Genomic DNA, 68,558 nt, shown 5'->3' with positions numbered 1-68,558 from the left:
ACTCACCATATAGACAATCAAATTGCATTTGGTCTAAAACATTTGCCCTTGATCCACCTGCAGGCTCCTGTGTTACGCTCGCATTCAGTGGCTAATTTATTTTTATACCTGTCCAGTCTAATGCAATCCAATACTGTTTTGCCATGAAGCGACTTGTGTTCAGTTTGACAGTTGACACTGTCAGAGGTATGAATTCAGTCACAGGTGACCCACCCGACACAATTTGCGTTGAATGGCTGTTGAAGTCGCTGCTTTGCACTCGTTAATAAAACCGATGGCGGGAGGAGGAGGAGATCTTCTGCGAAGGAGGCATCAGGAAGATGTTGCAACGGAGGAAAATACAAACCAGGGCAAAACACGGCCGTCACACCTTGAGACGCCGCGTTGTAACATTTTTCAAACATCGTTATCCCGCTTGTTCAACGTCTTCGTCCCATCTTACTCACGTGCTTTTAGGATAGCAGGGGCCCTGTCTACAAGCCAATTACCGGACGTCAGTAAGCTGCCTTGACAACACGGGCGTCTCAATTAATAACACAACAACATTGTTTACTAAAATGTGATGTTTTGTCAGGAATGCGTATGAGGGCAGTGAGGTTAGTCACCAACTTTCCTGTCAGGAAATTTCAAATGAAATTCACGCTGTCAAAGGAGCAAAACAAAAACTGAGAGATATTTGGAGAAATGTTTTGAAGCTTCGCCGTTAATCAGGATAACAAGCGGGAGAATACAGGAAAGAGTCAGAGAGAGAGCGAGAGAGGAAAATGCATTTGAGGGAAAACTGTTGGTTACTTCAAACAGCGAGGCCCCGTGTCAAAGCAGAGAGGAACATCGAAGGAAACATTTGTTTTGCTGCAGCGACGAGGGCCGTGACAGTTGGTGACAATCTGAGATGAAAATCAACCAAATCACCTTCGGCTATTATTGAATATGACTCTCAAAAGGAAAAAGCCTTTTTTCTACAGAAAACAAAAGGCTGTAATTCACAGCATCGGATAAGGTATCCGTAGAAGGCTCGACACTGTTTGCTGGTTAAACAACAACACGATGCCTGGCACACATTTCCCTCTGTGCTGACGCATGTAGAAATCAATTCTGCTCAGGCAAACTGCACAGACAGCACCGGGGCTTTCGGGTTTACCCGTTGTGCCTTCTGGGCGAAGAGGTAAACACGGCTCTCACAGCGTAGGGTCCCCTCGTCATTACTGCCACGCAGAATGTCTGTTGCGTCCAACAGACCAGAACGTAAACAGATCTGTGAGATGAGATAACGATCAGCCGTCATTACATCAAATAAATCAACGTAATCTTTTCTACACTTTGCTTGAGCCAAGATTGGGGCTAAAGTGGGATGTTGGATTGTTAGAAATATTATGGCAGTATAATCGGCACATTTTGTTTAAAAGGATAAGGCAGCAAATATGCTTTAGTTTTGCTGTTACCAACAATTCCGATGAAAAGATCAAAACCAACAAAGCATCAGTCCCCCCTCAATGTTGTCTGATTGTCTCTGTCTCTCCGTCGCAATGAGCAAGTCTTAAAATGTTACTCAATCAGGAATAAATGGTGCATTTGTGACAGCAGGACTGGGCGTGAATACGTGTACGTGTGGCTCCCTCATGTGTCCTCCTAGATATTAATTAAAATGAGAAAGTGCAGACGGAAACCAACTTCTAATAATAACTACGCATTACAAAATGGTCAATTATTTTACTTTTTGGACATGTTTAAATATCCTAAAATCACAATTAGTATTTACGCGCAGTACCCAAATGCAATTGGCCAATTTGAAGCTTCCTTTGTGCCTCCAGTAAATTCCCTCCAACCTTGCTCTGCACCCCATTACCATCGGCCTGTGCACAGGTATCATTATATCTGTTTTTAGAACTTTTGGGCTGCACCTGCATCATTACAAATGGATATTCTCTCTGAATGGATTTTGCGAGGCGGAAATGAAATCATTCATCCATGCGGTTTTCCATCTTGATTTTCTCTGACCCAGTGACTTATACACCAATGCGGTCACCTCCAGGAAGATACAGAGAATTAAGTCTCCGATGATAACAAGATTATTCAAATAGTCCTCGTGGTTGAATAGACACACTAAGGCAGGTCATCTTTTGAGTAGTGGGGGTGATGGTCTAGCAAACAGCTTTGTTTTCTGCGGTTTACACTTCTAATTGACCTTTTCACCTCATGCACGCCACATTCCAGCGAGCAAAGGTAGGAATAGTGATGCAGAGCTTTGGTTTTGCACATCATACAGGAAACATTTATTTGCCAAAATACTCGTAGTATTTTCACAACATTCGTTTATACAATCCAGTGAAGTTGAATAAATGTGCATGGTAAAGTTTGTCTTCTGGTAAATTACTTGTTTGTTTGTACTCACCTGTGCTGAAGGTGCTGAAGGTAGTTGCTGCTGGAGAGAGATGTGGACAGGCTGGAGCAAAAGATGAGCCGCCTAAAGCAGAAAAGTAAATACAGCAGGAATGGGAGCATTGGATTCCAATTCAAGAGATTTTTGTTTTTAGACTGCATCAATGCAATTTGTATTCTGATACACAGCGATCATGTTTCTTTGGATCTATACTTAGTTGGAAGTGATTGAGTTTGGTTTACTAATTTGCTTCAAAAGTGTTTTTTGATCTGCCGTGTTGGGTCAGTTTAATAGGTCCAGTTTGATTCAGTTCATGTTAGCATAGGTAAGTTGACCATACTGTTGTGTTCAAAAATGAAGAAACGCCAGGCGGACCGAGGTCATCGCTGATCAAAAGGTTAAAATCAAATGTATTTAATAAAAGAGACGGTGTTGTGGTAAAAAGAACATCTCAGCTGAGGAGCCGCTGGTCTCAGCAACCAACAGGCCCCAGGTCAGTCCTTTGACCATCCCTAGTGCCCGTCTGTTCCTCCACCAGCGAACTCCAGAACAATGGTTCCTACAGGTATTTATAACAATGCTTAAAGGTGTGAAAGTTAGTGTCCACACCTCTGGGAGTGGTCTTCTGGTGAGTTCAATGTAACTCGGATTTCGAATGATCCTTAGTCAATATCAGTTGTTGTGCAAGTATTACATGCATGCATTTCAGTTGATTACATTACATCAAATACAATCATAACTGTACATTGGTATTATTCTAGTACAGTTGCAGAATTACAGTGGTTTTACAATATTGTCATTACTTTCATCAACTGATTACACAGTTTCAGAATCATGGCTGTATTCTGGTGTACACTATATGCATTTTTATTAATTTTATGAACCGGGTCGTATATTTGTTTCTAATATCCTACAATACCTTCATGGATCCAGTACTTTGTTGCGCGTTTTGTAAATTATCTACATCTTTAATTTTGGATGACTAAAGCTTTATATTGATATTCTGTAACTCCTAAAGTCTGCTCGCTCATCCTACACTACAAATGTAATGAAAGATCAGATATTTTGGTGGAGAATAAATAAAATACGTGTTCGGTGAACATTTTTCTATTACGTAGAAACAAATTTAGACATGATAATTGACAACTTTCCTCATTATGGTAATAGAAAACGTATTGCTGTCAGCATTACGTTTTTCTCGTAAATGGATTGTAATTACCAGCAAACAGGGTCGAAACCCTATGGACCGTTTTCTGTGAAGATCCAGCAGTCTGACTTGTTCCCCAGTCTTTCCTCATGTTAAGAAGCTGTTATTGAATGTACATTTGAATAAATGAAAACCCAACATGTAAACAGTCAACTATTACTTGACTGTTTAAGTCATCATCATTGGGGCGCTGACATGCATTATGTTAAAGAAAAGCTGACAAAGCACAAACACAAAGTACTTTGGTATGTGTGTTGACACAAGATCTGCTCAGGGAAGACCCTCACAGTTTAATGAGACGATGCTCTTACTACAATAACTACAGAGAAGTGATGTCAGCGAGCTGCATGTGGCATGAACATGCACGTGTGCCGACCCTGTCCACGCTCACACCAGCTGTTCTTGTACTAGCTCCAACAAAAGGCTTTTAATAAGCTGCTCTGAACTTGACTTGAGGACGCCGTACCTGTTTGTATCAGTTGTGATCAAAAAGAAAAATGTGTAGTGTGAAAAACAGATTTATTTGTAGACTGTTGCAACACTGATCCTGACATTAAAGAAGACTTGCAAACCGAGCTGTCTGCCACATCCAGTAATGAGAACAAGTGTTTTGGAGATTTGTGTAGTGTCAATTTGTATCATCTCACGCAAAACTACCTGTGGACTGTGCAAGAAGCTTTGTGTGTGTGTGTGTGTGTGTGTGTGTGTGTGTGTGTGTGTGTGTGTGCGCGCGCTTGCATTCCTTCAGTTCAAGAGGAAAATATGTATCCGTAAGAGGTGTCATTTGCTACACATTTCTCTCTACACATTTCTATATTTTCCATATTATCATCCAGTGGTGTAATGGTGTGTGCAGCGCCTATAGAGGGAAATAATGTGCATCTGATTTGAATTCCTTCGACAAAGCGAGGAGGATTGAAAGGTGGACAAATGGGCTGTGTGAAGCAGGTTCAGGAGGAAGAATGAAAAGTTCTTGAGAAAACACCTCACCGGTGAGCGAACAGGCAGGAGGTCGAACAGCAGCAGGGCCAGAAACAGGTTCGGGGGTAAAGCTCGGGTTCAGAGATCCGGGACACAAAGGCAACAAGCAACATGCTGAACGTGTGGGAAACTGCTCGGTTATAAGCCGGCAGGCCTGATGGGCGGATGTGGATACAGGTGAGCAGGTGAAGGAGTGATCCAGGTGAGCGGGGCAGGTGAAAGTCTGAGGGCATCTAGTGGATAGGTGGAGAATGGCTCTCCCCAAACGGACATTGATTCAAATATCTGTTCCACTAGAGTTCTGTTCTCATTCATTTCACTGTAAAACTGCGTTTATGCATCGACACACGTAGAGTTCACTCCAACAGGCGTCTGCATCACACAGATTGTGACTCTTTTTGCCTCGCAGCAAAACAAGCGAGATAAGTTCAGAGCTGAGAACAAGCCCACACACACACACACACACACACACACACACCTCACAAGTGTGTGCGTTGTGTGCTTCAGTCACAGCCTGTAATCTTTAAGCAGCACCTCCTGTAACAGAATCCTCTGTGGCTCACAAACGGGTTTAAATGTAAGAGCGCGGAGGATGTCTGGAGGAGGAGACAGACCAAGAGACACAGAGCGAGAGGGACGTCGTCGAGGACAGACGCAATGTGAGGGTCTGACGCCAGATGTTGGAATGATGAGACACAAGGACAAGAAAATAAGATGTTCTGTGAGAGCATTTACATATAAATGATTTACTTATAAATGATTGTAACATTTGTGTGTGTGTGTGTGTGCGTGTGTGTGTGTGTGAGGCTGACCTCATTCAGTTGCTCCTCAACTTCTCTCCCTTTCCCTGAAAGGAGGACAGATGTACGATGAATCCACACATACACACACACACACACACACACACACACACACACACACACACACAAAACAGGAAGCATTATCTGCTTCTCCACCCAATTAGCATACTAATACCCCGGCAACACGGCACATTCTCCCATGCAGCTTTAAATGCACGTCTGTGGGCATGGAAAATATAAAAAGTAAAACCCACACAGGAGCAGAAACGTGTTTGCTAGCAACACGCACAGCAGTTACACAACTGGCTGCGCTGTAGGTAGAACATGACACTCCGGCCTGCAGGAGAGGGAAGAGATCAGAGAGAGAATAATACGATTTAAACTCTACCTTCCTCCAACTGTCGGGGGAAATGTGTGGTTGCCAAACAGGCGGTGGATAAGCTCGGAGCCTTGATCTTCACTCCTTGGGAATATCACAAATGCCTCTTAATATGCTCATCTGAGAATACAGGGAGGGGAGAAGGGGGGATAACCGACGCATTGATTATGCCGGAGGATTTCCGGAGCGCGTGGGCAGACTGAGGGTAACGGAGAAACTCGTATCGTGTGGTCCGGCTTCTGTGTTTGTTTTCTCTGTGGGAGCAGTGGAAGAGTTTGCTGGGTGAGAAATGTTGACAGCAAGGGATTAAGAAAGAAGAGTAATGCTTTGGCATTTGTAATGTGTCCCATTGTAGTATTTCCTGTTTGTTTTGCCCATCATCCGTTGAAAGAAAAGCAGGTCAGAGTAATTCCTCCCCAGAGTGTAACCTTTGATGAGTGGTAGGATGAAGAGAACACGGTGCCTCTAACAACGATACAATGGAGAGGCGGAGAAGGAGGACTGTATATCTGCATCATCTAAGAGAAGGTTTCAGGTTGCTGCAATTTATTAAAATCTTTAAACTGCTGCCGGCATTTTTTCTATCCAAAAATACACATTTCTTATCCTGCTGAATCTTAAAGTTGGGCTCTCGTAAAGATCAAAGTCCCACAGATGGTACTGCAGACATGACACGTGACTCATTCGTTCATAATGTGGATTATTGATAACCTGAATCTTCTCACGCCACCAATTCTTCTCCTGAACGGACCGAGGTGTCCGTCACAAGGAACCAGAACTTCTCTCAAAGACGGACGGAATTGACCACATTGGGCTGGTGGAGATTTTCAGAGAAGACCACAATCTAGAGACTTTTATCTGTTAAATATTTAAATATTGATGGTAGTAACAAATGTTGAGTAAATATCTGGAGAGCACTTCTCCATCTGGCTGTTGTACCGAAGATCTGAGTTGAATTCTTTGCATAACTATGTGCACTCCAGAATGTCTCATTAAGTCTGGAAGTACAGTGAAGGTTCTAGAACAGAACCAATGCAGTAGGTGAAAGTTCACAAGGCAAAAACTGTTTATAGACACATATTTATACATATATACAGGGATATTATGACAAGTAAACATATAACAACACTTCTTACAGATACTAACTGCCATTTAAAATAACCCATAATGTCGCTGCTGTGATGAAGCCCAATTGTAAACTCAATATAGAAGCCATTGTCCCGCTTAAACTAATTAACGTGATTCAAACGACTGGTTGGTCTTCATCAAAATAGCTCTTCCTGCACTTTTATTATGCGTTTGAAATTATTCATCTTTCCCATATTAACAATAAAAACTTGTATCCCAGTAAAAATAACAATGATTACTTCTGAACATTTCAACCCCACCTGTGCTTCAGTCTTAATTTGGTTTATTAGGACATAGATGTCATTTTTGTTCAACTTCAGTGCTGTGAAACTATTTGCCAGGTTCATCTTGTAGAAAAATGTGACTGTGAATCAAAAGCACAGGTCTCAAAGTCTCAAACCGAGGCTTCTTTCATGAATAATAATTGTCTGAATCCCAGTAAGTAAATAAACGCATGGCTTTTACTTGTAACCAGTGCTGCCGTATTCCCCTGATCACATGTTGCCGTGTGTGTCAGCCGGTATCGCCAATCTCTTGCCACTGATTCCCTCTTATCAATCATTTATTTTAGCGTGTTATACTGTGTCAGTTGTTATTTTATCCAAAATAGAGTTACAGTGGTGTTGATTTATTCATTGTGGTAATAGTCAAGGAGCTTTTCTGTGTAATGTTTTAATAAATGATGAGCTGCAGCAGCCAGACAGGCAAACTGTGAAGTTATTCATTCAAGGTTTCAGGATCAGTCTCCCACTCAGGATATTTGTAGATGTTATCATTTCATATTATCAAGGCTTTTTTACTTTAAAATGTCTAATTATGCATATTTTTAAATAAATAAAGGCCAAAATCTTACACTTGGTGTCATTTAATAATTATTTAATTGTTTACACACATCACGGCATTTGTCTGAACATTAGATTTAAGAAAAACAGAAAAACCTTGAGCACTATATTTGTTTGTTCCGTTATTAAGGAGAGGCACGGCGGGGTTTGTGAGTAGTGTCGCCTCACAGTTAAAGGACTGAGATGGGTTTGAAATGTAGTAGTGAACTTTATTTAATTTCAAAGTTTTACTTCTTTACTTTTTGGGGGGTTAAAAGGTCAATCCTCGTAGAAGAGATTTAACAGGATAACAAGTTCTAATTTGACACTGTCAGCGTTCACCAGCCTCTCAGTGAGCTGATAAAGTGCCGCTCTTCATTCCACCATCGTCCGCCTCCCTCGTTGGAGCTCGTCTGTCTGGGTTCGATGAGCGACGCGAGGTTGAACAACATCTCGCACTACTTGTGTCGCACAACTTTCCAGATGAGATTTCTAGGAACCCAATTGCCCGCGGCGGCGTTAACGTGGAAGCGACCATACACGACATAAAACAAAAGACGTGGTCATGCGTCACAGCTGCATAAGTGCAGCACGTGAGAATGAATTTCAATACAGGGAGACACTGAAGCCGCTGAGTCTGCAGCCGAAAGACAGAATGACTAAAACAAAAGGCACATGGACACACCGACGCATGACATTACATATGTGAACCTGACAGAGGACCCCGACTAGAAAAACCACATCACCACAAACAGATGGGAGTCTCTCTCTCTCTCTCTCTCTCTCTCTCTCTGGCTGGAGACCATCCGTTTTGTTGAGCAGAGAGAGAAAGCATGGAAGCTGTCATGGGCCATATGATGCTGCCTCTGCAGTTTACACGTTGAGACGGAGCGAGAGAGAGAGAGAGGGATTGACGGAGAGGACGAGGAGACATCGGAGGGGAGTGATTATCAAACACGCGGGTTAAGGGGGGAGGCATAAAAGACCCGAGTGCCCCTGATGTTGACGTGTGTTCCGTCTTCGTACCTGCGGTTGTGGTCAGTTCATGTGTGCTGTGTCGAGTGCGTGAAGGTCAGTGCTGTCCTAACAACTCGGCTGATCTCGACTCAAAAGAGCCTTCATTTTTCCGGGTAACGGGGTGCACGTGTGTGTGTGTGTGTGTGTGTGTGTGTGTGTGGGTGGGTGGCTCGTCTGTGCCTCGATATAATCCCCATGGTAGCATTTGGTTTCAGGCATAAGTCAGAGACTCGGTTTGCAATACGCCTGACCTACATCGGCTGCTCGCAGTGCGCTTAAGACGACACATGAAGTCACAGTTACTGGATCCGCCTGCAAAATGTCTGCCTTCAAGGGGCGTCTGTGTGCGTGTGTGTGTGTGTGTGTGTGTACATGGGATGTCGCACACACACACACCAAGGCTCAACAGTTTAGTAATGATGGTAGTTTCACAGAAAATGCTGCTGTCACATTAAGGAGAGAGATTAAATTCTCTGTAAGCTTCTCTCAGCAGGCTGCCTCTCTCCAGGTGGTTAACAGGAGAGGTATAATCTCCACACGCACACGACCATCGCGCGCACACAAAGTGAATTACAGCCACCGAAACATCTCAACCTGCTGAAACTACACGGCGTAGAGGGGGGGTTGGTGGGCGTGGGGGTCTTTACATGAACACAGCTCACTAAAACAACGTCTGCATCAGCAGCGTGAGCGCAGTAAGAGGAGGTGTGACAGTCAGACAGGAAGGGGTGAGGATAATGGGCTGCAGCTATTTCCGTTCTCCGGTTCTCCTCACCTCACCTCCCTCACTTCTCCCCCTTTCTCCTGCTCGTACACTTCCTCGCCTTCAAACACCCCACTGTGGTCGAGGTGGATCTGACTCGATCCTGCACACACACGCACAAACACGCGTCACACGCCCTCCCCCTCTCGTCCCCCGTCCCCTCTTCTTACTCACTTATCTCTGGCTGTTACATTTCTCCAAGCTGCATTTTCTTTGTTCCCTTTGTGTGTTGAATTGACTTGATGTCAGCTTTCCTCCATCTTCCTCATCAGTCAGTTCCACCATTTTGCAGAAGTGGGTTAAGATGGGTTTTTATTGTTTTTATATCTGATGTGCTTTCACAGCCCCCCCCCGCCCATAAGAAGATCTATATGTTTGTTGTATCGGCTCTGCTAGCAAATATATACACCTATTGATGTTATTAAAGCAAGTGTCCTTTATGCCAAACAAAAGGGTAGGATTCACAATGTTCTTTTAAATAAACATAAAAAAAATGGATAGATATCACAACTTAATGATACGTTTCTTATTCTAAAGTTAAAACTGCCAAAGTTGTTTGTTTGTTTACCACAGGACAACAACATGTAGGATAAGATTCAGCTAAGAAGCTATGCTCAAAGCTATGCTAAAATACACTCTCATTTTAGCTCTGTTTGGGGCTCCACCAACTCCAGATGTTTGGCCGTACCCACCAGCTGTTTGCTCATTCTGGTCATTGGTCATGCACAGTTGGGTTGTTAAAATATTTTCACTAAAAAAGATGTTCCTGTGAGATCGTTGAAAGTGAATCAACAAGAGAAGATGCCAAAATACTCCGTAGAGCTTAGAGGAGCTTTGGATCCGTTGATTTTCTATGAGGGATGTGGGAACGTCCACAGCCAGAAATATAAATTGTATTTCTTTTTTATTAATTGCAGTTTTATTTTACGTGTGCAGTTATTCACGCATGTCCTTTTATCGACCCAATGCAGGTGTGATTCTGCATTCTGTGATCGTATCGGTGCGGCTCAGGAGAACCAGAGGTGATACTGAGGAGGCCATTCCATAACACACATAACACACATTCATTAAAATCCAATGAATGAGCTATTCACACTGCAGTGTTCCCTCATTGTAAAACACTGGCATTTTGTAAATCAGACTCTTAGTATCTAAAATAACTAAAGCAACACGATCCTTGCAGTTTGTCTGTATGCGTGTGTGTGTGTGTGTGTGTGTGTGTGTGTGTGTGTGTGGCTTTCAGCCATGTTTTATTCATTCACGTGTGTATCTGACAGCCCCTGTCAGCATTTCCGTCCGACGCGCAGCTCGAGCTCGCCTCTCCGCTGTGCGTCTCCGTGTGTCGGGATGAACATGTCATCGCAGCAGGTTTCCATTAGAGCGCCGCGGATTATCTGCCGTCTGCAGAGAGACGGCTTTGACCTTGAGAAGAATTTCCAAGAATACATGATGTACTGTGTGTGAAAGGAAGCTGCTTCTGCAGGCAGATGAGTCTTCACCCCGTTTGCCATTAGCAAATTAAATTGGCTTCCTAATGCACCGTGGAGATGTCGTGCCGTTTGGTCTGGAATAACCTGAGCTTTTAAGGGACTGTCACATCTAATCTAGAACAAGAGCAGCCACACGTTCAGTTTCACATCGTTCCGGGCGTGAGACCGTGGGGGCTTTCACATCAGTAGTTTGGGTCGGCTTAGTCATCACCAAACATGGAAAATGTAGATTTCATGTGGGCTCGGTTGTTTTGGTCACTGGTTCAGAAACAATCCCAACGAGACGTGAAAAACAAGAGCTTCCTTTAAGCAAATTCCCCAGAACCGTGTGCGATACGTCCAAACCCCTGGAGCACATATGGGGACCACGACTGTTGTTCGCCGGGAGGAAAATGAGGAAGTTGGGAGACATTGTTTAAAGGCCCAAAGCCCGAAGAGGTCGTGGGTGAGGTTGTCCTCTTTTAAACTATGGCTGTGGCTTTCCCCCAACTACAAACGGTGTTTATTGATGCAATTTCTGATTTTGAGAAGCAAGACTGCAGTTGGCGTTGAGAAGTGATCAACCGTTTTGTTTCACAAGGAGCTCATTTCAAACCCACGGAAAGCCGAATCTTCTTGGACGGGTCGGTTCCCACCTTTGCTTTACTGCTGCAGAAATTGTAAATACATTGCAAATACTAACAAACTTCCACATAATGAGCAGACCCCCCACTGCTGTTCTGAGACGCATCAAAGCATCTGCAGTGACTTCATGCTGCCCAAGGCAAAACCTCCTCTAAGCCCAGTCCAACATATAGGGTCTGTGGTTGTGTGCGTTGATGAATTTGTGCGTGCGTGGAATCCTTCCATAGTAAAGTGCGTTGACGGGCCAAGTTTGCAATTATTTTCATTTTAGAATCAAAGTAAAAAAATTGTACAAATGTCTGCAGGAGTCAGCACTTTGTTTTTCAGATTTTTTTTGGATTCACTTCACTTGCATCTGCTGGAAAAGCTTGAAGAATGAAAAAAGGGAAGTTGCAGAAAAGAGGGAAGGTTAGAAGTGAGGAATAGCCAACTTTTACAAGTCAGTCTTTCCTGCAGCGATGTGTGTGTGTCACTATCCCTGCAAGATGGGGAGGTTACCAAGAGGGGTGGCAACCCCCCCCCCCCCCCCACCTCCCCCCTCAATTATCTTGTACTGCTTATAAATGAATAATGTTATCACACTAGACTTAATTTTCTTTTATTCACAAATCCACTTTTTTTTAAGGAAAAATTACTTAATTAAAAGAAAAAGCTTAAACAATTTGCCCAAAAGGTCAGAATAATTTCCATGGAGAGATACAGCTGTGAATAGACTTTATTCTTATTTGAAAGACCACATAAGTTGGAGTGAGTTGGATTTGCTACATCATGCAAGGCACTTTACATTCCTTCAAAAGAACAGAATCCCACATAAGAGATGCGTGAATCACGCACATAATTACATCTGGTATTTAGCAGAGGTTTGGCTAACGATACCCAACTCCATACTGGATAGTGCACTAAACATTTTGAATATTATAACAATCTTAACAATACATCATTTGTTGTTGCATTCTCATTCTCACACATAACTCATAAGAGTGTTGTTGCGCAACGGCCCAAGAATTTATTAGGCGCAGGTTCACAGTTTCAAAGCGCATTATGAATGCCGTGTTTGAGGAGGGGGACGGATTAACAACAACGACAAAAATGAGTCACCTGAGTTTTGTTTAAAGACAGGACTATTCTTTAACCAGCTCGATTGAAAAGACAATCAGCAAAACCTAAAGCATGGGGTAGTTTGTATCTGGTGAATAAAAAAGGGTAAAATGATTAATTCAAAAGATGTAGTGAATCCAAAATGAACTTGTGTTACTTTTTGCAGTATTTCCCCAAGGTTTGGGATTCACAATACAGACATTTGTCACAGTAAACACAACGCTGTATTAACAGAGTGTTCCTCAGAGAGCAAGAGAATTTTATAAAGACAAAATAAATGCATCTCATAACAGTTTAAGTGTCTAAACTTGTGTATTAGAGCATTCTAATATCTCAAAGAGAAAAAGGACGTAAATAGGCCCATATTGGCACTGATACAGTACAGGATTGTCACATATCATCACTGAGAGCAACAACTAAATAACTTTAAAATCATTATTAAGGCCTTTGCGGACAATTTATTAAACTCCAGGACTTCTCCTTTCCTTTAATAGTGTGCGTGTAAACATGCAAAAAAAAAAAAAAAAAGTGCAAATTGAAAGGGAAAGAAACACGACGGCAGCTACCGAGACAAACGTGTCCAAAGTTACCACAAAAAGGTGTTACTCAACACACCGCTTGTACGCAAACGTGACATGACGTTACTCCGGCTCTGAACGCAGCTGAGCGAAAACCATTGACTGAAAAAGTTATAGTTTCTTTACCTGATACTTGACCGCAATTGTCATTAGTCTTGTTTTAGCATTTAGTGGCTGCAGTGGCCTTTGCTGCAACCTGATTGGCTGTCGTGAGGTCAGCGTTACTGGAACCTTCGGAATTGCCAGGCTCTCCCGTTGCAGCGGCAGCTTGGTCCACAACGCAGCGAATGGGATTGGATTCTGTTGCCAGCCTGGTCGTCACGTGACGCCGCGCAACCCGGCGGCAGCTGCTCCGCCACGGAGTTTGCCCCCGACGCTCCGCCGCTCCCTGCTGGTCCAGATGGGATCAGCCAATGACAAAGTTGTGGGTTGTGAGTGTCGTTCACCTTGTGACCTGTATATCGACCTTGGCGGGAAGTTCTACTGCGAGGGGGGTGGGGCGGGGGGGGCGATATGAGGAAACTGCAGGGTTTGATTGCGGCAGCCGGGCCTGGAGCTCACCAGCCGCTTCCCCTGAGTCGGCACACGCGCCGCGCTGCCGGAGCCCCGAGCCAAATCGCTTGGCCCCGCAGGAGGGAGGAGAGGGACGGGAGAACCAGAACCAGGGCAGAGCCTGGCACACCACACACTGTGGTAAAATACAAAGTGTTTTTTTAAAGGGAGCAGGGAAGGTTTTTACGTCACGAGGCGATCAGTGCGGTCGTGCTCAGAAACACTACTCCTTTTACCTACAAGTGCCTCATGTTGAATTTAACTTTCGCTGTTGTCAATATGAACGAATGAACGAATGGTTTCACAGCAGCCTGCTGTACGTATGTAAGCTGTGGGTCAATAATAGTAAATATGAAGCAAATTGTAGTAACGCATCAAATGCAGTAACCTGCACAACATTATTTTTAAAACATGGACGCGGCAACTTTAACAATGCTTGAATCAAAAAACATGAGATCCAGAATCACATCTTTTAAAATTATAGCACCAAAGTGAATCCTATAAACTCATAAACGCATGTTGATAGAAAGTTATCGTCTTTCCTCAGAACTTCATTTATTGCCTCTAATGGTAAACTCTTGATTAGGCGACAAAGGCGATTTTTTCTCCTAATTAAATAAAAGGTCCAACTGATTGGCATTCACGAAATCATGGTGTTAAGAATAATGAGATTCATTTATTTCTGAGCGACGGGTTCACGGCTCAGTTAAGAGCGTCTTATCATTAGTCTGGTCCAAGATGCACAGCGGTCCCGCTAATGTGTTGACACAAACTGGAACAGATATAGGACCTGCCTAACAAGTGTCTGCGCACAAATCAGCACACCAGTGCGTAAATTAAATAAATAATTGAAGTGCTTTAAGATTCACGACAGCAGTGTGTGACAAGACGAATGTTCCCTTGTGCACGTGTCACAGTGTGAGCGAGTGAAGCCGAGCGCCGTGTTTGTTTAAGGACTGCTCCTATCGGCTATAGGCAGGAGTCCCAGTGTATCGGCAGGTCGGAGCTGTCCAGGAAGTCTGTGGAAAAGACACTAGTGGGTGTTTGGGGGCCCAGTGGGGCCAGAATGGAGGCTTCCTCTCCCCTCTCTCCTCCCATGGTGAGGTCCAACCAGTCCATACCGTCCAACCCAGGCTCCGCCTCCGTTGCGAGGTCGAAGGTATCCATGGGAGACAAGACATGGTCCAGGATGCTGGGCGTGCACAGCATTTGACTGTGGAGGTCATCAATCAAAGTCAACAAGCCCCCGGGCTCCACCCCCAAAAGAGGCTTACCGGTGGTGCTCTCGAGAAAGTCCTCGAGACGTCCACTCTCAGCCCTACTGAGGTGCTGTTTCTCACTCACGGTGTCCGTCTGGAGATCAGACTCCAGCGAGGAAGCCGACTGTGGCGCGTCACAAAAAGAAGGAATTGGGGGGAATAGCATGCGCTGGAATGGGGAGGGGCGAGGAGAAGAGGAAGAGGATGGTGGATTTGGACGGTCGTGAGAAGGGTCTGGTGTTGGGTTGAAAGATGTTGACATTTCTGAAGGGAAAGACACAGTATTAGACCAGAGTCACCACCTCCGCCGTCCAGTCAATATGCAGTTCACATCCATGACGGTCCATAATATCATAATCATCATCATCATCATCATCATCATCATCATCATCATCATCATCATCATCATCATTCGGGTAGATTTATTAGATATTCCTATTGCGGTAATAAACCTGATGGATGCACGGACAACCCGATAACTGTAAAAAAAAAAGGTCATTATGCAAAAAACAGACATTGTTTTTGGATCTTACCTCCGGTCTGCAAAATGATGTCAATAAAATCCTCTTCCTGCTCTGTATCCTGGGGTAACACACAGAGGGGACAACACATTACCCTTCAAAACTGTGTGTAAAGTTCAAACCCCACATTACTATGTGACTCCAGCACTTGACGTGAAATGATGCGATGCGACATATTGGGCCCGAAACGCAGAGCAGCACAGCTCACGTAGTTTAAACTAGGTTAGCAAAATCTGATAAACAGCCCCGAGGTCTTCAAATCACGTGTTTTAGATTAATAACATTCCATTCATTTCTTGCACGATGGCACCATGAGTGTGTCATACCTTGTCATCGGCCGAGGAGGCAGCCGTCTCGCTGGAAGCTGCAGACAGAGGACTAAACAAGTCAACTAGACTGGGACACAGCTCCTGGAGGAGAGGGAAATGAAGAGGGGGCCATACAGGGTAAGAGGGAGCAGGAGGGGTGAGATGCTTCAGGCCCATTTTACAATGTGACAGGATGAGACGAGTCACCATCCGAAGATCACCTACAGTTGGAGAGGACGGCGAAGAGGGGACGGCGTCCTGGTGGTCCTCAAAGAAAGGCCGCAGACAGGGAGGGGCTGATGAACACAGAGCACCGTCCCGCTGAGGCCGAGACACCGGAAGTCCCCCGCTCTGACGCTTCAAGTCATCACAAAGAGTGGAAAGATAAGTCCTCCTCACAGGGAGGCAGAACGCAGAGGCTGCAGTACTTTCACTAACCCGTGCAGCTGCCAAATTGAATCATCCATAAGCTCTATTAAGGGAGTGGTGAAAAGGCTTCAAATATGGGGGAAGACTGCTGACAACAGCGATGTGTGCCATCAAATGTTGACATTTTCCAGCACACCTGCACTCGCCTTGAGATACAGGACATCTCAATCAGCCGAGATGAGTTGGAGTTTTTGTTACATCATACACACACACACACACGGATCATAGTAACAGACGATGCCGTTGGACTAATTAGCCCAGTAATAATAATCAGCATTGGACTTGTGTCAAGACACGCTCATATTCATCTTCACGCCGTTTTCCCTGACTGGAAAGTGTGCGTGCATTATGATGAAATGTGTAAGAGAGATGCCATAAGGACTCACACGTGCTGGTGAGTGACCATTAGTGGTGGCAGAATGTTTTAATGGCCAGCTCGTCAAATTCTACAGATATCGCAATCATGTTATGATTGATCATTTTTGACTGCAATATTAGTGTTGAAATCTGACAATCCAATCCATGATATACATATATTTTACGTCTTTTGAATGCTTTCCTGTGGTACATTGTCTCTTCAGCTACTTCAGATCATCAATGTCTTTCTTTAAAGCTCACCGTTGCCTCCTGTTGTGTTAAAGGTCCCTTGTGCATACTGTGTTTGGTTTGATTAAACGGGATGTGGTCAGGCAGCCTGGCGGGAACAGAGCGTGGTTGCTATTGGAAAAGAGAAACAGAGCGGTTAGTCTTTGTATAATTGCATTCAAACATCCCCCAATGTACCTCTGATCCATGATAAGGTTAATCTTAGTTTTTGTTTCGTTCTTATTTGAGAAGAAGTCAACCTGTGATTGTACTGTTCGTACTTCATGCACGCAGATTGTGAGAAAAACTGAGGCAACTGAGGCTGAAGACATCAATTGCAAATAGAGAGAGAGTCATGTACCTGCAGTGCGTTTTGATCGGCTGCTTTGCTCCCAGGCGCATCAGTCCGTTGGTTGTCGGTGAGGTGACTGGTCAGTGCAACCAGGAAGTGGTTGCCGTTGCTGTCGGTGACCAGAGTCGGGGTGGAGTGGCTCTTGATGAGGTCCAGTGGGAAAGAAGGTGCTGAGTCTGACTGCGGGTTGAAGGACGCTTGGGTCACCTGTCAAAAAACCAGGAAAACTTTTAGAAAAAGAATCCGTGATTGTTTACACTTTTACTTTTTTCTTGGCGTTACAAAAAGTGTATGTATTCTGAAATCTGACTGGATCAAGAGGTCACGTGCTAAACAGCAAAACACTTCTGTGTGGCTTAAATTTCATTATCAAACCCCCTCCTGACCTGCTGCTGCGCCTGCTGTTTCTGCTGTATTAGCACTTGTTGTTGCTTCAGCTGGATCTTTGTCTGGATCTGGATTTCCTGCAGTTGTTTCGTCTGCTGCTGCTGCTGTAAAAACGACTTCTGCTGCTTCAGCACAATCTGTTGCTTCAGCTGGTTGTGCTGCTGTGACTGCTGGTGGAGGTGCGGAGGCTGCTGCTGCAGCTGCAGTTGTTTGAGATGCTGTTTGTGAGACTTCTTCTTCCTCTGCTGAGAAAGCTTCTGCAGGTTTTCCTGGGTGTGACTGGGGCTCTGGTTGACCTTCTGCTCGTTCTGAAAGCTGCGTTGCTGCTGCAGTAAAAGCTGCACAGAGGTTTGCTGCAGGCGAACGTGTCGTTGGCTTGTCTGTGCGCTCGTCTGCTCTGGCTGGACTTGGAGGCGAGTTTGTGCCAAAGGCCGCAGTGATCCAGGGACTTCTGGTAATTGCGTCGCCGTCTCACACGCGTCTTCCTCTGCCTCAACGGCTTCCTGTTTGACCGCGACCTTGTCGACGTCCATCTCACACGAAGCGGGTGATGGCGCGGGGGCGAGTGGCTGCTGGCCAAATGACAGAGGGACACCGGGTCTGTCGGGAGGCTCGTGTTTAACCCTCACAAGAACCAGCGGCTCTGGTCGTCCTCGGCTCCCGTGCTCCAGCTGCATCCTCAGCACCTCCACCAGCCTCTGTTTCTGCCTCAGCATCCGGGTCAACTCCGCTATCCGCTTGTCTTTCTCCTGCAGCATCCTGTCCTTGTCCACGGGCCCCACCGGAGCTGTGGTTGTCATAGTGACGGCCGTTGATGAGACCAGGCAGCGGTTCTCCCGGGAGGCCTGCTTTGAAGAAAATTGACATGGCGCTTGGTCGGAACCATTCGACTCCTCCTTAACGCTGGTGGTGAGGCGAGCAGCTGAACATGGCTGGAGGATCGCCTGGGGGAGTCGGGCACTCATCTAGATGAAAAGAGAGGAAAACAGGTAAACGTACGGTAGGAAAAACCCAAACTCTACCAGCTAAACGTACGACCGCCATGCTGAGGTTTGTCTCCTGGTAAACACGTTCACACTGAGAACGTTGACATGAGCAAGTAAAGTGTTCAGCGTATTCACCTCCCTGGATTAGCATTAGTGCAGCGGATGCTGACGGGAATGTCATCTGTTTTGAAGGTATTTAGTCATAAACCAGAGAGCTATTTTGAGACGGTATAATTATTTCTATTCAAATACTTACTCCGCTTTAATATAGCACAAGCATTTCTTATGTATAGATATAGTGGAGTAGTGGATAATGAAGTCACTCTCCCTTTGTGTGTTGTGATGCCCCCCCACGACCCTTCGACCACGACAACCACGAAATACTCTGACCATTTCCTCCAAGGCGCCGCCGCTGAAGCCGGTACTTTCTGGGCTCGTGGCGCCCGGCGAGCGTTCGGAGAGTGTGAGCGAGGCTGTCGGGGGGGACGTGGTGCCGCCGCAGGTCATCGTGAGCTGCCGAGGAGCGGCTGCGCTGCTTCCTGCATCAGCAACCCAGAGGGTAAGATATGACTACACGGCTGACTAGATGATCAGGCAGAAGGTCTCCTTCCTCTTTAAAAGTACAGGCATGTTTTCTGTGTGACGAACCGGTCGGAGAAGATGTCTGAAGGCACTGAAACTGTTGCTGTGGTTGTGACGTGTTGTTGGTGGTTGCAGCAGCATTTCTGGAGGGCTTCGCTGCTCCCTCGGCCCCTGGCTCCGTGGTGCCCCCTGCTGTTGGAGAGGAGGTGCTGTCGCTGCCCCCGTTTAGCTCCTGGTAGGTCCTCAGCCTCTCGATGAGGTCGTTTTTGGTGCCGGAGACTGGCAAGCTGCGCAGCTTCAGCTCAGATTTCAACTCCGCCACCTGACAGAAGACGGATTAGCAGAGAAGTTAAGACCGACGGACAGGAGCGAGGAAAAGCAAAAGACAGGAGGGTAACGGTCAGAGTTAAACTCAAATGGATCTAAGGAAAAGGAAAAAAGAGCAAACAATAAGGCAGCCTAATCCATCACTCCCCCTTTCTTTGTCGGCTCTAGGTTGACAGACCACCTATCTAGGACTAAATGTTACACACGTCAACAGCAGTTAATCTATTGACTCACAGCTTGCAGACAGCTGTTGCTCTACACTGTGCTTGACACTAAATATGGATCATAAGCTGATTTTTGCTTTTGGATTTGTGTGTTGCTGTGCAGCTGACCTTCATTTCATCCAGGTTTGGAGGTAGAGACACTGGCTTAGTCCCACGTGGAGCAGCAGAACTCTGGCAGATGTGTCCGCCGTGGTTAGAGGGGACTTTTGAAGAGGCAGCGGCAGGCCGAGGAGGGGAGGAGGAAGTCGTGGAATTGAAGGAGGAAGAAGAAGAGGAAGATGGCTGCTGATCTGTCTGAGCTCTGTTGGAGGGAGCAAGAGAGGGTCTTTACACAAGATACCAGCCCCCCCCCTCCCTCTAACCCACCCCAGGCTTGACCATCCACACACACACACACACACACACACACACTTACTTGGGGGGCGCAGGCAGGATGGCGTGGTAGTTGTAGTGCTGCTGCTGCTGACTGAGGATCTGGAGCTGCAGGAAGAGCTGCTGCTGATGGAGGATTTTGGCATAAGAAGAGTCCAGATGGGGAGGAGGTTCTACATCTCCCTTCTGGTCAGGGGGGATGTACTGATGGTACTTTAGCTTTTTAATCTAGAAGGCCACACATAAACAGTATAAGAAACGGGCAATGTGTTGCTGCTCCAACGACTCATTGTTTTCCTCCCAGCTTTGAACCGACCTTTGGCTTGTTGTCCTTAGGTTTCTTCAGTCTTGATGCGGAGCGGTCAGAGTTTGTTTTAGGCTGGGAATGAAAAAGAGAGGGGTTGCAAGTGACTACGGTAAACCTCTATTCCACAACATCAACCAATGTAATGTCTGGTATGCATTTTGCCTGTAGTTCTGTTTTGGTCTCCACCAACTTCTGAGGGAAATATCGTGGCTCTCTAGCTGCTAAATCCTCCCATATCTCCACCAGCTTGTAAATATCTGTGTCTGTCTACTATTTGGTGTTAAGTAGAATGCATAAAGTGAGATTTTGTGAGTTTTGTGTGGTTTCCTGCTGCTGGAAAACCGTAAACCCCCCAAAAATTAGCTACACGCGGAATAACAACGGTCAGTGGTGCTAATGTGACCGGGATGATTGAGAGTATTCTGTTCATCACTACTAAGTGTCCAATTACACACATTAATTTGATCCACTGATGATATAAAATATGGATAGGAGCAGCTTTAAACCAGATCATCAAAGCATCAAACCTTGTATACACACAAGCTTTAAAAAGGTCACTTTTTGAACATTTGTTGTTTCACTGGCTTCGTGGACGGATGTGACCTACCTTCATCTGTGAAGTCGCTCCCGTCCTCTGGGCGGACGACGCTGCAGTCCCACCGGTCAAATTGAACGAGATTGGTGCGAGAGCCGGAGCAGGAGGAGACACCTGATTGATAAGATGGAGACACACTTGAAATGAGCTAAACTCCTGATGGCCTTCCACCAATAAAGCAGGCAGGCCGATATATATATATATATATATATATATATATATATATATATCGTGAAGCTTCATGCTACGTGAGAGTTTGCTATCATACGTATGCGTATTACTATCTTGCATTCATGACACTCAACATGTAAGTCACTGGAGGAACCCCACCTGTGAGGGAGATGGGATGCTGCCGCATGCCAGCGTCTCCGCTGGGGACGGCGAAGGCAGCAGGCCCAGAGGAGAGTCCAGGTACCCCGGCCCTTCTGGAGACAAACTGTAATTGCTGTCCTCATCACACGACGAGGTATCACCCGAAGCTTTAGGAAACCGTGTCTCTGAGAGGGAGAGAAGGAGGGAACGGGAAGCTTTTTTCCCCTTCTGAATGAATTTCCCCGTCTTGGCAAATATCCCGACAACGACAGCCAGGTTTTATTACCTATAAATCAGTGTTGAGCGAGTGGATTCCTGCCTACAATTCAAGCTAACTCCACTGTTCCACTGAGCTGGCAGCCTGCTAGCATCCCTTAAGTCATAAGAACCAGCATCCCTCTACAAGCATCAGCAAACACATCACTGATTGGGCGACTCGACTCGCAGTAATGGGCGAGTCGAGGCCTAAACAATTTGACGGAAAATACACATTTCTTCTCAGATTTCTGCTCCAGAAGTGTCAACCAGTGCATTCATGTGATGGCTGCCGCTGCCGAGAAAACCTAAATGCTTGTGCTGCCTGCACATCACACCCATAAATGTCAGTTTTTAGATGATATCTTCACTGGCTTCTTCTGTCCTTGATAGTTTCCTTGTCTAGGTTGACCTACTCTGCAGCCAAGTACAGCAGGCCACTTCAATCACAGCGGCTTTTATGTGAAAGATGGCATCTCTCTGAGTGAACGATGGTATGCTGAGAATTTTGAAAGGATCGGTTGCGCAATTCATCCTATGAATACACTATGTAAGGGTTCCTGCGGTTTATGCCAATCGTCTGTGCTTCTAATGATATTCTCTTTCACAATAAAAGCAGACGAATCATATGAAACATATAAATCACCGGAAAAAAATAAGCAGTCTATAAATACGTGTAATTAGAGGACGGATGTCTCCATATTAGCCAGAGTGAGCATTGCGCAGGAATAATCCTAATTAAGATCTGCAGGACTAGGACTTTCCTTGTGCTGGCGTATGAGCTCTATTTAATTACAAGAGCTCTTATGGGATCCAGCAGACAGCGATATAAAATACACTGCTGGTCATTAATCTAAAGTCAGCAGGTGATGATGAAAAGACAACATGGGGCTGATTTAACACCCTGTGATCCAATAATGTGAAGGCTTTCTTACTGCTGCGGTGTGTGTGTGTGTGCATCACGCCTTGTATGTTTGTATCCTCGCATGTTAACCCCGTGTAACTCTCGTGTTCCCCGTGCCTCCAAATAACTGCCGGTAAGGCAATTGAGTTTATTGTGCGGCTGTGACAGCGATGGATAATCCCCGACGCTGGACGTTATTGAATCTCAGGGTTCTTTCCTCCACAAATCAATCAAGCAGCTGAACCCTCTGACTCTGATCTCATCTTTCGCAAAGTTTGACGCCGCTGGACTGAAGATATACGATAAAAGTGTGATGGTACGGCTCCTGTGCTTCTTTTATTTTGCCTGTGACTAAGGTAAAGAGTGAAATTGGAGTCATTACATCTCTCAATTTGCCCCAAATATCAACTGATTAGAATTACATGCATTCATTTAGCGTCCTAACTCTTCAATTAGTTTGTAATCTTCCTAATAAAAGAGAATGAGTTATTATGAACAGGTAATGGCCACTTAGAAGCTGACAGCAGAGCGGGAAGAGTCTTCTTTGCCTGTCTGTCAAGCAGGGACGCCATGGCAATCATCATTTACGCTGTCCTGCTTTGACATCTGTGGCTGTTTGAAGCATGGCGACTCTGGTTGTCTACATTTCAAGTGTGTATCACAAGGCATCTGTTTCGTGTGTCTGTGTGTGTGTGTGTGTGTGTGTGTGTGTGTGTGTGTGTGTGTGTGTGTGTGTGTGTGTGTGTGTGTGTGTGTGTGTGTGTGTGTGTGTCGGCACGACCGAGGTAGAACCGCTATATGAACAATAGCTGGAAGGGGGGGCGGCCAGGAGGAAAATCCTGTGAGGAGTGTGGGTGTGTTGATGTATTACACTTTCACATTTAAATTCCACCTCGCTTATCCACACACATGCAGGGCCTATTTTTCCTAAAAGTGTGTTGAGTGTATTTCATGGCCTCTAGGGGGCAGAGGAAACGTGAAGCCACAGTCATATCAAGGCTCATAGCGTTTTAACATGACAAACCACCATTCTGAAACCAGCCTCCAGTCCTACTGATAAACACGAGGTACTAGACCCCTGACCCGGCTCACCTATGATGACCCGCTTCATGCTTGAGTGAACAGGTAGGATGTTTTTGTGGATCAGCTCCATGGGGCCCGGCCTGTGGGAGATCTTGTCGTTCAGATCATCGGCAATGCGAGCTCTCTTCAGCTGCAGCTGCGTGGCCTGAAGAGAGGGCTCCGCTGACGTCTCTGGAAGTGCGCAGTGACGGAGCAATGGTTTGTTTAGCCGTCGTGTTGGGAGCCTTTGGAGTCACAGACAGGAGAATGAATGCGGCGCTTACCCTCCAGGATGTGCATCCTGATCAGTTCCGATCGCTTTGGTCGAGCCCTGATCTTCCTCTTCAGATAGTCCTCAGTCTGAAGAAAAACACAGTCAAAATAATCTGACAACCGCTAACTTTTGGGTTTGTACTACCTAATTATAATGTTCCCATATATTTCATATTTCAAACCCAGATTTCCTCTTTTACAATCATCCATAACTTGCTATATACTGTATGTACACTATGTATACATATATTTATACATATAAACATATATATGTACATATATTTATCCACATTTGTAAATATGCACACTAATAAATTTCTATTTTTCTATTTTTTAGCTACTCCAGAGACGCTTTCCACGCTTTCCCAGCACACTGCGTCAGGCGGTTCCCTTTGGGGGCCACTGATCAACTCCAGGGTGCCGCACTCACCCGAGCTCGTTCCAAGCTGCGTCTCTGCTCGTGGAAGGCAGCGGAACTTTTCAGCGCTTGAAGAATAAAGAGTGAGATCCCAGCGAAAGCAGAGAGAGGAAAGAGAGATGGGGGGATTAGGGAGGCAAAAAAATGGCTTTTCAACGGCTCTCCCCGCTTCTTCAGTTCAGCTGCAGTTCAGTTTGAATAGGTTAGCTGATGGTGAGGGAGGGATATTGCTTCTACGCCCAAAGCGGTTTCGACCACATTGTGAGTGCCATGCCAGCGTGGGGAATGGCCGCTGTTGCTGCACAGATTCACATATTCACACGAAAGCCTGGCCAGTGGTCCGCTGACAGGTGTAAAGGGACAGACCCTCAGGATGCCGTTTCTTCAAAGCACTGAAACTCATGGAATCTGTTCAGCGTTCCCAAATGACTCGCTGCAGGCCAATGATTATGCAAAAACCCAGGGATTAGTGACGGAAAGCCTAAAGGGTGGTGATGACACCAAAATGTGGAGTTAAATGCAGCATAACAGTACAGGCTTTATGATTTTGCTTCTGAAACAAGAATCGAAACCTCCGACTGTTAAATGATGTTATTTCGCGTGTAACAATAATCATCCAAGCGGGTTATTGGGAAGAAAAATACACAACTTTTAAGTTCAATGGCTGGAGTCCCTTTTAGAAACATGCATTTTATTGACACTATTGCAGATTTGATCTGCTTAAAGGCAAATGCAGAGTTTCACTTGTTATTCCTGGTGAATGGAGGCTGATAATGTTGAATAAGGACGATATTGGGGTTGTTGGTGTGAAATGATGTACTGCAGAATGAGCTTGGGCTGCATGTTTACACAAAACAAAAGCTATTTATCAAAGTGATTGTTGTTGTCGTTATCTTCATATCCTCAAATCTTGGCTTGGTTAGTTGATTTCGAGCCGAATGTGTCGCTGTCCCCTTACTTTCCCACAGCACTGTACGCACACTCTCACACACACACACACACACACACACACACACACACACACACACACACGGGCAGTGTGACTAAATTAGCGGCCCTGGGCGAGACTGCTGGTACCTGCTCACGCCTGAGTTCACGTCGCTGAGCATTGTCAAACAGCTGGTACACACTCACTGCGCCCCCTCCGGACATCGACCCACCGAGACCTCTCACTCACCAACAGGGGGGGGTGGAGGCTGTCAGTCCGCTACACGGGGAAAAATGAGGGGTGGGATGGAGGGAACGAGGGGTGGACGGGCACGAAATGAGCCCTCGGGCGGACGAAAGCGATGGAAACGTATAGGGAGGAGACGCAGCGTCAGAAAGAAAAACGTATGCGGGGAAGACGGGGAGGGGAGATAAATGAAGAGAGGCAGCTGGAAGAAGAAAAAAATGGAATAAAAGACCAAAGGGCAAATGAGGAGAGGAGGAGATAGCGAGTGGAGGGGTGAGGTCAGAGAGAAAATGCCCCATTATGAGCATGAGTGGCCCCAACGTGGCCTCCTCCCGCCCCGCTCAAACTACCCAGCATCCCCGGTCTTTACACTCCGAGCACAGCGAGCACTTTCTTCATGTTCAGTTCGCTGCCAACCAGCTTTTCCTCATGCGTTCACCGACTGTGTGACATGGTGTATATTTCATGAAAAGCCACAAACTTGTCAAGTTTGTTGATGCCAGTGAAAATACAGACCGCGGATGTGACTTTCCTCCATCGGAAAGAGCAAATCCAGTCACCTGCTCTCGTTATCGCTCTTGTGAACATATATTTTGAAAAAAAAAGCTTTAGCTAAGAAACATTTTCACACACTGAGAAGTGTATAAATAAGGTGCTAGACAGGGTTTCACTCTGTCGGCTTGTTATAGCGCCAAATGAACACGTACCACACACTGCGACTGATAGAAGGAAAATAAGTTCTCTACACGAAGCAGACACCTCAAACATTATTCATTACCGGGATTGTGAAAGGCAGAATGGGGGCACGGCGAGAGTCATTCTGGAGGACAGAGGGTGCACACAGGATGACCTTCATCGTTGAGATTGGTTATTTATGAGACCATCGATCAAGAGCAAAAAAACAAAAAACAAAAACGAGTTGACTTCAATACCAAAGAAACTATGAATAAATCCGCACGTCAACGTCTTCTTTTTCCACGCCATGGGTGAGATGATGCATACCAACTATATCATTATGCAATATTATTGACGAAAATAGAAATCCAATCTAAATCTCTTTGTTTCCTTTAACAAAGAAGGAGACAAAGTGTTATGATCAGCTTCACGTCACCAGCCTGCATAGAAAAATGACTCACAGTCTAAGACTCTTATGGTGTGAACGCAGCACCACACACTCACCGTTCAGCATCCTCGCGTGTTAACAGTAGCATGTGTCTTTTTTGACACGCTGAACTGCAATTATCACTCCTTGAGAGCGCCCTTGTTATCGTCGATTCGGGTAACCGTGGCAACCTGTGCCCGCCTCATGTCACCACATGAGAATTACAGAATTACAAAATCCCCAAAGTAATTATAAAAATGTCTTCTAACTGCCTTCTGTCTCCATGAGAGACTACAGGGACAATGACGATAAAGGTCACGAGAGGGTCGCCTGTTGTCGTCGGATAAAAAACTGCGACCGTTGCTAAACATTCCAGCCTGTGGTCACCGACGACACAACAAGCAACAACATGCGAACCTCTGCAGGGCATGCTGGGACATGCTGTAACGCCCCTGGACGTGACAGGAGACAATTCAAGCACCTCGTCAAGCAATAAGCCCTCGGTTAGGGAACAGGGAGGCTAATTGGACGAGAACCACGTGAAGAAAACCTTTTGGATCCGCGTCCCCGTCGGTTTCTACAAAGTGAAACACGAGTGAAGACGGACAAGGGCTGTCTGCTCCTCTCACAGTGTGTCCCTCGCTCTCCGTCTCTCACACCCACCCATGCTCGCTGCTCACAGACGCGCGTCCCACTCGACAGCGCCGCGCGTTCCCTCATTGTTTACGGCATCTCTCTATTTTAGAGCAGCTCTCCACCAGATGAGGCCTGAGCTCATTATTAATGCTGTCTGTCCACAAAGATAACAACTACTTAATGTGCTGTTGGCTCATATAGTGAAAAGGAATTAGTGTGCGTGTTTGTTTGTTTGTTTGTCGACTGCAGCAGCCCGGTGGATGCACATGAATGGGAAATACAAGCAGAGCGCTACACACTTCCTTTGACAGAACGCACGAGGCTACGTGACATGAACTAGATATCATCGGTAGATGATTTTTATATTTTCAAAAAAAGGCTGCGCTGGTGTGCTTGAAACTAAAAGGGATTAAAAACTAGCAGGCCCCTTTGGTTATGCTCAAAATGTATGTTCCTGATAACTGTTATCATTGGAATGAATATATATCGGGGTATTTGATGATAATGACGGCATTCTTACCACTGAAGCAGCAATTTCGGTTGAATGGATGTCAAAGAAAAGAATCTAATAAGCAGTAATAGTCCAAAGCAACCAGACGGTTGGAGATTGCTGGTGTAAGCGGAAATCTCTCCATCAGACAGAAAGCGGCAAACAGATGTTCTTGATGGCGCTTGAAGTACGACCTTGATTCACCTTTTTTTTTTTAAAGAATGAAACTGCTGTTGCTGCCATCGTCCTGACCACAATCCAAATCACTTCAGTCATCTGCCGTGTGTGCAGAGGCTGGAGACACGGCCGATTCTCACGCGCAGTGAAACACAATCATCTTTATGATACAGATACAGATCCCTCAGCTGATAGCTGTAATATGAAATGTTAAAGGGCTGCAACGTATTGTCATTTTGGACAATAAAAAAAAAAAAAAAAAAAAGTTGATGATTAAATGATCATAAAAGGCCGACGTGGTGAACAAATAAAAATGGAAAATGGCCAAAACGACTGTTTGTTCTGTAGAGCGCTTCATGTACTCACGTGGCATGATCCCCTGGTTGACCAACTCTTCCCTCGACCTCCTCTGCTGCAGCTTCAGCTGGAGAACTGAGCGCCAGAGAGACAGAGACAAGAAGCACAAGAAACACGAGTCAGTCAGCGCACGATGAGCGACATGAGAGCGAGGCTGAACCGACGTACGTATCATCTCTACCTCAGCTCCCGACCACAGAGCCTCAGAGGCACGAACATCACTCACAACCTCGGTGCAAGTCCACCAAACAATGAAGAAAGCTATCTGCTATGAAAGGAAGTGATACATATTGCTCTCTACAGGTTTTCATCCACCGTTCCCTGCTGATGAGCAGAATTACTAATCTGTGGTCGTGTGTGAGAAGATAACCTTTGCTTATGCGACACACTACTGTGAAAAGGGGCACGCACAAAGATGAACACACTAAGAAACCACAGCGCAGACACACCAGCAGCTTCCTGTTCCGTATTTGATTAAATGGCACACACACACACACACACACACACACACACACACACACACACACACACACACACACACACACACACACACACACACACACACACACACACACACACCGCTGCATCCGTCACATCTCATTCACACGTAAGTTTAAACTCCTCCAGCTAACTAGCATTTGCACTTTTAGGAGAAGCATTCAGGTTTGAGGAGCAAGCTTTAAAGTAATAAAAACAAAAGACACCTGTAAACATTTTCGGTGTAGAGGCCTCTTTTAGCTCACATCCTGAACCGCTGTAACAAAGCGCAGAGCTGCGACTGAGCTGTTGAGTTCAGTGTTGAGGCATCTGCCGGTAGTAAGATAATAAGTTCTTTGAACACGTCACCTTGCCCGCAGTGTATGCTGCATGCTGTTGATATATTTTCATTACTCGCCAGATCTATAGATTTCCTAAAAAATGCACACTTCCGTGTGAAGTCTTTTGTCGGGAACATACACAAAATAGCTGCATCGTTCTGTCCGATCAGAGCTGATGCGAAAGGACAAATCCATAAAGTAAAAAGTTACTGCTGTCACTTCTGGGGTGAAGCCAATCCCCGCCGATGACATTCAAACTGTAGCTCAACTTTCCTCGGCACAGCGTTCCTACAACACGGGGGGTCACTTGATCAGCAGTCAGGTTAAAGTCCATTAAAACCTGCAAACTAATACTGCATTACGACAGGAAATGCATCGAAAAGGACAATCTCAGGGCACTTAGCAAATGACTGTAGTAGCTATTTTATGAGACTATATACAAGTACAACTCGGAGGAAATATGAACTCCACCTTTATAAGACGTCATATAAAACACCGACATATTACTATTAGTAATGTAATCTTTTTAAGATATAATCAGCGGTTTGGAACAACCTTAGCAGGTCCTGTTTTGGCTCCCCTTTGAGCGCTGTTTGGGTCTCTACTCATAAGCGGCGTTTTTGTTGTGTGCAGGGTACGATTATTTGTTGAGCTGCAAAGGGGCCTTTTTTAGCTGCGGCCAAACGACAAATATAGGTGACGAGCATGTGGTAACGAGATAACTTGCGACGATAAAATTGCGAAGTTAGAACAATTAAACCGATACTAATATTGGAATATTGTTTTGTCTAGAAAAAGTCTTTCACTTGAAAGTCAAATAAACTTCCCTCCTCTTTCCATCCGACACGAATAGACGTGAACAATCTCAAACATCAAACGTTTTTGGGTTGGGTTTTTTTCTGCCCGCTCGTCATTAATTCCCCTTAAATCTCCCACGCTCAAACAACTGCAACAAGAGCGTGCTAATCTTCCTAATGCATCGGCTCCTCTTGTTCTTCTTTTTCTGTTATCTCGACTGCACACAGCTCGTCGACATTCAACGTTTTTTTTATACTCAGCAGAAAAAAAGCTCCGTGTGGTTCTATGCAAAGTAGTCTGTGTCACTGTGGCTCGTTGCATGTAGGACGTGCAGACGTTCCCCCCGTGTGCGCCCTTCAGCAGCCGCGGATGCATGTTTCTCAAGATTTGACTGGTTCCTGTGGGCGACCAAGGCCGGGCTAACGAGACCAACGGGAAGAAATAAACACGCCACGTCTTGATGCCTCGGCTCAACGGCCGCATAGTGTGGGTGTGAAGCGAGCCCCAACCGGCGCACGCGCTAAAACACTGGTTTTGGAGGCAGATGATTTGTGCCAGGAGGTGACGGGCCAGTGATGCGATGTGCTGATACAGAATCTATTCTAGGAGAGTGCGCTCGCTGCTCAAATGCCACCACATGGCGGGGAGCTGCACGGTGCACCCTCACCCAACAACAAGCCGACGCAGACAAGACCAGGGCCTGGTGCCGAACACCCTGTGGGAGAGAAACTGGACTGTGAATAAACAATGCTCAGTGTTTTTTTGCGAGATCTCAAGTGAGAATTCTCCGAAATGATCTCCAGCCGCATTGCTCGAAAGAAACAAATGTATTGTCTATTAATGAGACATCCGATTGCAGCCTCCTACAACTACCAGTGTCATGTTTAAAGAAAGCTTTAAGCACATTTCTATTGACTGTTGAATCTCTTCTGACCCCTGTAAGATTTGTTGTACTTGTACTTCCTCTTCTTGTGCTTCTGTCAACTGGTCTTCATACATTAAAACACCACCTCCGGGTTGTTGTGCCCTCTGTTTTTTTACCTCTAACCTGTTGTCCTCTCTCGCCCTCGCACTCTGTTTTCTATTTGTGTCCATGTTGTAACCGCCTGGAAACCGATCCCTGTGCACGGCCAGCCGAATTAAAAGGACTTTGCAAAACTTGCAAACAGTAAAAGAGGAGGAGAGAGCGTTCAGAGGAGCTTAAGGACACTTGTAATAACGTTGGCTCATTCCATGTCATTACACTTTCGACGGCCTCTTTTACTTCGCACAGGTTTCTCCTTTCCTGAATGGACGTTTCCTCGCTACAGTCAACAGGTTGTTCTCAGGCTGTAACCGAGGAGTATTACATCCGCTTAAACCCGACACCCAGAGAATAAAACCTCAGGGGAAGGCCCCCACACACACATCTGTAATATGTTTGTTTTTTCATAGACGGTAAACTGCAAGTATCCCCCTATCGAGCTACGCACGTGGAGGTTTGCCTTCATGGAAGCACCGCACACACACACACACACACACACACACACACAGCAGGTACCACACCTTGCCTGAGACTCTGACAGGCCTGGCGCTCTAACTCGAACCGCAGGGCCCTCTCGTCCATGTCCCGGCTGATTGGCGGAGGCCTGAGAGGGGCGGGGTCGATGCGGACACCGCGCAGGTGCTCCAGCATGGCAATCAAACGGGAAAGAAAGCGACTCTCGGGGGCAAAGGAAACCAGAAGCAGGAAGTGGGCAGCGGCTGGATCTGGGTGTCGTAATCCTCCCGACGGTTGTAAAGCTGCTATGAAGGAATAGTCTTAAAAGCAAAGAAACGTATAATGAAAAAAAGGGGTTTTGCAGGAGTTTTTCTCCTCCAAAATAGTTTTGAAAAAAGCGCCTTGATCGGATTAGTGTCCTCTACAACAAAGCCTTCCTTCAATGTGTTGTGGTCTTGAAAAAAAAAAAAAAAGTAAGTCTAATATATATATGATTACACACAAAGCTACTGCATCAGCTGCACTGCACAGCTTCAGAAGAGCTTCTGCTGTGTTTGCTGCAGCGACGGGACTGAGGAAGACGCGTGTGTCAAATGTCGATGACTCCGTGATCAAGCAGTGCGTCCCAGCTGCTGCAGCACTCAGCCGCTGACGGACAGAGACAGGCACACACACACACACACACACACACACACACACACAAATACACATGAGCACATGTTTGGAGCGGAGCCCCTTTCATCCTCGCCAAATTCCTCTCACTTAGCACTTGTGATCTGAGCTCAGCGCGGGTAGATGAGGTGCACCTGCGTGAGCACCTCTCTGGCATCGCGCATTCAGGCCTAAAATCATTACACGCCCACCGCAGCACCTGCTTCCACTCCTGCATCCCTGCTTTGTGTCTTAATTTCTACTGGCTGGTTTGTCTTTCGGCCCACCTGCCTGACTTTTGTGTTTTGCTTCCTGCTAACCGCGTTTGAGGGGCTCCGGAATCAACAACAACAAGGAGCATTACAGACGGTGGAAGCAGAACTGCTTTAAATCCCACTCTTGTGTGCGTGACACTCATGAAAAGAACATTGGGTGCAGCAGACTCAGTATCCAAAATCAGCAGCGTGTTTTCTTTTCTTCGAAAATAGCCCTAAAATGTCTTTCTCTCGTCCGAAGCTTTCTAAAAACACATGAAATTGTGTTGATGGGAGCCGGACGATCAGAAACAGAAAACACGTCAATGCACCTCTGCATACATGACCAAACTACCAGCTGATCCATGCGGCGTGTGACCTGCCTGCATGCCTTAATCTCTCCCTGTCAGCCTCTCCTCTACCCGCCTGCTCGCCAAAACAGTTTTGTTATTGAGGCTCTGTCCCAGGTGACTATCAGATAGTGTGACATGACATTAGAGAGTCGAAAGTGAAGCCCGTTGAAGGTGAAAAACGAAGCGCTCCCTTCTCAGCTGGCACTTAGCATTACAATAAACCGACGGTGCCGATCGTTATCACATTATGGTGATGGAGCAAATTATGCAGAAGGGGCAGTGCCTGAAAAGCAAAGCAGTGATTGTAGGCACAAAGGCCCGTCTGGGATGACAGAGGTAGTTTGGATGTGAGATTTGGCAAAAAAAAAACTCTCAGTCTGACAAGAGAGGCGAAGACGAATCGGGGCTCTGAGCCGCCGTTACTTCCAATTAGGCCCCGACCAACACACGGGCGTGATTATCCCGCTTTGCCCCGTGTGTGTGTTTCTGTGGATCTACACGTGTGTGTGTGTGTGTTTCTGTGGATCTACACGTGTGTGTTCAACTCCGTATCATTTATGTAACGTGACGAGTATTTCAGAGATTTGTTTCGACTCAGTCCCTGTAGAGAGTGAGCTCATACGAGTCATAGATGCTGAGGTAAAAGCCTTCATTGCGCTCATGGCTGCATGTGGACTGTAAATATCTCTCTCTCTCTCTCTCTCTCTCCCACACGGAGCTCCATCCCGCTCAAAGCAGCGGTTTGTATGGATGTACGGAGGTATGGATACTGAGGTGCCGAGAAGATGAAGGAAGTATTTTTCTATTTAGCTAAAGTCCACGGGGAAATTACTACGTCCAACTCCAAAGTACACTTAAGTTTATGGTCTCGGCACTAGTTTAAAGTCCTCTTTGATAGAGCACGATGTTCATTTTGTAAAATATGATCCTATTTCTAGTCTGAGAGTTATCAGAGTGTGTCTAGTCTCATAGGTTTCATAGGCAGTTTTTGGTTCATGGGAGTTTAGTTGAAGTTGCCTCAAAATGTGTCATTGTTTGGTTGTGTCACTTCTGGTTTCCAAAAGAGACAAGAATAGTACGGACGTCCGTAGCTAAAAACATAATACTTTCAATGAAAGCGTAGGCAATAAAATGAATGTTCAAATCAGTCCCCTCAACATATTTTAGTCTGGAGCAAAGTTGTTGAATGGCTGCCAACACGCCGACATTTCCGCCATCAAGCCGCACGGCTCACGTGGCGATTCGACGCGATTCTATTTGAGATATCTGAAAATGAAAGTTAAAGGCAGTTTGTATTCAGGAGTGCGTCCTGCTCGACCTCTGCAGCCCACAGACATTCTGGCTACGCGTTCATCCGCGTCTCGCTGTCATCTCCGGAGAGGTCGCCCACGGAACTATTAAAAGGATTCCCCCGTTATGTCACTGAGAGGAAACGATCAGATCAGGGGTCAAAGGTCACTGCCAAAAGCAGCTGCCGTTAGTGAGCGTGCTCATTAAAAAGCCGAGAAAGAGCCTCGCCGGCCCCGTTTCTGTAGTACGGGAAATGAGAGAAAGGCTGCGAGAAGACGCAGGAATAGTTGCACCTGCTTTGAGACACATTTTATTTTAAGCCCGTAGATAATATCTGCTTGTTGTTGAGAAGCAGTTTGGAAGGTTTATTAAGGATTCAAAAGAATGTTTTTATATTAACTTTAACTTTTTTTAAATTAACTTTTCTAAATGAGCTTCATCGTGTGTTATAAAGCGAGCGAACAAATAAAGCCTTCATGTAGTTTATTTCAATCTTTTATAACCTAACCAAGGCTAAATGTTATTTTCATATTCACCACAGGAATGTATTGCCACATATCAGCCTCGTCTTGGGTTTCATCACCTGTGCCCTTCCTAAAACAAGACAAAGCTGTAAACAAGTGTCAAATGAACCCTCTCCCCCCTCCTCCCCCCTCCCTCCCCCACGTGTGGTTTTGAGTTACTGTTGTGCACTCTCCCATAATCAAAATGTTGCTCTCCGCATAAAGACGCAGGTCTCCTCCTTCTTTGTGTGTTTGTGTACCACAATTGTATTCAGTTAGTGGTGTTTTTCCTTTGCTGCTGACTTAATGATAGTCACATTATACCCATCGTCCAACGCACTCCATTCCCCAACATCCACTTTAATTAAGACTCAAAATGAAGATGTAGTTATTAACTATTGATCCACAAGTCAATCAAACCCCTGTCAGTCAGGTCCGTCGCACTGTGCTTGTGGGCGAAATGAAAAACAAGGTTCTTTACTGCACTGCCTTGTTGCTCTGTTATTCCGTCTGTACACATGACATGTGTCCATCTGTCCACCCTAAGAGAAGGGATCCGTCCTCTGTGGTTCTCCCTGAGGGTTCTCCCTGTTTTCCGGTTCCCGTGTGAGGTGCTGTGTGTCGTACAGATTGTAAAACCCTATGAGATACATTTGTGATTCAGGCCTGTACATAAAATATGAAACTGAATTAGTGTATTCAACAGCTCTGTAGGTGCATTTAACGTCGTATAGTTGAAGCATTTCTTCTAATCTGGTGCCACAAAATTGCACCCTGGGTCCAAACCCCTCAGAGTATTCTATCTCTATCTCTATCTCGACGGGATTCAGAGGCATCTAGTGGTGAGGTTGCAAACTGCATTGCACTGAAGCCTCTCTGCTCACGTCACTCTTTTCAAGCCTGTCAGAGAAGCACTGTGGCCTTTGGCTGGCAAAAGGAATCTTGAGAAGCTCTGGAAGCTGCTGAAGGTTTCTTCAGCAGCTTCCATGGCGGTGCAAGAGGGTGGGCTCCTTGAGAAAGACCTTAATATGAAATAAATCCCCTTGAATCCTACTGACTTCTCCTTTAAGTTGCTGAGTGCACACAGAGCCTCCTTACACTCACGTAGGAACCTGTTGCTCCGATACCGTTTCTCACTTCAACCAACCCTCCTCTGATATTACATCTCTCTTTGCTCTTAACCTCTGTACTTTCTCCAACTGGTCTAAATAGCAGGACCAGCTGGCCTCATCGCTAAATCCAGAAGCTCTTCACCGGTGCCCGGTGGGGCTTGGGTTTCACACACACACACACACACACACACACTCAAAGAGCCACATTGACACATACGTAAGAGTTATTCAGTGCAGAATCACAGGGTTTTAAACACAACCTGGGACCAGATGGTGATCAGCTCGTGAACCTTTTGTTCACAGGAGTTCGTGTTACAAAGAGCACGGCTGCTTGTAGCACTTGCACCGGCCGGAAGGTGGAGATGTGGCCGCCCTCTCAAACTGACTTACTGGTGAAGCCGTGGCGCAACGATGTATCGGATTACTGCGTCTGCCGTTCACTTGATATTATATTCATATCGCACTTCTTGTACACAAAACGGAAAATCCCTGTGCTTTGACCTTGTGAGGAACAGAAGAAAAGAACAAAGATACAATCCTTTTCTTTGTCCCTTCACTGGAAAGGGGTTTACACTTAAAAACCTTTAAGTGTAAACCCTTTGTCTTTTTATTGTGATTTATTTAAGTAACCATATCGAGTTCTCCATGCGTTACAGCGATCACGCCGGACAAATGTGCAAATAGCGCACACGTTACATTGACACACGTCATTAACATACACTCTCCATCCGTGTAGACTGATTCATGTTTAAAATGAAAAGCTGCACTTCCTAAGCTATCAGCCAACCACCAGGAGTCGATGGAGACTTTTTGGCTTCCCTTCTGGGAGATGTCACGTGACTCATGTGACAAGTTTGCTGAATGCTGCTGCTCCAATCCAGAGTAGAAAAATCCTGCACATTAGTGGTCTGGCTTAATACGTGGGAAACCAAAATGACCTGAAGTCAGGTGAAGAACCACTTCAAGCTAATTCACATTTTGATTTGTTCATTAGCAGCACAATATCAAAGTGAATGTGAACACTGCTCTGGAGTGCAATACAAAGATTCCATAAATTATAGTGAAAAGTAGTCGTGATGTCAATATTGATCAAAATAATGCTGATTATCATTTTACTCGTAATTGTGCAGCAATCTCAGTATATCTGTATAAATACAGGAAAACACGAATATGCACTTTGTAATCAGCATCCAATCAGATTTGTACTCACCACAACAGATATGTTACAGAAACCTATTTCCTTCTTCCAGTTTTACGGAATAGAAGTGAAAGTTATTTTTTTTTAAAACAAGATGTATAGTATGAAGGTTGCTAGAAAAAACACTAAAACTCCACAGGGTCCCTTTGACCTCTGCAGACTATACAGCTGGAGTATCATTTTGTGTGGCATTCCTTTAAAATAATATTTTGTGTATTTAATGTGTGCAGCTCAAGTTTAGGTGGACTTTGTTGTTTAGCCGTCATCTGAAGAAGTGCGCTGGAATGCAGTGCGTGCGTGTCACTTTCCTCTGGTTTACGAGTCTGCATAAGCAAGCTCGCGCCTGAGTTCACTGGGAAGACGGCGCTTGCTGTTTGTAATGAGGTAATCGCAAAGGAGATCTAGTGTGTCTTTGAAATGTAAACTCTACGGCCCTCAAATCATGTTCAAACTAAACCCAACGGGACCACGGGCCTCCTGCTCGTCTGTCTGAGTAACGTCACGATGCTTGTGCACTTCATGCCCTTCGAAGGCCGTTCCATGAGGGGTGTAAAAAAAGAAGAAAACACCCACCGTCCTTCCTCTCTCTGACTTGCAGCGGATTGGAGGCAGGCTGCAGGGACAACTCTTGCAGCTCATTGGCCACAGCTTCACTCTGGGGGCTGGGGATGAAGGCCCCTGCATTCAGTACGTCTCGAAACTCGGTCTCCATGGTTACTGGGGATTCAGAGTGAGGCTGGCAGACAGACCTGGGAGGCAAAGATATGGATGAGGCCTCGCTTAATGCACACGCTCTCCCACTGCATCCCCCATCACTCTCATATGTACATATATATATATATATATATAGATAAAATGTTGACAGTAAAGACATAACAGAAGGTGCTGGACACCCTGCTTTGACAATATGCAACACATTACATAATCAGCGTCTGTGGAGGGAAGGTAAACCCTGATGACTGAATACACACATCTCGTCTGTAATGTGTAATGGACACTTTCAAAGTCCATCAATACTCTATGTGATATTCCTCAGCCCAGTTAATGCCTGCATACAAGCCACTATAATTTACTAACAGCTTGTGAGTTGGTCACTACATACATATTAAGATCGATCCCTCTCTTCTTTAGTGGCAAAACGCTATGTGTGTATTTTGTTTGTTCTTTTTATTAGAATTTCAAATCAAATCAAATTCACACCACAATCATTTTACCACAATAACATAATCATAATAGGAATAAATACTATCAATTACAGTTTGTCTGTTACTGAAACTGAACTAAAATAGAACACATGACATCTCTATATCTTATGAAAAACTCCAATAAAGTTCAGTTCTTACTCAATATCATCCGCTGTAGCCGTCACTCTTGTGCGAGCGGGAAAGAACAACTATTAATGCGAAAAAGAATGTTCCCTGTTTTTTTGTAAAAATGTCGTTCTCATTCTCAAAGGAAAGGCTTCCGATCTGAAATGACCTGAACTAGAGATGAACCGAAAATCAGTTAATGAAACAACGGTCCTGTAAAAACGAAAGAATTTTGCACTTAAATTAGAGCAAGGCTCATATATACAGACGGCTGTATAGTCCTGGTGCGTTTACCTTTTTTTATACTTTGCCAACTTTCCGACCTGCAGTAAAAGGTTTGGATTTGACCTGAGAGCTCGTCTCAGTTCTTTAACGAGGAAATCTGCTTCTAAATGTTGCTAATGAACCAAAGAAGAAAGAGAAGAATAATAACCTGTGCAGCTGTTATTTTCATTCCACCACAAGCAGCGCTGTGACTCATTTCAACGGCTTAATGTAGCTCCAGAATATCCCAGCGTGTTTATGGTGGAATGTAAACAATGTATTGAGTGCACGCTCTTCATTCGGTTCAGGCGACTCAAACATTAAAGCTGGACCCGTTTCCACAGCTTTGTCAGCAGCGACGCAGATTCTCCTAAACCAGAGAGCGAAACCCCTCAAATGTTTACTGGATTTGTACAGTTCATTGTGTTTATGAGTAAAGAGGAAAAATATCTCAACTTGTATTCTGTTTGACAGGAAGCTGATGATTTACGTACCTGTGTTTCTTTGATTTTTATTTCCTGTTGAACCATCGCCTACCTTTATACTCTATAAAGTAGTGTGTTTAAAGGTTTATCGTGATGCACTCCCCATGGTAACGTGATCGACTTAAACTAAAGAATCCATCAGTCCTGGAGCGAGCGGGCAGGAAGCAGGTGGATGGAGAACCAGGTCCGGTAGAAGCTTCAAAGTGGCCGAGCAGCGGCCTGCGACGAGGAACGTGTCGCTGTGGACGGTTACACACGAGCCCCGTTGGGAGTCGGTGGAGCGTTTGACAGTCTACAGAAAGAAGAGGGCAGACTGAAAACTGAAGCTCGCCGGTCAGATTCGGGAAGAGAAAGCCGGCCGTCAGCAACCAGCCAGAGACGGAGACGAAAGTCTCACGATGAGCTGAGGTAAGCTGAGGGTCGGGCAGGAGGTCCTCCGACAATGGAGGAGCACTTTGAGGACATGAAGTTGAGACTTGGGGAACAGACCTCAAGCTTTAAGGTCCAGAAAGGCCACTGGCCTCCATGAGGAAAGTACCAAGCTGGACAGAGCGGCTGAAATAGAATGAGCCACTTCCTCGGTTTGAGGAGGGGGAAAGAAGAGAGTTTCCTCACGCGCACAAAGACAGGAAGCTCCGGTGAGTTAGTCTCTTGAACTTGACCCCTAAAATAACATTCCCAAATAAAAGTTATCCCTGTTGTAGAATAGCTGAGTTATAAGTGTGTGGATATTTTTAAAAGGGAGACATTGAGAAAATTTGGGTTTGGGACTAACCCCATTAACAAAGAACGGTAAACACGCCCAGACTCAACCCATCAATAATAATAATAATAATACAGATAGTCTTCCAGATAAGAAATACACCACAAGGAAATGTTAATAACGTCAAAATGAGGACCAGCGGCCGTCAACAAGGACGTGACAGTCACGGCTCCACGCGCGAAGCTCCGGCGTTACGCAGCACGCGCTGCAGTTATACGGACCAACGTACGTTACAGGAAATACAACTTTAAGATGTCGCTCACAGTGGTTTGGAGAGAGACGTCGCAGGACCTCCGGCGTCGCCTCGCAGCATTCGTCACAGGCTTCTCCCAGGCGCGCGGGGCCCTCGCGCCGCGGAACGTGTGAGGTGAAAGCGACCGACCGAGCGGACCTTTTCTCGAGGTGGTTTTGGGCTGCCTGTTCGTGACACTTATTTAGTTATGGAAATGATGTGGTCACGCAGATATAAAAAAGGGTTGGTGCTTTTTTTTTCATTTTAGTGGGAGTGGCAGTGGGTCGAAAGTGAAATTACACAACACTCACCTGGATAAAAGAGGAGGCGCACTTAATACAAATGTATGGCAGGGTTTGGTTTGCTTATCGTGCGTCACCGCGGAGCACGAGGGAGACCACGGGATCCAAGAAATGAAATAAAACAAAATAAAAACAATTGGCGTGGTTTAGCTTTTAACAATTGATGATGTTAGTGCACATTGCTGTGTATAGCAACGTTCTGAACCAGACGTCACAGGACAAAACCGAATCTTAGAGGGAAAAGTATGTAGCCAAACATGTGGTTCCCCAGAAAGCCGACATAAGGCCAGCTGGTAAAAGGTTCAACACACATATTACGGGTGAGGGAGAAATCCCCCAAAACATCATCCTGACATTTTATCAAACGCATGTGTCAAGAAAGTGAGCTGTGGGGGCTCCACGTATTTGTTTTTCCCACTATCCCAACATTTAAATGTGTGCTGGAGCCAAATACTATGCGTGGTAATCCAGGGATTCTCAGTTGAGATAAAAAATTACACTATAAAATATAATAAAGGTACCCTATTTGAGTCGTGACACCTAGCATATTGGAAATCAATATCTGTTTTTATTTTGATGAATAATGGTCCACTTCTTGCTATGACCGGAAAGCAACCACGAGAGAGCGACACAATCCACCATACAGGCCGGTCAGCCACCTTGTGGAACCATTCTTTGCGCTGCACAACTGGAGGGCGACATTTAACGCGGACCAAGATGGCGGAAAAACAAAGCTAATGCTAAAATGAAACGCATTTGTGTAATAGACTCGCAATTCAGTATCTTATCAAGTGGAAATGCCCCCTCTGCACCGAGAGACATCGCCACCCCATCTCAGTTTGTCAGACAAAACATTCAGGAAAGTTAATTTTACAGTGAAGTGACCAACCAACTGAATCTGACAACGAACCTCAACGTTAGCTAACGCTAATTCACCACCAGCTGCCCGGACGTCTCAACGGTTCATCATGTGGGGGGAAATCGATCCTCCGGCTAGAACCCGACCGAGCTCGTCCGAGAGTGAAGACGGGGGCGACTTGCCAGAAGAACCCGTGACACTGTCCCACATATGTGCTTTCCAACGCCCCGCGGAGGCTCCGCAGCCACGACAAGACCCCCAGGTGAGACCGCCAGCAGCGTCCGCTTAACCGCCATCTCGGTTCCGATGTGCAAGTGCAAACCAGGCTGATAGCGCGTCTCGTTATCGCACAGTACGTGAGCCAGGCCGAGTCGATCTGCGTGAATGCCATGGTGGACGCCATAGCCGCCAGTGGGATCCTGGTGAAGAGCCAGCAGAAGGGGGAGGCCGAGCTGACCCTGGAGGAGCGGCGAGAGGAGCTGCTGCACCAGTACAGCAGCAGGCCGCTGGTGTTCCTGGAGAGGTACCATGTACGTGCACACGGCTCGATGTCTCTGTGGCTGCAGCTGATCAAAGGGTTTATTTTATACGCAGCAAAATGACAACCTGTGTAACCATATAACCTTCCCAATATCAAGACCTGCCTCAAGCCCAGGAACCTGTCAGCGTTCGCCCACGTCCTTTCCGACCCGCGGGTTCTTCACTACAGCGATGTGATACAGAGACGGGCTGCAGCCTGCAGCAACAGGACGCGGGTTCGAAACCAGCGCTACGCCGCCCTCAGGGCCCTGCAGAGGGGTAGGAGCTTTTTTGTCAAGACATGTTTAGTACAACAGACTCTCTCAGACTTATTTCACCTGTTCAAAATACTTCAAAAAATACTTTTTAAATGGTGCTGCCGAACGTCCTCATTGTACTCAATGAACTTTATCAACTATGCATCATCCCTCTTCCTTTTCCAGAGGGGGAATATTTCAGTGAGGAGCAGATGAGAATCAGGGAGCCGCTGTTGTATGAACAATATATTGGCCAGTACCTGACTGACGAGGAGGTGAGAACCAGAGCTGTAACCGCTTTGTACCACAATTTGCAGTTCACTTGACTCCCGTTTTTTTCTATCTTTTTTTTAAGTAACTTCTGAATGACAAATGTTTTAGGTGCTGGAACGCTCCCAGGAGGCCATGCAGGGCGATGCGCAGGGGGGACCAGGGGCACCAGCGGGAGGCGCAGGAGGGCTCGCCCACCTCCTCCTCAACTCCTACCAGGAGCGTCTCATCCAGAATCGCCTGCAGGAGGAGCAGGAGAGAGAGGATGGAGCGCGTGAGGAGGACGACGACGACGATGGTGAGGAAGGCTGAGGTTTTACAATAAATGTAGTTGCTTTGCCCTTTTGCGTATCCATTAGTCATTGAGCGTCGCTCTCTGTGTTTCTGCTCTAGGTTATTCTGTCCAGCAGAAGCAATGGGCTCCCACCCCAGAGGAGAAGGCACTGTTCAGGGAGGAGTTCATCAGCCAGATGCACCAGCGCTTCCTAGATGGCAAAGACAAGGATTTCAACTACAGGTCAGACACGCCACCACTTAATGGGCATTTGTGCGATGTGAAGGATACATACAACAGTCAAGGAACAGTGTGTCATTACGAATGTTAAAAATAGGATTTCTAATAAACAAAAAATTGAGATATAACTAAATAACTGCTGAGTGAACAAGTCGATTTAAGAAAACCTTTTAAATACAAAAAAGTCCTATATTAAATCAAGTTGCTAGATGTCACCACACGTTTTGTGTTGCTTTAAAATAATGTGTTGTTTTGTGTGCGTGTGTCCATTACAGTGAGGTGGACGAGAACCCTGACTTCGACAACTTGGACATAGTCAGCAGAGATGCAGAGGATAAATATTTTGATGAAGATGAAGAGGAGGAGGAGATGGAAAATGATGGAGACAATATGACAGAATAGGGTTTGTAGTAGCAAAAGTAAAAATGCACTGCTTTGATTGATCTCCGAATACAAATGTACAAAACAAGAACTTTCTTTTTTTTCATCTTTTCATTTTTGCAGCTCCTCACTCGTTGGATTTCACTTGGTTCAAAACAACTTTTAGGTTTGTTAAGGAATGCACTATACAACCCCAAACTGCCATAAAATGTGCGATACTCACATTGTGCGCCATGTGTGGGCTACTGTCAGTCTTCAAATGCCTCCACAATGTATGGAGGGAACCTTGCAACTTGACATCCAGCAGAGGTCACAGGCCGTCGTTACTGAACCCTGATCTAAATCATCCAACACGCCGTGCCTATTTGTTTATTTTTGCTTTCCCTTGTAGCTGTTTATGAAGCTCCCACCAGAGGGCATCACCTCACGTTAACAACAATCAATAATAAATAGATGAATACATTTTGACTTGTTGATAATACAATGTTTATTAGCAAGTTTTACAGTTGTGTTACATGACAGTAGATTAAGTCAGAGTCACAGAAATCGGTAGAATTCAGAACTTGTTTCTTTGGTGTCTAATTACTAACTGAAGAATTCAAATCAAAGCCTCGGTGTCAGCATCTCTGGCCATTGAATTCTCTGGAGAAGCCCAGGTATTTTTGGCAAAATAGACTCACATGTCACATATAAGAAAATCAAAGCGATAACCAGAATCCCCACCTGAAGATACTGAATTGGTAGCTGATTAAAAAAAGCTACCACCGCTATTGCTCCCAGGAAGAGGATGAATTTCAGCATGTACAAGGAACTGCGGACCGCTTTCTCTGCAGCCACCCTTGATTTGTCTTCCTCTCTCCTCCACAGCTGGTTCTTCTCCTCCTCCAACTCTTCCCCTTGGAAACGCTCCAGCAGCGCTCTCTCCTGACCAACGATCTCGTTCTTTCTCCGCGCCAGGATCCTCTCCTGTTTTTTCCTGATCCATCTCTCCACTTGGGGATACAGGGAGTTGTCGTAATGTCCCCCTCCATTCAGGGCCACCAGCGTCTGGATCTTTGACACAAAGCTGGTCACCTGGTCCTGGTCCTCTGGGCTCTTGTTGTCAAAGACGTGGAAGCCGCCGCTGCACTTGCGTATGAAGTTGCGCAGGTTGCCGTCGCTCTCCGAGATGACGTCGTTTATGTTCTTGTGAGCCAGGCGATCCCCGTAGGTGAACAGCACGATGGTGTAGTCCCACACTCTGGGGCCGAACATCTTTTCGATCAGTCTGTTGGTATCTTGATCTTCCTGCGTCATCCTCCCCACAGCCAGCGTCAGCACAAAGACGTGAGGACCCGGCTCGTGGCGTTTGACGCACTTCAGAATCTCTCGCACGACCACCTCCTCGTTGCGGTCCGTCTCGAAAAGGCCGGGCGTGTCCATCACGGAGACGGGCACGTCCCGAACCTCGCCGGCGACGGGGACGCCGTTGACCGTCCCGCTCTGCTTCTCACAGTATTTAGTGACCCTCGTCAGCTTCATGTCCGATTCAAACGCCTCCCGCCCGAGGATGGTGTTCCCACTTGAGCTCTTGCCAACCCCGCTCTTCCCGAGAAGCATGATTCTCAGGGGCGCTGTGAAGTCAACAGACGGAAGTTTTAGTACACGATGCACAGTTAACTTAAATCAGTGGTTCTCAAACGTTTTGTAATATGGGGAGTTTTCAATGAAGATCTTGAAATAAATACATTCTGAATTTCACCATGCGACCCATCTGTGATACCTATTCGGTCCACTAGGGGGGTCGCACCCCACAGTTTGAGAGTCACGACCAAAGATGCTTTTGGTCACATTTCTCATATTTGCTCCGATTTCAATGTATGGTGGTGTACAATGTACACTAGAGTGTTTTTACTGACCAGGGTTGAACTGGTATAACTGGTACGTCAGGTGTGGCAAGAATTTGACAAACAGTGAGTCATGGTTAAGTTCATTGTGCATTTGTAGCTGCTGAACAACCGTACATTTGTTTTTATCTTACGTTCCAGTGCATTGCTTCTGCTATTATCTGTGTTTTCATGTGGTGACCTTTTTGAACACAAACATCTTCTAAAAGAGATAAAAAAAATCTCAAAGGGATATCCTGTTTAAATAAGACGACATAAACAATACAATGAAATAAAAGTTTTCATAAATGACACAAACGTTTAAAATCTTCAATAATCTTTCTGCAAAATCTGAATGTGATGACTCTCAAAAGGGAGTGTGAGTTATTACGTCTTTCATGCAAAGCGAAGGGATTCAAATGCAACTAATGCAAACCGCCTGCTACTGGTGAAAGAAGTGTTCACACCTCAGCTGAGCCGCCTCTCTGTTTAATGCAGACCTGCCAAGTCAACTCACAGGGTTCACTAAGAATACAATGATGCCAAAGTGAAGGATTGTCCCGTGAAACTGACGTAAACATCTTTTGAATGGAGTTGAGTTTACTTAAATTAATCATTTTCTTTATGGGCAGCTAAAAACAGAAACTAACCAAAAGATCATTTTTACACTCACGTTTCTGCTGCTGTTCATCGGGTATATCAGGGTTGTTCTCAGTCAATCTGCCAACCGTGGCCACCATGTCTGTACGATGTCAGTCCTCACTGCAGGTCTGTCTGACTGCGTCTCAGAAGTCTCACTGTTTTTAGAAGCGTTTTCAAGTTCCGGTCGAACCAGTTTCCTCCTGTCGCTGCCGAGTAAATGAAACTTAAAGTAAGAGGAAATTTAACAGTCGGGACACTGGCTGTAAATAAACCTCTGAGGTTCACATGGTCAAAATGAACCCCAGGGAAACAAATTCAACGTGTTCCCGGTGCTGTGAATGAAAAGTAGAATTAAACAAATGAAGCTCGAGCAAGTTCAGACAGAAAGAACACAACCCCTTTATCCATTTTAATCTTCACATTCTCTAAGACGAAGCAGTTGGCTGTTTCAGTCAAATAATAAACCCTGGAACTGAACTGCTTAGGACAGGGGTCTCAAACTTGCGGCCCGCGGGCCAATTGCGGCCCTCAGGACGATATTTTGTGGCCCCATCCTTAATATGAAAGTGTAATGTTAGTGCGGCCCGCAAGTTTTATACTGTAACCCCACTGTCAGCTGCTGTGTGGGACCTGTTATGATGTTCTGGTTTCCTACTGTGTGCTTGTCCAGTGAACGTGGCATGCATGTGACTGACATGGGGGGCGGGTCGTGTGTGTCGGCCGAGGTGCAGAGAGCAGGAGGGTGAAATGTTTCCTGCCCTCTTTCGCGCAGGTGATCATGTGACTAACCGTTAGCATCGCTCGTTTAATAAAGTTTTCCTTTACGACTCACACTAACAACACATGAAGCATCTGACGTCACCGACCAGCGTCTCCGTCCATTACTACGCAGCTTCGATTCACGTAACTTCACGTTTGGCTATAAAGGAATTCCACGGTCACATGACCTTAGGTCTCCCCCGCTGAGTTAAAGGAGGACTAGTGTTGTAGTCTCATTCGGACCGATCCCCCAGGGTGGGGTTCAATGACCGCTTTTGAAAGTGAGTGTTAAGTTGTGTTATTGGTGACCATGCCGTTCGGACGCTAGTCTGGCCCGCGTTCAGTTGAAGTGGGCTGCATCTGGCTCGCAGCTGATTTGAGTTTGAGACCCCTGGTTTAGGATGAAGCTGATATGGAGAGCTGTTGAGATGTTTAATAAGTTGTTCTGTAACACATTTCTCGGCAATTTTGGAAACAGCAGGAAGAAACTGATAATTAGAAACTGATAATTAGAGACGTCGATTGTATCTGATGATTTCAGTTCTCACAGCAGGTTCTGGCTGACTGCGTCTCAGAAATGTCAGATTTTTTAAGTTCTGTCTGAATGCGTCTCAGAAGTCTCACTGTTCTTAGAAGCGTTTTCAAGTTCTGGTCGAACCAGTTTCCTCCCATCGCTGCCGAGTAAATGAAACTTAAAGTAAGAAGAAATAGGTTTAAAGGGCTGAAACTGTTATATACTGTCCTATAAGCATATTGTCCAACAGCCCTTTAAACCTTGCATGGACAGTGCTCGTGATATGTTTTTAATAAATTATTTATGATTTATTGATGCAAACCAAATAAATGTCACATGCTCTATACACAGTTGACTGTGCAATGCATTTTAATTGGTTGGCAAACTCTCAGGTTCGGACGGTCAAAATAAACGCCAGCAAAGTTGAATGTATTGTGTTCTTAGAAGTACTGTAAATGAATGAAACAAAAGCTAGCACAGGTTCAGACAGGAAAACCCATCTACATCTACCACTCCTCGTGCTCACTTATCAATCCCTCGCTGTCACCGTCTGGAGCTGTCCATCAGGACATCAGCTGTTTAGATCAGCTGGTCTCTTCTGTCTAATAAGCACAAAGAAAAAAAAATGTAAAAGCACCTTGCTGCTGTCTCTACATGGGCTGAACCCGTTGTGCATCCCTCCACCTCCTCATCTCCACCCAGTCTTCATCAACTCCTCATTCAAGCCGCCTTATCAGCCAACACCACCACCAGGAAATTCATCCTCTCAAAGCTCAAGGCATCCGTCCATTGCAAATCTCCCTGCGGAGTCTGAGAGAGACTTTTATCATCACGTGTCGTTTATTAATAAACTGCTATCTTTCACTATCTCACTTTGTCTCTCCCGATTGAAAGACTTATTGGCAGATACTCAAAACCGTCTAACTAATGATGTGGATTTTGAAGACTAGAGGTTGATGAAAAGCCTTCAGGAGATCCACCGTCCACAGTAGTGCCTTTTTTTTGGACAGAACATGGTCCCACCCACTCGTCACACATTGGAGTTGCATTCGGGAGACGTCTCTCGTCGGCCATGAGGAGTAATTATTCACCATTATCACTCTGTTCAGGATCTTTTTTTTATTGATGTTGGTGAAGCAAACTGTAATGCACTCATATGTAAAGCATGTTACCAAAGCGACCCATTCCCCTCATGCTTCATGTAGAAAAGTTAAAAATGTTATTTACGCTCATGTTGGGGGGGGGGGATTATGTTATGGATTAAGAAGTTTTAAAAAGCGTGATCCCAGGAGCCCTCCATCACTTCCGCTCAGCCAGTCTCTGCAGAAGGGCAATGACGGTGTCCTGCTTGGAGGAGAGCAGCTCCAGGGCCGTGGCTATCCTGCCCAGGGACTCTGCCATCCGCACCTCCCTCCTCTCGCGCCTCTTCTCCCTGGCTTCCACCCGGCGGCGAGCCACCCGCTCCAGGTAGGCCTGCTCCTCCTGCCGCTTCAGGGCCTCCTGGAACAACGCGGCGCCGGCCTGCTCCTCGTCCCCTTTGCGGCTCGGCCCTTCGCTTGCCGTCGGGGTGGTTGCCGATAGTGAGGTGGAAGCAGAGGAGGAGAGAGACGAGGAAGTGGGCGGGAACGGTGAGGAGTGGCCCAGGATATTGTGACTGTTACTCGGCGGCGCCCCGCCAAGGCGAAAGGACGTGGCGCCTTGCGAAAACGGCAGCGGTTTGCGGTCCGCGTGGTGCGGCGCGTTGAGGTCGGCGCTGCCCGTAAGGCCGAGCGAGGGGGGAGTGGAGGCCGTCTCTGTGAAACAAGGCGAGGAGATGAAAGATGGCGATGGCACAACGGCGGCCGGATGGACACTGGATGCAACGATCTCGCTGTTGAAGACAATCAGGGGCTTGAGTTCTGGCGCATTTGTCGGGCTAACGGTCGCCGGGGTCATCGCGCCAACGGCGGCAGCGCCGCTGATGACCTGGCAGCCGGCGGCCCCGTGACCCGCCGAGTCCTCCCCACCAGTCGGAGCGAAGTCCCCATCAGGGCGGATGACGGTGGTGCGCTGCGGGAACTGCGGTTTCGCAGCGATCTTTGCCAGCGGGCCGGGCTGCGCGGACGCTCGGGGCCTCTTGGCGTTGGCGATCTGGGTGCCAACGGTGTCACAGAGGGTTGAGTCCATCAACTAGAGCCAGAGAACAGGAGCACAGGGAGGCAGAGAGGGGAAACAAACCAGCAACCCGTATGTTATGGAGAGCAGTAAATAGTTAATAATAATAGTTAATCCAACCTCGGGGGGAAATATTCCCTGTGTGGAAACACTCACATCGAAGAACTCCCAGGACGTTTTGGCGTGCCCCGTCTCCCGGCTGCGGTCTTTAACCCTCTTGTATGTGACGATGAGGTTGTTCCACTTACGGCGGATCTTCTCAACGGGGAGCACGTGGCCCTTGGAGGCCATCTCCTCCTGGACGCTCTGGAAGAGCTGCGAGCGCTCCCGGGTCTCATAGAGGCCCCAGCGGCGCCCGACGGCCTCGATCAGGCACAGCACGGCTTTGGAGGAGAAATCGGAGCCGGAGGGAAGCGTCTTTTCTGAGGGGCCAGATGGCATCGCTGAAGCTGGAGGACAGGACACAGGCGGCTTTGATGGTATTGAGTCCTCATTGGTAAGTGAGTGGAGGTAGTCAGGGTTTGTCGTGATCCAGTCATGTTTTCTTTTCAGTTGCAATTACAGATTTTGAAGGTAATTGACATTTGAATCAGTATAATAAGAGCACGTGTGGTCCTTTGAGATCTACAGCCTATTGGTTAAACTAGATGAGTCTCTGGGTACATTGGTTCCGTCATTTGATGTCTGCGTTGGGTAACGTCACACTCCAACCTTTTATTTTCAGTTTCCAAGAAAACCCAAAAATTATTTTTAAATTGTTTCACATGAGAGGTATGCTGTTTTTCTCGCTGGTTTGACGTGGCTTAGCTGGAAGATATTTAATGTGGTGGAATATTATTTGAGTAGTCTTTAACATTATATCCAAAGAGCCCAGATCTAAAGCTCCAATACAGCTTTTGCAATCTGAAACAAATTCCTTAAAAACGCACTGCTAGTGAATAACATTGTTATAAAGTTTTCGGTAAACCTAACGTTGCTATTACACCGTAAAGACAGTTTGAGAAGCACCAATAGGTTTGTTTACCAAACAAAGGCGTGCTATAGAATACGCACTGTGACAACAACCACAGCAGCCACAGCGGGGTCCACTCACCTGGCGCTATCTTCAGGTACGTCTTTCCATCCCCTGATGTGGCGAAGAAGCGGTCCGTGCTCACGGGATCTGATGCGGGGCACACATGGGTCGCACGTATCGCGTCAAACGATTTAAAACGATGGCGCGTGCTGACGTGACGCAAAAACCTTCCAACTCTCAAACGGCGGCACTCACACAGCAGCACGGCAGCGGTGGTCGCGTCAGCCAGCTGGTCTCCTCTTCCGCATGCGGCATCTCCGCAGCGCGCAGGCGACCCCCGACTGCCCGAGACCGGCGCAGGCGTCTTCTCGTCGAGCTCCTCGATCTTCACGTGCATCGTCGCGACGTCGCTGCAGCCTCCCGCCCGCAGGCTCCCCTCCATGGCCGACGCGCAGGCGAGCAGCGGCGGCAGCACGGCGGGCGGTTTTTTAGCCCGCGCAGGCGGGGAGTCGGGGGGGAAAGTTTGCGGCTGGCGCGGGTCTCGGGTCGGCGGTGGTGGTGTTCGGTCCCGTTGTGTGCAGCCGACGTCATGACTCTCCCGCCGCGCCGCGTTGCTTGGTTGTTTTCACGAGGGGGAAGAGAAATGGCTGCGCGGGCCGACGGATGCGCAGAGCGTCTGCGCAGCTCTGCGCCCAGATTTGCTGCTGGAAAGTGTGCCCGTGACGTCAGCAGGACAGAGTCAAAGACAGGGAGCGTTGAAGCTTCAAAATGACTCTTTTATCGGGAATTGATGCCCATCGTGAAAATGTTTGGGTTGCTGCGAACTTCAGTTGCAGTTATGTCAATCTTTTGTTTACATCCAGACATATACTTACTATATTTAACCTTTTAAGAAGCACAATAATAGACAATAAAAGACATGTCATTAATGATTTTATTTTTAAAACATACATCCCCAAGCAAGAAACACATGGATCAAGACAGAAAGTAGAAATTAGAACATTAATTGCGGTGACATTGTTTACTCAAAGAACTCCAGACAAACAGACTTTAACAATCCATACATTCATTTTTAAACCCTCATCACAGGTGTCAAACCTTTTTTTTTTAATGGCAAAACAAAAAATGTTACACACAGGAAAATAAGAAATGTATGCAGTAGGGGTGTAACGATTCATTCAGTGAATCGAATAATCGATTTATATTCCTGCGATCCAACTGAATCGATCTGTGCTCCGCAAATCGGCATTCCGGACGATTACAAATTGATTGAAATGGTACAGAATCGATTGTATCAATACTTGGAAACTGCACATTGGATTTTAAGTACAAAAACGGTATGGATGCGTGTTTGTTTGTTTGTTTTTAGCACTTTAGACACGTTAAACGTTACTGGATTCAGTCTGCCTGTGTGTGACGTCAGAAGAGAGACGACCTTGAGCGAGACATTTACAAACCAACTTATCGATCCAGCGCGTGGAAACATTTTGGCTTTTGCAAACACTGAGGTGTTCTAAAGTCGGTCACTGTTTGTAGAATATGTAGAAGCAAAATAAAAAAACACGGAAACACAAAGAATCTTCTAAGGCGCCGTGGGATTAAACAACGCCGACAGTCAGGACCTCTAGCAGCGTCACGGCTGCAGCAGCAGCAGAAGGTAACTCCAGCTCTGCAGACTCCTCAGGCCTCGCCAGCACCAAACTCAACATCACAGCAATAATTGCCAAGTTTATCTGTAAAGACTTGCAACCCTACAATGTGGTTGAAAATCCGGGGTTCTGTGAATTGATCCAAACATTGTGTAATTATTGTGTAATGTTTACATTGAAAAGGGCACTTGATTCAAATAAAAGGTTAATACATTTGCCATTAATTGTTGTTTGCTTGTTTATAATATCCATAATTAATTTAAACCTGATTTCTTTACAAGAAACAACAGGGATCTCAGAAACTTTGCCTGCACTGTCCAGTAAAGTTACTGAATCGTTTTCAAGTCACTGAATCGAATCGTTCTAAATTAACCCAGATCGTCAATGAATCGAATCAGCAACCATGAATCGTGATTTGTGGTTGCCGAATCGTTGTTAAAATGAATCGTTACACCCCTAGTATGCAGAGATAAAATGCCCCCGTTTTAAAATTGGTGGTCCATTTTTGTTGTTTTAAACATATGCTGTTAAACATTTTGGTTAATGAAGCTTTTTCTTTCCAGAATGTATTTTTGGGATATTTCAACCACATACAATATATATACCCGACCCGAGCGTTCCGTATCACTGCGCACTCAAAGTAACCGGTCAGCTTTTGCGCGACCGTTAGCTGACATTTTAGCTTTTAGCTCGGTGGCGATCGGCGAAATAGGACCCGGAAATCCCACAAATGGTCGGTTTGGGGCAATGCGAGCTTTCGCAACCGGACAATGAAGGTGGACGTCATCAGCGATGTGAATGAATGAGATGGTGGGGGACCCGATGCTGTTTGCATGCACGTACAGGGACTAGTTGTTCTCTAGAGACTACTGACATGAGATACACAACGTTTGGTGGCTGATACTATTTTATACTGAAAGGCCGCTATTTACTTACTATTTATAATTTTGCTGGCAACCGTATTATAAAAGCAATAAAGGTACTTGAGGCCGTACTTTATCTTCAATAATGATGGGGGATGAGGGTTGCCGGCCCTCTGCTCTGTGTCGGGCCTAATAACGCTCCCGAACTGTTAGATTATTGGATGATAAAGTACAGTCTCTTGTACCTTATTACTGTGATATAGCACAGGCATGTTTGAATATTCCAAACCTTTCCGCTTGATGTTGAACACGCTCTTAAATTTTCTGTCAAATAACTCCTTCAGTCTCTTGCCAATGACAAGAACTTCAGCATTTTTCTGAAAAAGAACATAATCATGTCATAAATGTAGCTTATCATGTTATAGCACCACATGTAAAAACGTAATGCAACCTCCTTACCCTGCATGCTGTCTAAAGGGTTTTTACTGACTGTTTCTTACCCGGTTGTACAAAGCACAGTTGGAGAAAATGAGCCGGACGTCAGTCACAAACTCTCCAACGGTCTGGTAGAGTGTCTTCTGGAGTTTTCCTGCTATGTGACCGAACCACATCGGAGTCCTGATCACTTTGGAGTAGTCGTTCAACTGAGGGTGAAAAGAAGAAAATGAACGCGGTCATCAACGCTCTTTGAGAAGCACGTGACAGCTGAGCTTCTGTGTGCCTCGTTTCATAATGGACCGAATGTTTGATTTTACTTCATCAAGAATATTATTTATTTATATTTCAGACAGACAAGGGTTACAAGGTGTGTGCGTAAAAAAAAAAAAATAATAACAATCCACATTTCTAAGCTGACACTCTTCATGGAGCCATACCTGTTGTGGTGGAATGTCAAGAAAAAATCAAAAAGTATGTTAAGGTTGTTCGTGATTAAGTATTTATTACAAATTAACATGTAGAACAATGATAAAAAATACACAAAACATCAAATACGAGCCATAAGTACAGACATGAGTTCAATGACTCAATTCAGCTGAAAAGGGAGCGTTTCCTGCTTCTGTTGGTCTCCAATCACAACGCTAGTAGAACTATCTACAGCATCGCGGAAGCTCAGCGAGTTGTTGAAGTTTGCAGCATTTGTGCTAAATGCTAATGGCCTGGATTAAAACACTTGCTGTTTTCATCATTTGCTTCGGTCATGTCTGATGGTGGCTAGCCGGACTTCTAATATCACTCGTTTTTTGTCTTCTTTAGGAAGGGTTGTGATTGGAGACCAACAGCCAATCACAATGGACCTTCTTTAATTCTCTGATTGGTTGGTTTTGTGGCACAAATGTAACGCTGCTGCAAGTCGCGCGAGCGCGTGAGTGAAACGTCGAGCGAGCGCAGCGTGAAGAGGTGGAGAGAGCGCAGCAACGGCTGCCTGCGCGCAGAAAACCAGTTTGTGGAGAGGGCACCCGAGTAAACTGCGCCCACGGAATATGTTTTTCTTTGCTTTCTCTGTGCTCAAAACTTAAAATTACGCGCTCAGGATTGTGGCACAAATATAACGCCATAGTTTTCGTCTCGTCTTAGTCATGGAAAAAAGGTTCGCAAACGAAAAATTTTCGGCATAGTTTTCGTCGAGGAAATTAACACTGCCCCCCCCCTCCTCAGTTTGACCATAGGCAATCGTGTTCAACAGCCAAATAGAAGTCAGACCAATGGATTGATCAAGACCACATGTTTCCAGTTGTGCCATTGTGGATTAGTTTCAGTCCAGAATGGACAAAGATAAGAAGAGAAGTCACTGAGTTCCCTTAGTGTGCATGAGATCAATACATTTCACCCCCCAAACCCAGTCTGCAACCCCCACGGCATATTCCACTACACTGCCATGTAAATGTTTCAGAATAAAATCCGGGTGTTAACAAATAAAGAGATTATATCCACTGAAAGACACCACAGTGCTTTTTTTTTTTTAAATAGGAAGTTCGAAATTAATGTGAACTTTTTTTGTGGCCGTGCTGTCACACCTGTATGTCAAGTTGCGTTTTTGTCCTGTCTCCAGTTGTTTTTTGACTTCCTGTTTTATTTTGGAAACTAACTCCCTCTCGTTTCAGGTCCCTTGCCCTTCCTCATGTGTCACCAGTCTGATTGTCTCCCCTGATTCCTGATTGTGTCCACCTGTTCCCACAACTCCCTCATGGGTACTTATAGTCTGCGTCGCCCCTTGTCCTGTGCCAGTGTGTCTTGTTGTTTTGCCCTGCACACCAGCCCTCACGTCACGAGTCAAGTCAAGTCCGATAACGTTTGTCACGTCCTTTTGATCCCTGTTACATTTCCTCGTTTAAGAGAGATTTTGAGTTTTTGCCTTTTGAATTTTGATCTCAACCTTTTTTCCTCATTAAGAGAGATTTTGAGTTTTTTCCTTTTGAACTTTGATCGCGACCTTTGTTTCCTCGTTAAGAGAGATTTTCAGTTTTTTCTTGTTATTAATAAAAATCAATATCAGCTGAACCCTCTGCGTCCGAGTCCTCCTCCTTCCTGCCTGACAGTACACACTGGCCAGAATGGACTCGGCAGAGAAGGACCAGCTGACGGAGGCGATGCGCGCTCAAGCATCAAGACTGGCGCAGCATGAAGACCTTGTTGTTGACCTCGATCGAGGGGTTCGGGGACTTGCTCAAAGCCAGGAGGGGTTTAAGACTGCCATGACCACGCAGGTGGGACTCCTAAACAGTCAGGTAGAACAAATTCTCACCTTGCTCTCCAGGAACCCCGCGGCTTCTCCCGAACAACCCCCCACGCCGTCTGAGCCCCCTCCCGTAGCCACACCAGCAGATGCGTGCACGAGGCTGGCACCTCCGGAACGATACTCCGGAACCATCGGACAAAGTAGGTCCTTCATCATTGAATGTGAAATGCACTTCGAGCACTCTCCGATGCACTTTCCCACAGAACGGTCCAAGGTTGCCTTCATGATGTCCCATCTCACGGGAAGGGCCAAGGCATGGGCCACCGCTGAGTGGGCTAGTAGTTCGGCAGTTTGCTCATCACCAAAGAAGTTTGCCGACGCTCTCAGACTTGTTTTTGACCCTGTGGCAACAGACCGAGAAAGGGCTCGTGAGCTCAGTCAGATAAAGCAAGGTGGACAGTCCGTTTGTGAATACGCCATACGTTTTCGCACCCTGGCGATGGAGAGTGGGTGGAACACCACGTCCCTCTACGATGTTTTTCTGAGAGGGCTCTCCGACCAGATCCAGGACCTCTTGGTCCCATTGGACCTGCCTCTGGACCTCGATTCCCTCATCGCCCTCGCCATCCGCACCGACAACCGCCTACAGGAACGGAGGCGGCAGCGTGGGCCCAGAGGGACACCCGCTGCACCTGGCTCTTCCCCGACGCTCTGGGGCGCCGCATCGCGTCAAACCTCCCCTGAGCGACTCTCAAGAACCCGTGCCGGAGGCGAGGAGGAGCCCATGCAGATGGGGAGGGCCCGGCTCTCTCAAGAGGAACGACAGCGACGCTACCAGGAGGGCAGATGCTTTTACTGCGGCGAGCGTGGCCACCTCATCACCGCCTGTCCAGTAAAGGCCAACCAGTCGGTGAGTCAAGTCGCCGAAGTAACTCCTACTCCACGCCGATTGACCACAGTGAGGATTAAGCACCGGGATAAGAACCTAGAGCTGGGGGTATTGATTGACTCAGGGGCAGATGAGAGCCTAATCGACTGGGGGTTAGCACAAAGACTGGGGCTTCGGGTTGACCCATTGAGTAAACCGGTTAAAGCGAGCGCACTTAATGGAAGTGCATTGTTCACTATAACCCATGTTACAGAACCGGTGGAGCTTCGCATCACCAATCACTGGGAGCGCATACCGCTGTATTTAATACACTCACCTCTGCACCATCTCATCCTCGGGTTCCCATGGTTAATTCATCACAACCCACACATAAACTGGCGCACCGGGGACATTATGGTATGGGGGGAGGGTTGTAGGACCCAATGTCGGGAATCATGCCCCCAAGGGAAGAACCCCACGCTAAACCGTGTCGTCACTCACCCTGTCACAGACTCGGAGATCACCAATCTGACTCAAGTTCCAAGCTGCTACCACCACCTCGCTGAGGTTTTTAGTAAGAGCAAGGCCACAGCTCTACCACCTCATCGCCCGTTCGACTGCGCCATTGACCTTCTGCCCGGCTCCACCATCCCGAAGGGCCGTCTTTACTCTGTTTCCGGGCCCGAGAGGCAGGCCATGAAGGACTACATCGAATCCTCCCTGAGGGCGGGGTTGATCCGACCTTCCTCGTCCCCAGCAGGGGCAGGTTTTTTCTTTGTGGGAAAGAAGGATGGAACCCTTCGCCCCTGCATTGACTACAGCCCGCTTAACGACATAACCGTTAAGAACAGATACCCTCTACCTCTCATGACCTCAGTATTCGACCAGCTTCAACAGGCGCAGATTTTTACCAAACTGGACTTACGCAACGCCTATCACCTGGTTCGCATTAGGGAAGGGGATGAGTGGAAAACGGCATTCAACACGCCGTCTGGACATTATGAATACCTGGTCATGCCCTTTGGTCTCACAAACGCCCCAGCAGTTTTTCAAGCGATTATAAACGATGTGTTAAGAGACTTTTTAGACCAGTTTGTGTATGTGTATTTAGATGACATTCTGATTTATTCCCCCGACCTAAACACCCATAGGAACCATGTTGAACTCGTCCTGCAACGTCTCTTAGACAACGGGTTATATGTGAAGGCGGAAAAGAGTGAATTTCATGCCGATACTGTCGCCTTCCTGGGCTTTATCGTAGCCCCTGGGAGGGTTCAGATGGATCCGGCTAAAGTAAGCGCGGTAGTAGAGTGGCCAACTCCTGATAGCCGCAAGAAGGTACAGCAATTTCTCGGTTTTGCTAACTTTTACAGGCGGTTTATCAGAGGCTTCAGCGCGACAGCAGCCCCGCTCCATGCTCTTACCTCCCCGCAGGTGGCGTTTCACTGGTCCGCCGAGGCAGACGCAGCCTTCCAGGAGCTTAAGCGGCGCTTCACTACAGCACCCATCCTCACGCTCCCTGATCCGGCTCGCCAGTTTGTGGTGGAGGTGGACGCCTCCAATAATGGGATCGGGGCCATTCTCTCCCAGCGAGCAGAGTCTGACAACAAGCTTCATCCTTGTGCCTTCCTGTCGCGACGACTGACTGCAGCGGAGCGGAACTACGACGTGGGAGATCGTGAGCTGCTGGCAGTGAAGGCGGCGCTGGAGGAGTGGCGGCACTGGCTCGAGGGGGCACAGCACCCTTTTTTGGTTTGGACAGACCACAAGAACCTGCAGTACATCAAGAAGGCCAAGCGTTTGAATTCCCGTCAAGCCCGCTGGTCCTTGTTTTTTAACCGTTTTGATTTTTCCCTTTCCTACAGACCGGGATCAAGAAATACCAAGCCTGACGCCTTATCCCGTCTTTTCAGCCCGGAGCCCGTGGCCAGGGAACCTGAGCCCATCCTCCCACTACACTGTGTGGTTGGAGCGGTTACCTGGCCTATAGAGACCAAGGTGAAGCAGGCCAACGGTGAGACCCCCCCACCTCGTGGGTGCCCAGATAATCGTCTGTTTGTCCCTATTAATCTGCGCCCACAGGTGATCCACTGGGCTCACTCGTCTTTGCTCACCTGCCATCCGGGCGTACGTCGGACCATGTTCGCCATCACGCAGAGGTTCTGGTGGCCGTCCATGGAGCCGGAGGTCAGGGAGTACGTTGAGGCATGCTCCGTCTGCGCCAGGAACAAGAACTCCTCCAGAGCCCGCGCAGGCTTGCTACAGCCGCTGCCCATCCCGTCCCGGCCGTGGGCAGAAATCTCGATGGATTTTGTCACGGGGCTACCGACCTCCAAGGGGAACACCACGGTGTTGACCGTGGTGGATAGATTTTCAAAGATGGCACACTTCCTAGCCCTACCCAAGCTGCCCACCGCTAAAGAGACCGCTATCTGCATGATGAACAACGTGTTTAGGATCCACGGGTTCCCCAGAGACATTGTGTCCGATAGGGGGCCCCAGTTTGTCTCGCGGTTCTGGCAGGAGTTCTGTAAGCTCATCGGAGCCACAGCTAGCCTCACATCGGGGTACCATCCCGAGGCCAACGGACAGACGGAGCGCCTCAATCAACAACTGGAAACCAGCCTCCGGTGCCTGGTGGCCCAGAGCCCTGCGTCATGGAGCGAACACCTGACGTGGGTAGAGTACGCCCATAACTCCCTTCCCACCTCCGCCACTGGCATGTCTCCCTTCCATTGCGTTTTTGGTTACCAACCCCCTGTGTTTTCCGAGTCCGAACCAGAGGTGTCTGTGCCCTCCGCCCAGGCCTTGGTCCGCCGCTGCCAGGGGACAGAGTGAAGAAAGCAGCGGACCGCAGGAGGAGACCGGCCCCAGTGTACCAGCCCGGCCAGCGAGTATGGCTCTCAGCCAAGGACCTACCCTTGCAGGTCGAATCACGAAAGCTGGCCCCTCGCTTTGTCGGCCCGTTCCCCATCTCGAGGATTATCAATCCAGCAGCTGTGCGCCTCCGTCTGCCCCGGTCCCTGAGGGTACACCCAACTTTTCATGTCAGCAAAATCAAACCAGCGAAGGAGAGCGCAATGGTGCCAAACCCCAAGCCACCCCCACCCCCTCGAATGGTCGAGGGGGGGCCGGTCTACACGGTGAGGAAACTGCTGGCGGTACGTAAGCGGGGACGGGGCAGGCAGTTCCTCGTGGACTGGGAGGGCTACGGCCCAGAGGAACGACAATGGGTCTCGTCTAGCTTCATAGTGGACCCGGATCTCATTCGAGATTTTTATAGAGCACACCCGGACATTCCAAGGCCGCCTGGTATTCGGCCTTGAGGGGGGGGTAATGTCACACCTGTATGTCAAGTTGCGTTTTTGTCCTGTCTCCAGTTGTTTTTTGACTTCCTGTTTTATTTTGGAAACTAACTCCCTCTCGTTTCAGGTCCCTTGCCCTTCCTCATGTGTCACCAGTCTGATTGTCTCCCCTGATTCCTGATTGTGTCCACCTGTTCCCACAACTCCCTCATGGGTACTTATAGTCTGCGTCGCCCCTTGTCCTGTGCCAGTGTGTCTTGTTGTTTTGCCCTGCACACCAGCCCTCACGTCACGAGTCAAGTCAAGTCCGATAACGTTTGTCACGTCCTTTTGATCCCTGTTACATTTCCTCGTTTAAGAGAGATTTTGAGTTTTTGCCTTTTGAATTTTGATCTCAACCTTTTTTCCTCATTAAGAGAGATTTTGAGTTTTTTCCTTTTGAACTTTGATCGCGACCTTTGTTTCCTCGTTAAGAGAGATTTTCAGTTTTTTCTTGTTATTAATAAAAAGCAATATCAGCTGAACCCTCTGCGTCCGAGTCCTCCTCCTTCCTGCCTGACACGTGCGGCCCCTGAAGGAGCAAGAGCTCCCACGACACGTAAGTTCTGTTCATGCAGGCAGACTGACCTGTGCCGTGAGTCCTCCAATAATCAGAAAATGAATTGCTATTTAAAAGCTTTAACATGAATTGATTGTTAGTCACGAATGGCGAGGCAGCTGACTAGTGCAGAGAAGGTGACTTACATAGCGGCATGGGTTTGCAGCAAATATTTGTTCCTCATCAGCTCTCCACAGACACAGAAGGAGACACTGACACTGCTGTTGATGTGAGGAAAGGGGCTCAGCTTCATAGGCAGTCAGTGTTTACACATGCACAGAATCTGACTTTGGTGTGTACATGCACATGAATAAAGCTTATTTTCATCATGCCATAAAAACAGAGGCGCACGGTTCACTCACCAACATGCGTTGGGATATGTTGTACGACAGAGCGCTTTCCAGCTCCTCCGAACCAAAATAGTGTTCATTGGATCGGAATACGCAGAACGTACAAAACCACGGACTGTTGTCCCTGCTCACACACACACAAACACACACACGATGTATTTTCAACCTTTAACAGAAAAATGATCCGTCTTCATATTTCTTTCACCAGACAAAAATAATCTCACTGACAAAGTAACAGATCTATATTTCAATGTTGCGGTTGTCTCATCTCAGTGTGATCAAAGCTCACCGTAGAAGGCCGTTCTCTACATAAGGCAGGTGACATGTCTGGTGGAAGGAGCGAGGGCAGTTATCACACATCACCAGGTCTCCCTCCCTCCTACAGATGCAACACTCATCATCGTTTTTCTGATTCCTCTGCCAAGACAAACATGACGGCACGGCCGATTACACAGTTACATGTTATATGCATCCGACAGAAAAGGGTTTCTTGTTGGTCCGTATCTCATCGTGAGAGAAGTGGGACTAATTAATGTCACTGAAGACACGGCCATCGTGTTGTTTTATGAAGGACGGTGCAGAATGAGGACACTGTCTGATGAACAAACTCACCTGGTCTTTGTCATCTGGTTTGCACAGGCTGCAATTACACAGCAGAGAGTGGATCGTCAGGGTCTCCGCCTGAAATAGACAGGGGGGGTTACTCTTTCTGCAGTCTATTGTTATCAGATCCTTCTAGAACTGCCATTCTTTCAGCGCATGGAAAGCCTTTGGAGGTGATGTTGGCTCACATTAACGTACATTTGGTGAATGTGTGCACATGATCTTGAAAGTGTGAGTAACTGACTAAATAACAACATTCACATTAAAGTTCAAATCTCAAAATATTCACTACATCAAATTCAATTTGACAAGATTAATGGTGAGATTTGTTTCTACAATAGACATTTGATGCAGCAAAATACTATAATTGTCTCTCGATGTGGAATTTTAATCATTAGTGGAAGAGTCCGCCATTCCAGCACTGAATTGTCAATGTCTGAGAACTGCGTTAAGCCAATGCTCAATGAGCAATCTAATATTTCCACTAGTATTAAACTGCCTTTGCTGTTACCATGGTAACCACAGCTGCCAACATATCAACCAGGACTGAAACGTTAAGAATTACAACTGTCTCTCTCAGTTTTATTCTGTAGTTTCCTGCGTGGCCTTGGTGTATTTTCCCAGGTGTGATTGTCTGCCGTGTCCTTGATTGTCTCCCACTGTGGCCAATCAGCTGCACCCTCCCAGTGTATTTAAACAATGTGTGTCCGTTGTCTCCTTGATGGGAGTTGGTCTTTTTGGTTGTCTTGGTCATTGCTTAGACATTTTGTATTCTACTTCAAATAAAGTACTTTGATTTTTGGAAGTCTGCGCTTGAATCCTCCCTGTTTCCTGTCCCTGGACTTATCGGGACAGACACGGCACCCTGATCAAGTTCACCTTTATGAGGACAAAGAGTGGCTTCCCTTCACATTCAATGTCTTTCTTCCAAGAGGCATCCTTCCGACCAAGTGCCAACTCCAGGAACTCCACCGGGGTCATCCAGCTCGTCTCAGTGCGAATACTCTTCCCACGAGTCCCTGGTGGTCAGACCAAGTGTGCGCTGGTTAGTGCCCCTTTCGTTACACAAGTTTTGCCATACCTGCACAGTGAGAATTAGCGACCTGACACAAATCGATTCTTATAGAAGGTCCCGTCTGAAGCTCCACATGTGACTCTGAACATCCTCTTGTCATGGCTGGCTTGTGGCTGCTGCTCAGCCCGTTCCTCTCTTTCCTCGTCTACAGTGGGCACACAAGGGAAGTGTGTTTAACATCACCGTTGCTGTGGTGATACTGTGATAGGATGCACTTTGAGGGCCATTTAGAGTAAAGACAAGCATGTGATAGAGCCTTGAGCATCCTTAGAGACAAGCACCTGGGACAGCTGGGGAACTTTCTTTGCTGCTTGACGAAACCCTGTCTAGCTCGTCCAGGTCTCGGTCCTCCTCTTCCTCTTCATCTCCGCTGGACACTAACAAAGGGGAGGAGGATGTTGTTTTTTCACTCACATCAGCGGTGAAGTCGCTCTGTCTTAGTGTATCAGCGCACTAATACAACAAACCTATGGTTACATCACCAGATGGGAACAGTGACTTCTTGGCCTAGCAGGAAGAATGAGAAGACAACAAGGACATGGTTCAGATCAGGACCACTAGCAAACAGAAGATGTTACAGAGTCGGAGTATATCTGTGATTTCAGTTTTTGTTCTTACTTTTTTAGGGTCTCTTTTGTACTTTGCTGCTTGTAAATGACCTTCCTGCAGTGAAGCAAAAGAAACAAAAAAGAAAAACCAAAATAAATGTGAAAACAAAAGGATGTAACATGGCACATGTTGAAGGAAAGCAAGTCTCTGTGTTTATTCACTTTTCAACAAACCTGTATAAGTTTTTCCAGCGGGGTTTCCATACATTGAATGCTTGACTTCCAGTTCCTGGAACTCTTCTTCCCCGCAAAAATTTCAAATTCAGGGGGACTGAACCACCGTTTCTCGACTACGATGCACCTTTCCCCTGAAATGTTCAAAGGATGAGGAACGTGTTCATGTCAACCAGTTTTCATCTGCATCGTCCTTATTCTTTTTTTTTCCTATTTTCTAGAAGACAATGATTAGAGTATTTATTTTTCATAAGCAGATACTTCGGTCATTGACTCTTTTACCTTTAGCCAGTCTTTGTCTGTCCAGTGTGCCCTTACGGTCTCCACAGGTCACAGGCAGCTGGAGCTTATAGAAGGGCCAGCTCCAAATGTTGTTCTCCTTGCCCTTCTTCCGTGGAGTGGCTGCAAACCAGGAAGACATTTTGTGTAGCGGTGAACTTCATCAGCTGTCAAACATTCAACAACAACCATGTCTACAAAGGTAAGAAGTAAGTTGGGGGGATGACTTACAGAAGCATAATTTCTTGGACCTTTTCCTGGGAGTCAACTGAGACGATGGACCGGCCGGCTCCTCCTCGTTGCGACACACGCTCCTACTTCTTAGTTTTATCTTCTTGGTCACAGACTTTTCTTGCTTCTCCTCCTCACTGTCCGAGAGGGCCTTCCGTTTCCCTTTGTCTGACTCTTCCTTCCCCACCTTCTCTGATATGTCAAAATGGAAAGACCCTAAAATGTAAATGTGTTCCCAGGGATTTATGGACAAACGAGACAGAGTAAGCACAGGAACTCAGAATCCCAGTGATTGACCCCCTCTGTGACCATAAAAAAGACTGACCGTCCATGAGGCTGTTGCGCAGCAGTCGCAGCGTGGGATACTGGTTCAGGATGGAGTCCTTGAACACGCAGCTCCAGAACTCTCTGACCTTCTGTGATCGCTCTCTCTCAAACCAGTCCAGAATTTCATAGAGACCTTTCCTCATGTTGTCTTTACTCCTCATGCAGCTCACCTTCTGCAAACATACAAAAGCATAGAGAACAGTAGGGATTAATAATTCTGCACAAGTTTGTAGCAAACCAATGTTATAACTGACCCTCATCAATTATAACGAAATGGTTTAGTTATAGAGACACGGCATGTCTCCCATTTCCTTTCTCCCCCCTGCTGTGTCCAATGTGCACTTAATTCTGTGCACAGTGATTAGAACCTTTCTATTCTGTGAGATAAGACTTTGTGAGTTTTAGGACTTCTCCATTGTAAAGAAGGTGAATGCAAAAACTTACATGGTCATCTCATGTAGAGTAATGTGTGTGTGTGTGTGTGTGTGTGTGTGTGTGTGTGTGTGTGTGCATTAATCACTTAATCACCATCAATTTAACAATTAGTTCACCCAAAATAAAAATACAAACTTGTTTGATTCATGTTTCAATATTCTATTCCATCATCTTCTCGAGAAAAAAATGAAAAGGGTAATACACCCTATCGGACAAATGCACAATTTAGAAAGCAGCATTTACACAGTAATGGACACTGTGCTTCTACTAAAGTACTTCAACAGGGATGTGAAATAGATATATTGTGCCCTGTTGGTAACAACCAGAGCGTCTATGTGGTAAGTTTGAGCCACTTTTCCACACAAACACGTCCATTTAAGGTGGTCCATGTAGTAACAAATGAGGAGAAAGGTCTCCACCTCGGTAGCTCACCTTGTATCGGTCCTCAGGGACCAGGTCGTGATCCCTGAGCTGGCAGAGGAACGTGCGCGGCTTCTCCATGCAAGACATTTCGGTTTTATGACGGCGGAAAAACCGCAAGAGTTCGTGGTTCTCCAGCCAGTCCATCGGGTCCATGTGTGGTTCCACAGAAACATTCGTTCTTGGTGGACGTTCAAACCAAGGTGTGGCGCCAGAGACTGGCTCCATTTTTGGATTTAGCGCGCAAAGATTCAACTTTGCGTAAAATGTCCTCAAAGGAATTGGAAATTAAAAACGGGCAAAATTAACTTCCTCGTTCTGGGGGTAAATAACAGGCAGTAGATTAAACAAGAAAAAGGCTCGACTAAAAATGTTTTTCTCGTTTCCTCCGTTCGTCAGATGTTCGGTCCCGCCGCTTCTCCGTCGGTGACGTTTGGAAAGTGAAAGTTACTTAACGGTTACTTAACTTAAATCGCAGCTCTGGTCGGTGTCAGCAGGGGGCATCGTTCACTGCAGAATCACCTTTGTGTTTTGACCTTTTTATTTTCAATTACATGAAAAAAGAATATATAATGCTCATGAGTCACACAAAGTCATGTGATTAGTACGCTTTAATCCAACCCCATCTAGTAGTTTGAAGACGAAGAAACATACGACATGCTCACATTCACACCTCAGGAATCAGGAAACATTTACTGCCAAAATATGTCAAACATACAAGGAATTTGTCTTGACGGTTGGTGCGTGACAGTAGACAGTGTAACAATAGACAACAAGACAGCAGTGCACAAGTAATAAAATAAAATGAAATGCTAATGCAATGGGTTAGTAGAATAAGGCTATGGGTTAGTATAAAATAAGAATAAAGTTAGTTAAAAATTAAAAATATTTAAAAAGTTAAAAAAGTTAAAAAATATTAAAAAATAAAGTGCACGAACAAGTGACAAAGTGATGAGTAACCATAAAGTGACGAGTGAGAAATGACAGTTAAAGTGACATGTGCAGTATGAAGGGGAGTGACCGGTGGAATGTCAGAGTCAGTCAGTGGGGGACCGGCTCTGTTGATGAGCCCGACTGCCGGGAAGAAGCTGTTCGTGTGGCGGGAGGTCTTAGTCCTCATGGACCTCAGCCTCCTGCCAGATGGAAGGGACACAAACATGTTTTGTCCGGGGTGAGAGGGGTCGGCTACAATCTTTTTAGCTCGCTTCAGAGACCTGGAAGCGAACAAGTCCTGCAGGGACGGCAGATTGCAGCCGATCACTCTCTCTGCAGAGCGGATGACACGCTGCAGCCTGCCCTTGTCCTTGGCTGTGGCTGCAGCGTACCAGACGGTGATGGAGGAGCAGAGGACGGACTCGATGATGGCCGTGTAGAAGTGGACCATCATCGTCTTTGACAGGTTGAATTTCTTCAGCTGCCTCAGGAAGAACAACCTCTGCTGAGCCTTCTTGGTGATGGAGCTGATGGCACTTGAGGTCACTTGAGGTCCTAGGTGAGGACTCTGGAGCAACTGGCGGCGCAATCGGCCGCCGCGCGGCCAACGCCTGGGCCGGTGGCGCTTGCCGGACTGGCGCTCCATCGTATGACGGCGGAGGACGACGCCCAGTCCTTTTTGGTGGCCTTTGAGGCGATGGCGGAGGCGTGCGGCTGACAGGCGGAGGAGTGGCCGGTCTGGCTTTTGCCTCTCCTGTCCGGGGAGGCGCAGACGGCGGCCATGGGGCTGCCACTGGCGCGACTGTGCGTAGGGCGGTCATCGACAGGCTGGGGCTGCTGCCAGAGGACCACCGCCGGCGGTTTTGGCAGACTAGGTTGGAGCCAGAGGACCGGCCGTTCGCGTACGGGCAGCGGCTCAAGGACGCCGCGAGCAGATGGCTGCTGCCTAACGGCGACGGGAGAGTGGAAGCCGTGAGGGAGAAGGTGGTGTTGGAGCAGTTTGCGGAGGGGCTCCCGACCCGGACGGCAGCGTGGGTGAAATACCACCGCCCGCCGACCCTCAAAGCTGCCATCACCCTTGAGGAGGATCACCTGGCGGTGCACCCCGGCAGACAGCGGGACCAGGGGAGTACGCCATCCCCGGCCCGACTAGCGCAACGGGGAGGGGGGCAGCAGCAGCCGGCGGAGCGACCCGTGCCGACCCTATGACGGACATTGTTCCTCCCGACCAGCTACTCACCGACCGCAGAGAGCACCGGCGCCCTTCCCGACCCACAGAGGGGTTCTCAAGCGCCGAGGCAGGAATGTTGGAGGTGCGGGCAGCCCGGACACCTCCGGATAGAGTGTCCGCTGATGGAGGTGGGGCAGGTGATTCGGGTTGCCGGCGTTCCAACACCCTCCCCCGGCCCGGAAGCGACGTACCGCGTTCCGGTAAGAATCCAGGGGGGTATACGCCAGGCGATGGTGGATTCGGGCTGCACGCAGTCTATGATTCATCAGAGCCTGGTTCGGCCGGGGGCATACGGTGTGTGCATAGGGTTGTTCACGGGTGTATCCCGTGGTATCGGTGGAAATTAGGTATGAGGGGAAAAAGCCTAGAATGAAGGTCGCGGTTAGCTCCCGCCTGACGCACCCCGTCATTTTGGGTACAGATTGGCCGGGGTTTGATAAGCTTATGGGGGGGGGGGCTACGGGGGTGCGTTCACGACCGACAGGGTTATGCGAGATGTGCGCTGTGCTCAGCGGTGACGCAGGCTCGTCCGACACTGCAGACGGGGAGGGGGAGCAAGCGGAGTCTTCCGTGAAGCCTCCGCCGGCTCCCGGGTTTCGTTCCATGGAAGATTTTCCACTCGAACAGTCTCGTGACGATACCCTACGCTCAGCCTACGACCAAGTGATACAAATTAATGGTCACCCGGTGCGCCCTGATGCAGCACAGTCATTTTCGCACTTTTCGTTGATAAGGGACAGACTGTATAGAGTGAGTCGTGACACTCGGACAGGGCAGGAAAACACTCAGTTGCTGGTGCTGAAAAGCTGAAAATCGGCCAATTTTCGTCCTTGTGGCAAAGACGGATGGATCTGTACGGTTCTGCGTGGACTATCGCAGGGTGAATGATGTCTCACGGTTCGATGCCTACCCAATGCCCCGGGTCGTTGAGCTCCTGAACCGGCTAGGCCGGACGGCTCCCCGGCCTAAGTCGGGCGGTGGGGGTATGTGGTGGCGGGCGTGGTTTGGCTCGGCTGCAGAGGGGAAGGAGAAGGGAGTGGCTCAGGGAACGGTGCCAGGTGGAGGCAATGGCCTCAGCTGAGCTGAATGCACACTAACTCTTTGTATTGTGGTTTTAAAATGCAGTAGCAGAGAGCGGGAGTGGAGTTCGACGGCGAGAGAGCGAGACGCTGGGAGAGCTCGCAGAATAAAGAAAAATAAATTAAAAAAATAAAGAAAACCAATAAAACGTATTGAATCTGTATCCGCTGTGTCGTACCGACTCTGTACGCACCTCCCCCCCCCAAGAACCCGCATCGTGACATGATGTCTGTCCATGTTGTCTTTAAATGAAAGACATTTACCTCAATTAACTGAAATGTCAAATGACAACATCATAAGTAGGCTACATCTAGCTGGGCAATAAAAGGTGTATACTGACTTACGAGGAAGTCCAGCACAGCCATGTCACTCAAATGAAAGCATGAGTTCTTTGAAATTAATGTTGCAGACATCAGGAAGAAGAGACTGCGTTGGTTGATGCCATTAAAGATTTTATTTTAAAAACATACATCCCCAAGCAAACAACACATCGATCAAGACAGAAAGTAGAAATTAGAACATTAATTGCACTTTAAAAGGCTTTGCGGTGACACTGTTGCCAGACAAACAGACTTTAACAATCCATTCATTCATTTTGAAAACCCTCATCACAAGTGGTGTAAAACTATTTTAAAAAAGGGATAAAAAATGTTGAGAGTTACACACAAGAAAATAGTGCAAACGTAGAAATGTACACTGAGATAAAATGCCTCCATTTTAAAACTTTGGCTCATGTATTTTGAGATTTTGAGATATATATATATTTTGAGATATATATATGGTGTATTCTCTTTTATATATATATATATATTGTGATGTCACGAGAGGCTGGGTCTTGGAAGGGAGATACGTTCACCGGAGATGGCTGTAACTACTATGGCTCCATCTGCTGGTGGTGTTAGGAACTCCACCCCGAAACTCACACCTGAAACCCATCAGGGTATGACGACCGGGAGGCCTTCATAAGGATGGAAGACACACCGTTGAGAGGGGAGAGACAAGCTGCAGATTGGGCCCGCTGCAGAGGAGCAGACCAAGACGGAAGGATTCCCGGAGGCAGGAGAGACCGAGAGGATGG

The 68,558-nt window shown here is 46.7% G+C and overlaps 5 protein-coding genes and 1 long non-coding RNA gene across 15 annotated transcripts; 1 reads left to right on the top strand and 5 right to left on the bottom strand.

Annotated features, from left to right (window-relative positions):
* Nucleotides 1-12,287: 12,287 nt before the first annotated feature.
* Nucleotides 12,288-39,894, bottom strand: LOC120828193 (myocardin-related transcription factor A). Of its 5 annotated transcripts, XM_040191602.2 has the most exons (20): nt 39,755-39,894; nt 37,243-37,418; nt 28,222-28,287; nt 24,289-24,344; nt 23,870-23,945; nt 23,616-23,777; nt 21,383-21,549; nt 21,065-21,166; nt 20,467-20,529; nt 20,194-20,378; nt 19,887-20,079; nt 19,294-19,549; nt 19,036-19,184; nt 17,659-18,624; nt 17,282-17,479; nt 16,954-17,052; nt 16,132-16,263; nt 15,925-16,008; nt 15,611-15,659; nt 12,288-15,341 (listed from the first exon to the last, which is right to left on the bottom strand). In XM_040191602.2, exons 1-20 carry the CDS (start codon nt 39,802-39,804, stop codon nt 14,788-14,790), a joined length of 3,783 nt encoding a protein of 1,260 aa, XP_040047536.2. In that variant the 5' UTR covers nt 39,805-39,894; the 3' UTR covers nt 12,288-14,787. The 5 variants fall into 5 exon arrangements, with proteins under 5 accessions (XP_040047536.2, XP_040047537.2, XP_040047538.2 ...); XM_040191603.2 differs by lacking the exons at nt 37,243-37,418; nt 39,755-39,894 and adding an exon at nt 31,374-31,855; XM_040191604.2 differs by lacking the exons at nt 37,243-37,418; nt 39,755-39,894 and adding an exon at nt 28,394-28,602.
* Nucleotides 39,895-39,975: 81 nt separating this feature from the next.
* On the top strand, nt 39,976-45,008 carry ccdc97 (coiled-coil domain containing 97). 2 transcript variants are annotated; one of them, XM_040191665.2, is made up of 9 exons: nt 39,983-41,146; nt 41,238-41,414; nt 41,523-41,682; nt 41,847-41,935; nt 42,042-42,228; nt 42,324-42,447; nt 42,720-42,847; nt 42,949-42,991; nt 43,693-45,008. In XM_040191665.2, the coding sequence occupies exons 1-7, from the start codon at nt 40,994-40,996 to the stop codon at nt 42,844-42,846; spliced, it is 1,017 nt and encodes a 338-aa protein (XP_040047599.2). In that variant the 5' UTR covers nt 39,983-40,993; the 3' UTR covers nt 42,847; nt 42,949-42,991; nt 43,693-45,008. The 2 variants fall into 2 exon arrangements, with proteins under 2 accessions (XP_040047602.2, XP_040047599.2); XM_040191668.2 differs by lacking the exon at nt 42,949-42,991 and having other exon boundaries at nt 39,976-41,146.
* Nucleotides 43,288-47,279, bottom strand: LOC120828222 (GTPase IMAP family member 7). Its single transcript, XM_040191664.2, has 2 exons — nt 45,364-47,279; nt 43,288-44,438 (listed from the first exon to the last, which is right to left on the bottom strand). The coding sequence occupies exons 1-2, from the start codon at nt 45,428-45,430 to the stop codon at nt 43,429-43,431; spliced, it is 1,077 nt and encodes a 358-aa protein (XP_040047598.2). The 5' UTR covers nt 45,431-47,279; the 3' UTR covers nt 43,288-43,428.
* A 426-nt stretch (nt 47,280-47,705) lies between these two features.
* Nucleotides 47,706-50,562, bottom strand: LOC120828213 (uncharacterized). 4 transcript variants are annotated; one of them, XM_040191650.2, is made up of 4 exons: nt 50,030-50,482; nt 49,853-49,921; nt 48,916-49,181; nt 47,706-48,774 (listed from the first exon to the last, which is right to left on the bottom strand). In XM_040191650.2, the coding sequence occupies exons 1-4, from the start codon at nt 50,214-50,216 to the stop codon at nt 47,905-47,907; spliced, it is 1,392 nt and encodes a 463-aa protein (XP_040047584.2). In that variant the 5' UTR covers nt 50,217-50,482; the 3' UTR covers nt 47,706-47,904. The 4 variants fall into 4 exon arrangements, with proteins under 4 accessions (XP_040047584.2, XP_040047583.2, XP_040047581.2 ...); XM_040191649.2 differs by having other exon boundaries at nt 48,916-49,208; nt 50,030-50,452; XM_040191647.2 differs by having other exon boundaries at nt 48,916-49,208; nt 49,853-50,562.
* Nucleotides 50,563-50,690: 128 nt separating this feature from the next.
* LOC120828199 (autoimmune regulator) lies at nt 50,691-64,678 on the bottom strand. 2 transcript variants are annotated; one of them, XM_040191623.2, is made up of 16 exons: nt 64,249-64,678; nt 63,380-63,554; nt 63,055-63,270; nt 62,827-62,946; nt 62,545-62,678; nt 62,381-62,425; nt 62,230-62,269; nt 62,044-62,139; nt 61,791-61,907; nt 61,567-61,706; nt 60,697-60,765; nt 60,374-60,501; nt 60,097-60,208; nt 59,881-59,955; nt 52,787-52,930; nt 50,691-52,663 (listed from the first exon to the last, which is right to left on the bottom strand). In XM_040191623.2, exons 1-16 carry the CDS (start codon nt 64,462-64,464, stop codon nt 52,496-52,498), a joined length of 1,995 nt encoding a protein of 664 aa, XP_040047557.2. In that variant the 5' UTR covers nt 64,465-64,678; the 3' UTR covers nt 50,691-52,495. The 2 variants fall into 2 exon arrangements, with proteins under 2 accessions (XP_040047557.2, XP_040047558.2); XM_040191624.2 differs by having other exon boundaries at nt 63,055-63,246.
* On the bottom strand, nt 54,294-59,660 carry LOC144384626 (uncharacterized). The gene is made up of 2 exons (XR_013451444.1): nt 59,536-59,660; nt 54,294-54,717 (listed from the first exon to the last, which is right to left on the bottom strand). It is a non-coding gene; the product is annotated as an uncharacterized LOC144384626 (long non-coding RNA).
* Nucleotides 64,679-68,558: the final 3,880 nt, after the last annotated feature.

This window comes from Gasterosteus aculeatus, chromosome 11 (genome assembly GCF_964276395.1).
Source record: "Gasterosteus aculeatus chromosome 11, fGasAcu3.hap1.1, whole genome shotgun sequence".
Taxonomy (NCBI): Eukaryota; Metazoa; Chordata; class Actinopteri; order Perciformes; family Gasterosteidae; genus Gasterosteus; species Gasterosteus aculeatus.
The sequence above is the reverse complement of the archived record's forward strand: the minus strand, read 5'-3'. Positions and strand labels throughout refer to the sequence as shown.

What these genes read in the sequence shown, in the direction of transcription:
- LOC120828222 (XM_040191664.2), bottom strand. Translation starts at nt 45,430, where the DNA reads ATGGTGGCCACGGTTGGCAGATTGACTGAGAACAACCCTGATATACCC. An exon ending in CGATGAACAGCAGCAGAAAC is followed by an intron (nt 44,439 to 45,363) that starts GTGAGTGTAAAA and finishes TTGACTTCACAG; the next exon opens with CGCCCCTGAGAATCATGCTT.
- LOC120828199 (XM_040191623.2), bottom strand. Translation starts at nt 64,464, where the DNA reads ATGGAGCCAGTCTCTGGCGCCACACCTTGGTTTGAACGTCCACCAAGA. An exon ending in GCGCAACAGCCTCATGGACG is followed by an intron (nt 63,271 to 63,379) that starts GTCAGTCTTTTT and finishes TTTACATTTTAG; the next exon opens with GGTCTTTCCATTTTGACATA. An exon ending in CGCTGGAAAAACTTATACAG is followed by an intron (nt 62,426 to 62,544) that starts GTTTGTTGAAAA and finishes GCTTCACTGCAG; the next exon opens with GAAGGTCATTTACAAGCAGC.
- LOC120828213 (XM_040191647.2), bottom strand. Translation starts at nt 50,216, where the DNA reads ATGGAGGGGAGCCTGCGGGCGGGAGGCTGCAGCGACGTCGCGACGATG. An exon ending in GTACCTGAAGATAGCGCCAG is followed by an intron (nt 49,209 to 49,852) that starts GTGAGTGGACCC and finishes CCTGTCCTCCAG; the next exon opens with CTTCAGCGATGCCATCTGGC. An exon ending in CGTCCTGGGAGTTCTTCGAT is followed by an intron (nt 48,775 to 48,915) that starts GTGAGTGTTTCC and finishes CTCTGGCTCTAG; the next exon opens with TTGATGGACTCAACCCTCTG.
- ccdc97 (XM_040191668.2), top strand. Translation starts at nt 40,994, where the DNA reads ATGTGGGGGGAAATCGATCCTCCGGCTAGAACCCGACCGAGCTCGTCC. An exon ending in CCTCAGGGCCCTGCAGAGGG is followed by an intron (nt 41,683 to 41,846) that starts GTAGGAGCTTTT and finishes TTCCTTTTCCAG; the next exon opens with AGGGGGAATATTTCAGTGAG. An exon ending in GACAAGGATTTCAACTACAG is followed by an intron (nt 42,448 to 42,719) that starts GTCAGACACGCC and finishes TGTCCATTACAG; the next exon opens with TGAGGTGGACGAGAACCCTG.
- LOC120828193 (XM_040191602.2), bottom strand. Translation starts at nt 39,804, where the DNA reads ATGCTGCGAGGCGACGCCGGAGGTCCTGCGACGTCTCTCTCCAAACCA. An exon ending in AACAGCAGGCGCAGCAGCAG is followed by an intron (nt 17,480 to 17,658) that starts GTCAGGAGGGGG and finishes GTTTTTTGACAG; the next exon opens with GTGACCCAAGCGTCCTTCAA. An exon ending in CTTCGCCGTCCTCTCCAACT is followed by an intron (nt 16,009 to 16,131) that starts GTAGGTGATCTT and finishes CCTCTCCTCCAG; the next exon opens with GAGCTGTGTCCCAGTCTAGT.